The following is a 69184-nucleotide window of genomic DNA, read 5'->3' as shown; positions in this document are numbered from 1 at the left end:
TCCTCATTGGAGACTCCAATTACACATGTATTTGTTCACTTGAAGTTGTCCCACATCTCACCGATACTCTTTTTTTGTTTTTAACAAAATATCTTTTTTTCACTGTCTTTCATTTTGGATAGTTTTTATTGCATGTCTTCAAATTCTAACATCTGTGTCAGTTGCAGGTATGTTCTTATTACTTGATTTTTCTCCTCATTATAGGTCATAATCCCTGCTTCTTTGCATGCCTGGTAATTTTTTATTAGCTGCCAGACATTGTGTGTTTTACCTTGTTAGGTGCTTTTGCAGTCCTATAATATTCTTGAGCTTTGCTCTGGGTGCAGTAGAGTTACTTAGAAATGGTTTGACTGTTGGAATCCTGTTAAGCTCTGCTGGGCGGGCCCAGAGCAGTATGCATCCTGGGCTAGTTACTCCTGCCCCTGAGGCGGGGCGCTGCTGGGTGTTCCAGGCTGGGGTGGGAGCAGGTGTTTTCCCAGCCCTCTGTGAGCCCCAGGCCCTGCGCCCTGCGCTGCTTTCCGGCTGAGCGCTGCAGGGCCCCCTTGCAGGTCAGGATTCTATCGGGCAGCTCTCTCCTCGCAGGGCCCTGCCCTGTCCACTCCAGCGCGAGGTCTCCCTGGATGCACAGATGTCTCCTCCAGCAGGGCGTCCACCGGGGACCTCCTGGCTTCCCTGCTCCTGCACCGTGGAGCAGGGCCCTGTCCTCAGGGCCGTGGCTTCACATGTTTTGTCTGTTTTAGAAGTGGTTTCGGGTGGGAGAGTAAACCTGGTCCCTGTGACCCCATCTCAGCCAGAAGCAGAAGTCTAATTTGGTTTTTATTTTGATCAAGGTGATGCACTGATAAAAGTTTATAAAGTGAAATCAGGATGAAACGCAGCAGGTTCCCACCTCACCTTTCCAAACTCCCAGTTCCAGCTCTTCAGGGGGAAAGAAAACAACAAAATCTTTGAATGTGAGTGCTGCCCACCTTCATTTCCTAAAATAACAGGACCTGAATGGATTAGGGGGAAAAAAACAAACCTCCTGTGTTAGCTGTTAGGGTTAGTTTCTGCTCTGTAAATACGTGTTCGATTCTCTTGCCCCAAGCCCCTTTCTATCTTCTCAGTATACCTCAATTCTGGTAAAATAAAAATTCGGTGTTTACATTATTATGAAAATGGTGCTCATGGCAGAGCAGGTTGTGAGGTGTGATTCTGACAATTCTTTCATGCTTGGATTCCCTGGATTAATATCCTTTGTGTTCTGTTTCTGAGGCATTGATCATCCCTAATTCCCTAAGGGAAGGACAAACCTCTCCCAGGCTGCTGGGGCATCAGATTGCAGTTTTCCCAGCAGCTGGCTCTGGCGGTTCTCTCCACTTCTCCAACCTGGGCTCCTGCTTCCACAGCGGCTCTGACACAGGAGCTGTTTTTGACGGTCACCCCAGAGCACCCCTGGGCTCTCCCGCATCCTGGACCCATGTCTTTCTACTTTGCTCCGTTGTTTCGACAGAACGAGTCCCCCTGCCTGGGGCCTGAGGAAGGCGCCGGAATGAAAACGGCTTTATTTTCCTCCCACACAATGGCTGGTTGGCTGGTTGTAGAAGTCTAGGCTGGAAGTCATCCTTGGAAGGATGTTAAGGCATTTCTAGATTTTGGTGTTGTTGTTGGCATCCCAGACTTTCGTGTATGACTTTTGTCTCTCTTCAAGAATTTATCATCTTTTCATTATTCCTTTGATCTGAAATTTAACAGTGACATTGTTCCTTGCTATGGGCCCTTTCCCGCTTACTGCAGGGACTCGAAGGGCCTTTCATTCTGGAAAGGCCTGTCTGTCCGACCTGGGACGTTTTCTGAAGTCCCAGGAAAGCCCCCGTTGTGCAGTTCAGATGCCAGGCCCCTTGCAGTGACAGAGTACCTGTCCTGTAGTTTACTTCCTGTTTTCCTCCTTCCAATTCTTCCATTTCGTGATTCTAAGTATTCATTTTGTTCTCTGCATGGATGTTCACTGTATGCCAGCTTTCCCACCAAATGCTTTCCATGTGGTTTCCCAAGAATCCTCAAAGAGAGCACGGCGGGTAAGGAGACGACGGCCCGGCAGGCTCTGTGAGTTGCAGTGTCCTGAGTCCAAACACACTTATGGCCCACCTTTTTTTTTTAGCGTTAATTTTGCCTTCCCGTACTTTGTGTATTTTGTAAGTCACTGTCCTTTCTGGAACAAAGCAGGGCATTAAAAACATAGAAGAAGTTCAAATACCTCTATTGGACTTTTGAATTGTGTTGGATTGCTTCTGTTTTGTGCCAAGCACAGAAGCTGCTTCCTCCTTTTGACTCGTTCACCAGGGGTCCTTGCTAGACGAGGGGGGCTGCCCCCAGAGCCGGTGGGGCCTGGACACTCCCTTTCCCAGGGCGCTCGGCTTTCACTGCCGTTTAAACGCTCTGATCCAGCAGTGCTGTCCAGCTGTGGAAAAGACAACTTATGATTTCTCTGTGCTGCTGTTCAGAGGGGAGAACCAGAAAAGCTTTCAGGGCAGTGCGTTGAGGTTGCTGCAGTTCAAAACTTAGATCTGCACACGCCTGACTGGCCCTTGGGCGGCCTTCCTGGACGGACTTTGCAGCTGGACAGTGTTGATCTCGGTTACTTTCCTGACCTTCTCAGAAGTTAAAATGGTAACATTTGGGGACCTGAGTTTGCGCTTTCGTTGGACCTGATGACAGGGCGGAGATTCTCCACAGCTGGATAAAAGTGTCAGAAAGCTACTTACTATACATTGGGCAGTATCAGGTTTCAGATCCTAGTATTTCAGCTGTGCTTTTAATACTCAAAATACTAGGGCTGGGGTGTTGAAGCTTTTCCCTTTTTTGTTCTCACGATTTATAGAATTTAACAAATGCACTGCCTTTCATGTGGCCTCACATTAAAAGTTATGAGAACACACACATGGTTTATGACTTCTACTATACACCCTTCCTCGGCCACCAGGTATTTTATAAGTGTGCCACCTCTTAACCTTTACTTTTTTTAAAGTTGAAGGTGATACTTTTTCTATATTTGATGATACTTCTGTCAACTGAAGTGAGTGTAATCTCAGATATCAACATTATTATATTCTAAAATCACTCTATGGAAATAGCACCTGCGTTCTCTCATTTGTCAGGTTTAAAGTACCTTTTTTTCTTTAATTTTTAGCATTAAATAAAAATAAAATTGAGAGCACTTTTATTGTCCATTGTTTTAACCTGACTGAATACAAGATCAACAAGAGCACTATACTCCTGGCAATTATTACATATGTTAGAACATGGATTTTGCACTTTAGACAACATTTAACACCAGTCTATGGGGTACTGCATTGCTTTTTATAAAGTTCAAAATAAAGATTTATTTTCAAACAAGTGACTTTGGTTTATTTCATACATTACACTTTTTCTTGCAGAAAAACATAAAATTGTACAACTGCATAAATATAAAATTCTTCCACCGTGAAAATGGTTAAAACATTCATAAAGACACAGCACCAGCATGTGATGCCTCTAGAGAAAGGAAACGAGATAAAAGAAAATGTACAAAGCAAATTAATTTGTCCCTATCACTAGCCAAAGTGACAGTCTGATCCAGATCTCATACACAGCTTCAGAACATACTGGAGGACAAGGGAGGAGATGGCAAGACAGCATTCAATACAAAGCACAACACAACCCATCACCTTCTTGTGTTTTTCTGTAGTGTCACTTAAAATTTAAAGGGCAGTTCCCCCTTTGACAGCCCACCCCCCAGTCCCAGGAAAGAAAATAAAGACCTAACACCACAGGAAAAGACTATGGAGTGTGTTAAAAAAAATGCTCATTGATGGGCCATTATCTTTGAAAGAGCCAAACCAAAAAAAAAAAAAAAAAAAAGTACCCATGCCAGTTTTATTCCCATTGAGTATTTACACCTTGGACAGCAATCCTCGCTCACATAAAGTAGAAAACATATACGTTAAAACACGGCTTGAAAAGTGACCAGAGTATGCACCTATAGCACTGTATACTAAATAAAATACACAAGGCAGCAATACTCAGAGGCCAGAAACGCTGCTTACTACAAGTCAGTTATGGAATCATAATTTACAGTAAAAATGGGCACATCCCAAGGCTCAATTTTCATTTTTCTTTTGCCCAGTTCTGCAGCCTTCTGCTGGTTGGGGGGCAGCGCCCCCTGGGGGCCGCGCACTGGTTGTGTGGGGAGGGGTCTCCGGACCCAGATCTCCTGCCCCGCCGGGATTCTCCAGCTTTGCCACATGCCCAGGGTGGAAGCCCTGAGGGGCCCGTGGGCGGGCTGGACCCCAGCTTCCCTGGGCGCGCCCGGGGCCTTGGACGCTGGCCGGGGCAGGGGGCAGCGCCTCGGGGTGCCAGGACGGCGGGCCCGGGCCACCCCCAGCCTGCTGCCCGCCCAGGGTCCCCCGGCCAGCCCCCCGGGCCCTCGGCCCCCTTCTGCTGGGCCCTGACCGCCTTCCTCCTCCAAGCCCAGAGCCTGGGCCACCGGCCTCAGGTGTCTCCCCAGTACGTGGCCCCGCGATTGGCACTGAGAACGCCTCCTGGTCCGGGTGGGAGGGGAGGGGCCCAAGGGGGTACTGGCGGGTGCCGGGAGCGCAGACAGGGCAGCAGGCAGCGCCTGCCTGGGGGGCCAGGGCGCTTGAGAGGGGCCTCTCCCTGGGGTCCGCCCTCCAGGCTGGGTCTGTCCCCAGCAGCAGAGGCCGCACCGGCATGACCCACTGACCCTCCTCTGTGAGGTGGGACCGGACCTGGTGCCCCGGGCGCAGGTCCCACCCCCGGGCGCACACGTCTGTGTCGGGTTACGTGCGCCCCTGGACCCGGCCATCAAGGCCTCATTCTTAGCAACTGTGAGCGCCCCATGGGCCCCGAGCGCAAAGCCGGAGGGGTTGGCTGGAGAGCAGCCCGTCAAGCTAAAATCCTCTAGCTTGACCCCGAAAATATACGTTCTACCCTAAGGCCACAGGAACGCACAATCCTGCAGATACGTGTGCGGCGGACGTCCAGTCAGCACCCTACGGAGAGGGGGTGGGCAGCCCCCCGGCTGCTGGGGCTGTTGGTAGGGCCCCGGGGGCACCTCTGCACCCCAAGTAGACTGTGAACTCAGTATGGGTAAATGATGGGTTTTAGAGTAAGCACTGATATTTCGTGTTAAAATGGAGTTGGTACATATTTGTTTCACAAAAAGAGACTTGAAAGTCAATAGTGGGGGGAAGTGGATGTGGCTCAACTGACAGAGCTTCCTCCGACCACATGGGAGGACCTGGGCTCGCTCCCTGGGGCCTCCTGGTGAGAAAGAAGAAGAGAAAGCGTGCCCGCATGGTGAGCCAGTGCCCGCGTGAGGGCCCACGTGAGCGCCCACGTCGGGAGCCGGTGCCCGCCCTAGTGAGTCACGCAGCAGGATGATGATGCATCAAGAGGCAAGGGCAGAGTCAAGGTGAAGCGCAGCAGAAACCAGGAACTGAGGTGGCGCAAGTGACAGGGAACCTCTCTCCCCATCAGAGGTCTCCAGGATTGAATCCTGGTGAATCCTAGAGGAGAGAAAATGAGAAGAAGACAATAGACAGCAAAAAACAGCAGGGCAGGAGGAGGGGGAGGAGGGAAATAAATAAATCTTTTTTTTAAAAAAAGTCAACAGCAGGGAGCAGATGTATCTCAAACAGTTGAGCGCCAACTTCCCACTGGGAGGGTCCTGGGTTCAGTTTCTGGTGCCTCCTGAAAAAACAAAAAAGCAGGACAAACGAAAAAAACAACTCAGGGAAGGCAATGTGGATGAGTGCCGGCTTCCCACGTGCAAGGTCCTGGGTTCAATCCTGGCCCCTAGTACCTCAAAAAAAAAAGTCAATAGCAACATTCGTTTGTCAGAGTATTCCCAATCGTCATAAATAAAGTGACGTTTCACCTAAATGAGTTAAAAACTAGAACAAAAAATGAGATAATATCTCTCTTTGGGGATGAAGATGAACATACCTACAAAGGAATTTGTCATTTAGTATCTTGTAAACTAATAAAAGCTAAACGTCTTTAAAATAAGAACGAAAAGCAAGCAAAGAAGCCCGAGTCAGTCCTGGAGTGCGGGAGCTCGCGTCCAGCGCCGCCGGGGGTGGCCGGGCCGTCGAGGTTGCCCCGCGGCACCTCTGTGGGGCCTGGAGCCTGGAGACAGCCTCCCCTTCCGCGGTTTCCTGTGAAGTGGCCGTTTGGACACAAGGTTGACCACCCCTGGGAAACGTGCCGCTTCGGGAGCGTGGAAGCCCTGGCAGAGCCACCGGGGGTCCACAGAGGCCTGAGCGGCCCAAGAGCCCATCCCGCGCCCCCGAGCCCTGGAGCTGTGCCTGCCTCCCGGGCCTGCGGACCTCCAGGGGCGTTTTCCAGGTGCTTCAGGAGACCCTGCTCTTCCCACCGAGCTGGGGCTCTCCACGTTCTTGGCAGCTGGGGTGTCCGCGCCGGCAGTGGAGCAGGCCCCTGGAAGCCGGGCCCCCAGCCTCCCGCACCCCTGTGGCAGCTGCACAGCAGAGGCGGACCCGAGGAGACCCCATCCCGCGCGAGGAGCAGGTGACTTCCCCAGCAGCCCCTCTGGGGAGCGCAATTATCAGGATGCCTAATTGCCCGTAATTAGAAAGCAGCCTTGATTGCAGTGTTTACCCCCTCAGCGCCTCAGTGGGCGGCCTCCTGCACCTGTGCCGGGGACATGGGGCGCCCGTGGCCTGGGCCCCAGTGGGGAGGCAGAGGGCTGTCTGAGGGATAGTGACACAGGCCTCAGAGGGGCAGGGTGGAGCAGACCGAGACCACCCCTGTGCCCTGCCTTCCGGGAGCCTGGGGGTCCTCGCGTGGGGGCACGTCCTCACCCCTGGAGGCCCACACGGGGCTGCAGGATGCAGTGAAGACGGTGGCCTTGTGTGCGGTTGAGGGAGTAGAGGCCGTGGGGGGCGGGCAAGCTGGCCGCAGAGCTGGGGGGGACAGGGGCCTCAGGCCACTCTGGGCAGGCGGGGGCGTGGCGGGCTCCTGGGCCCCGAGGGGCTTCTGGGACCAGCGGCAGGAAGGCGGGTCCCCCTTTGGGCGGGTCCTCTCCGTGGCAAACACCGGAAGGCGCCGGCTGCACCGGTGTGGTGGTGGGCGGGGACCAGGGTCACGCAGCCCCCGGGGCCTGGACCCCGCTGGACGCTGGCCCAGCTGCCCGCGTGTGGACGAGCAGGGGGGACGGGGCTCGGGCACTGAGCGGAAGGAGGCCTGCCCTTCCGGGGCGCTGGGCCCAGCCCCCTCGGCTCCGCGCTCGAGCCGCCTGCAGGGGTCGCCCCTCCCCGACGCGTCCTGGCTGGAGCGTGGCCCCGGGCGTCCCTCGGGAGGCGCTGGCAGGGGGTCTCGGGCTGCACTGAAGAAAGCGGGGCCCTGGCACGGGCGCGAGGAGGATCCCGGGCTGGGGGCTGAGGGGAAGGGGCTGCGCCTCCCACCTCTGACCCCCCAAGTCCTGGCCAACACCGCCAGGGAGACGCGCAAACTCCCGCCCTGCCTCACCGCCCAGCGACACGGAAGCAGGTCGCTCTAAGAGACTCGGAAGGACGCCCCAAATCCTGGTGCTCTCCGCCCGCCCCGTCAAAGCCCGGCTGCTCCTTTGGAAACACGCGGGTTTCTGGCTGGCTTTTCCGGGCCCTTCCCTGAGGCCAGCGGCCGCAGCCCCCGCAGTCCCCCGCCGCGTGCACTGGGACCCCACCCCCCCACCACCCTACCCTCCCGCTGACCGGAACCGAGTCATCCATTCACTCAAAAAAGCGCGCGTGGCCAGCCCTGGGCTGCCGTGGGGCCAGGGGTGCCCGCCAGCCCCCGGGTCCCCGGCCCCTCATGGTGGAGCTGCGACTCCATCAAACACGACACAGCCTGGGGGAGGGTGGGCCGAAGGCTCTGGGGACTCAGTAATGACATCACGCGCCGTGGAATGAAGCGATGAAGCGAGCAGCGGGTGGAATAGGGGGGGGTGGGGGGTGGGGGGTTGCGGCCGGTGCCTCCGGAAGGGGCCCCGCGGGTGCTGGCCGGTGCTGTGTGTGGGCGCTGCTGCACAGAGACGCTTTCCCCCTTGAACTCCCATTAACCCACAAATCCCCAGGCTCTGGGCAGAAAGCCCATAAATGAGGTGAATCACTTCCAGGGAAAAGCCAGACCAAACCAAACCGCGGGGGGCGGGTGCTTCTGGCCAGTGGCCATTCTAAACCCAGAGGATTCACACCCAAGGTCAGACATCGGTCGGTTCTTCTCTTCCAGATGACCAGACCTGGCCATTCTTGGGGTGGACAGCCCCTGTGATAGCCCCCAGGGGCCCCACCTCCTGATGCTTGCCCCAGGCCAGCCCACTGACTCACTTCTACATGTGGTACCACCAGCCGATGAGGGAGCGTGCTCAGGACTGGTCTGCAGCTCTCTCTCACCCTCTCAAGGGCTGCACGCTGTGGTCCTGCCCAGCACCCTGAAGGCAGCCTTGTGACAGAAGAGAAGGCGCTCTGAATCCCTGACCCAGAGAAGGAGAGGTGAGAAATGTGTCCTTGTCAGCCATTCACTTGGAGTCACTTGTCACACAGCAGGAGCTGACTGATGCAGGCTTCCCCGTGCATCCAGGGTGTGGACGCTCCTCGTGGCTGACGTGGCTGCTGGTACAGGAAGCCCCTTCTCCCGTGCCGTGTCCATCATGTCTCAGGACCCTGCTGCCCGGGCCCGGAGGTGACTTCTGGGATGGCCAGGGGCTGTGCTGCCTCCAGGGATCGCCTGCCCCCCTCCTTCTAGGCTGGAGACGCGGTTGTTCATGCTGACCCCTGCCTCGTGCCGTTTTGGCTGCAGTGGCAGTTCTTCAGCCTTGGGGGCACCAGCTCAGGTCGGGAGGAGGCGGTGCGGGGCAGGGCCTCTGGAGGGCTGCTGCGGGGTCCCACCTTAGGCCCATTCAGCACTTGACCCCGGGCACCGGGCCCCACCCTGGGCAAATATTTACTTGGTACATAAGGGCCCCCAGGGCGAGGCACAGCAGGTTTCTACATCTGCAGGGCACTTGGCGGCATGGCACGCAGCGAATCCTGGCGGCCGGCTGCTTGCCAAGGGCAGTGGTGCCTGGAGACGACCCTGAGCTGTGCAGGGGAGCTGGGACATGCCGCGCAGACTTTGTGGGACGCCATAGGGAGGTGCCCTGCCCGGAAGGGGCCATGCAGTGGGGGTGGGCTTGGATGAGGGGGCCGCAGGGTGGCCATGGGTGCTGGACGTGGGCTGGCAGCCTGCTCCGGGCACAGGATGTCTCCGTCCCTGGCACCCCTGCCCAATCTCTGTGTGCTGATGGAGCGATAAGGAGGCACTGACCATTCCAGGGCCCCGGCCGGCAGAGCCTTTGTCTTATGTCGGTCTTGAGAGGCATCCAAGGGCTGACCTCCCGGCCCACCCGCTGGGCTTGCCCAGCCTGGGGGCTCCACGGCCACGAGCCCCAGAGCTCGAGGGGGCGGGGGGCAGGCGTGTCCGCGGGGAGTGTGGGTGGGCAGCCTGGGCCCGGCGGGGCAGGCCCCACCGTCCAGCCTCTGACCTCTTGCTGAGCCTCCGGGCTTCCTCCCAGGCCAGTCTCAGGGCTTGGGGCAGCGGCCTGAGTCGTCCGGGTGCTCGCAGGGACCCTGGGCCCCAGCTCGGCACACGCTCTTGCCAAGAACCAAACGGTCCAGGGAGCGGAGAGCTCCCAGGTGAGGGCCAAGCACCTGCCAGAAGGAAATCCAGAAAGTTCCCTTGTCCAAACATGAAGCCTGCAGCTGCCTTCAAACAAGCAAAAAAAAAAAAAACCATGGCGCCTGGAACGACTCCTTAGAAATAGAAAGCACACAGACGCGCTGTTGTCGGTTTGGGGTCTGACGTGAAGGGGGGTGGGGGCAAGAGGAGGGGGGACGGAGGGGGAAGGGGTGGCCGGGGGAGTGGAGTCCCGTCGCCACCGCAGGATTAGCTCGCCGGTCAGTCCCAGCCTTCCAACGCATGGTGTCCAGAGGGAGCAGCGCCGAGGGGACCACGGCACCCGGCCCTCCTGCGTTGAGAGCGGTTGAGACCCCAGGACCCCATGCAAAGCCTCCTTGGAGCTGCCTCTGACCCCGTGGCACCTGCGGCTCGTCTGCGAAGGTGGTGCCGGCGGCTCAGCAGCTCCTGGCGTGTGGGGCGTGTGTGCCTGGCGTGTGGGGCGTGTGTGCACCTGCGCTGCCGTGAGGCTCCCCCAGGGCCCTTCCTGGGCAGGTGGGCAGGAGTGACCATCTCAAGCCTTGGTAAGCGTGGGAGTCCCCGGCCATTTCACCAGGTGCTGTGCCCGCCCCACAGTGCGCACCAAGTGCCCCCGGGGGCTGGGAAGATGACCAGCAGGTAAGGGTGAGAGGCCACCACAGGCCTGCCGGGCGGCTGAGGGGCTGAAGAGCAGCCTGTTCCCTCCCGGCCCCTGCAGGCCCCACTGCTGGCCCGCGAGCCCTGGGCCTCTTTTCACCTTGGCGTCCTGGCCAGCGCACAGGCGTGTGTGCCTACAAATGGAAACAGAGCCGGGACTGTGAGAACGCAGAGCGAACGGGGCTCCTGTGGCCCACATTTCATGATTGAAATGTGCTGTGGTCAGTCCCACTGCCAGCCCACGCCCCGTGCTGGGTGGGGCAGGGGTGGCCGCTGAGGCTGCAGGAGCTGGGGAAGCCCCCGGGGACCTCGTGGGGAGGGTCTTTCAGTCCGGGGGTTGGTGCTGTCTGCTCCTGGCCCCTGCCCTGCCCGGCTCCTGGGCCATCTGCCCGCGGAGGGGACACGCTGCCCATTGGATTTGGGCCAGTGGCCACTCCAAGCCTTTGAAGCTGACGACCCTGAGCCTATGGCCCACCCGGCGAGGGCCTGGGCGGCCTTCCCAGACACCCTTTCCCTGCCGAGGGACAGGCTGCCTCCTCTGTGGCCCAAGAACAGTCCTGGAGGAGATGGTGGCAGAGTAGCTCGGCAGGCGCCGCTCTCTTACGAAATAGGGGGGCGGCGGCAGCGGCGTCCGGGGGCTGCAGAGCAGGACAGTGCCACGGGCATCATCCAGGAGGGACGGGCGGACACGGAGGGGCCGAGGGGAAGACTGAGCAGCCTGGGAATGGCCAGGTAAAGCCTGCACTGCGCGGCCAGTGGAGGGGGCGGCAGAGGGCAGAGCGTGGCCCCTCTCCGGGAGCCGAGAGGGAAGGGTTCTTCTCAGAGAAAAGGTCTGCCAAGGGCGCCATCTGCGCCAGCCAAGGGCGCCATCTGCGCCGGCCAGGGGCGTGCGGGGGTCATCCGGGCCAATCCCGTTTCCCTCCCCGGCACCTTGAACTGGTCTGTGCCCCACTGAGGCTCCTGCCCCCGTTTTGATAACTTAAACAGGGAGCGCTTAGAATTTTAGAAAAAAATTGAATGAAAAATCAAAGAAGAGTTGTGAAATAAAACCACTAGGCAAGAGAGAATTGATCAGCTGAGAAAATTAACCTACACAGATGCCTAGAAATCAACAAAACATTACAAGGCATACTAAGAAACAGGAAGATATGGCCCAGCCAAAGGAACAAACAAGAATCCAGATGAGACACAGGAGTAAGGACAACTGACTGATTTTCATGCATCTCCTCAGGGATTCAAGGAGCTGAAGGAAAATATGGCTGAAGAGACAATGATGTTAGGATGACACTGTGTGAGCATAAAGAACAATTTGAAAGCCTTCAAAGGAAAGTAACAGAGCTTATGGGAATGAAAGACACAAATGGATGACATTAAAAATACATTAGAAGGGGAGGCAGCTGTGGCTCAAGCAATTGGGCTCCCGTCTACCATATGGGAAACGTTATCCAGGTTTGACACCCAGGGCCTCCTGGTGCAGGCAAGCTGGCCTGTGTGGTGAAACTGAAACAGTCACAAAAACCTTCCCAAAATGAAAAGTCCAGGACCAGATGGCTTCAAAGGTGAATACTACGAATCATTTAAAGAAGATTTAATACCAATCTTGCTCAAATTCTTCCAAAATATTGAACAGAAAGGAATGCTACCAAACGCATTCTATGAAGCCAACATCACCATAATATCAAAGCCAAATAAAGATATTATGAAAAAGGAAAATTATAGACCAATTTCTCTAATGAATACAGAAGCAAAAATCTTCAACAAAATACTAGCTAACAGGGAAACGGACTTTGGCCCAGTGGTTAGGGCGTCCATCTACCACATGGGAGGCCCGCGGTTCAAGCCCCGGGCCTCCTTGACCCGTGTGCAGCTGGCCCATGCGCAGTGCTGATGTGCGCAAGGAGTGCCGTGCTACACAGGGGTGTCCCCTGCGTAGGGGAGCCCAACGCGCAAGGAGTGCACCCATAAGGAGAGCCGCCCAGCGCGAAGGAGGGAGCAGCCTGCCGAGGAATGGCGCCGCCCACACTTTCCATGCCGCTGACGACAACAGAAGCGGACAAAGAAACAAGACGCAGCAAAAAGACACAGAAAACAGACAACCGGGGTAGGGGAGGGGAATTAAATAAATAAAAATAAATCTTAAAAAAAAAAAAAAAATACTAGCTAACTGTGATGGTTAGGCTAATGCGTCTACTTGGCCAGGTATTGGTGCCCAGTCCATGCTTATAAGAGGCAAGACTCTGGGCGAGAATGTTTTTGACACCTTAACAGAGTTCTGTGGAGTTAAAAGGTACAGTGATGTTGGCCGACTGTTCCTAAATATGCTGGATACAGTTACAAAAGAAAGGGATGAACTGAAGGCTTCAAATTTGCAACTTTGGAAGTGGATGTGGCTCAAGTGATTGGGCTTCCACCTACCACCAGGTGCAGTTCCTGGTGCCTCCTGGGGAAGGTGAGCTGGTGCAGCAGGCAGGTGCAGTGAGCTGATGCAACAAGATGACACAACAAAAGAGACACAAAGAGGAAAGACAATGAGAGACACAACAAACCAGGAAGCTGAGATGGCTTGGGTGATTGAACACCTCTCTTCTACATAGGAGCTCCGAGGTTTGGTTCCCAGTGCCTCCTAGAAAGAAGATGAGCACATTGCAAATAGATACTGAGAGCAGACAGTGACCACAATCAATGGCGGGGGGGGGGGGGGGAGATAAATAAATAAAATAAATCTTTTTTAAAAATTTGCAACTTACATGCCACATGAATCAGTGAAAGTTTCTATGTTTGCTCTGAAAGAAAATCTTGTTTCCTGCAGCCCCAGACTTGAGATCTCTGAAAATCAGACTCAGAGTCTCATTGTATGAGGAGCAGCATTACAACAGAAATTAAAATCTCAACCTTGCAGGGTGTCTGCTGTTAAAGTGGGGGTGTTGATTGGAAAGGAGTGGAATCCTGAAGAGTGGGATGGAGACATGTGTGTTGATGATGATGGCAGTGGGGACACTGAAGCCCTAAATTCTGCTGAGACTTCACCAGATAAAACTGTAATGGTCTGCCCCAAGGAGAAGGCCACCCAGCTTCCAACCTGCCCCAGGTAATCAGTCACCTGACTTCCAGTCTGCTCCAGAGTCTGCCACCCAACCCCCACCTGAAGAGACTAAGCCTGTCTCACCAGAGGAACAGCAACAGAATGCCCCGAGGCAATTAGCTCGCAAGGCACTTTCAATGCTTCCCCTTACTCACCCCATCACCCCTTTTTATTCCAGACCTGTAACTAGAAAAAAGTCACAATAAGCCCCCAAAGGTGAAGTACAAAGTGTGACCCATGAGGAAGTATGCTATACTCCAAAAGACCTGCATGAGTTTTCCAGCTTATATAGACAGAAATCAGGGGGCTATGTGTGGGAATGGATGCTAAGGGTGTGGGTAATGGTGGAAGGAATATAAAGTTGGATCAGTCTGTAATTATTGGTAGGGGCTGTGATGGCTTGGCTAATGTGTCAACTTAGCCAGGTAACTACGCCCTGTTGTTTGGTCAAGCAAGCACTGGGCTAACTGTAATTCAAGGGCATTTATGGACTTTAGTCACCATTGACTTTACTGCAGTGGTAAATCACAGACAGCTGATTACAGTTACATCAATCAGGGAGATTGCCATCAGGAATGAGTGACACTTTACCCAATCAGTTAAATGCCTTAAAAGGGGAAGTGATTCCAAAATTGAGTGAGAATTTCCCAGTTTTTCTTTGGACAACCAACGTCTCCCAGAACTCCAGAACCTTCATTAAGCTTTCACTGGAGCCCCTGGGTGCACCTGCCTGCGGAGCCTGGACTTGTGCATCCCACGGTCATGTGAGAGACTCTGATAAAATCTCTTACTATTGATGGATATCTCTTGTTGATTCTGTTTCCCGAGAGAACACTGACTAATACAGGGGTCCACTAAGCAGAGATTCTAGAGTCAGTGTTGTAGCTCAGGGGGTTAGAAAGGGTTCTAACAGTTTGTTCAGGTGACTGGCTAAATCATGGACCAAAAGATGACCACCATTGCCTGAATTTGAAATGCCAGAACTGCCTTGGTATACTGTAGAAGAGGGGATCCAAAGGCTGAGAGAGATTGGAAGGTTAGAATGGATTTACCATCTAAGATCTGCTCACCCACTCCAGGGATGTCCAAAGGACACACCTTTCACCAGGACTGTGAGAAATAAATTCATGAGAATAACTCCATCTTCCCTGAAGAGCTCTGTGGTTGTTCTCTCTAGGTCAGCTCTTACTGTGGGAACTGCTGACATGGAAACAGACTCCTCAAACACTATGAGGATAGGATCCCAGGCTGGCAGAAGCCAAGTGACAGCACTTAATTGCCAAAGGCAAGGTGGGTGCAGCTACCACAAAGAAAAGTGGTTATTCCCTAGTTCCAGAACGCATAATTGGAATAGCCATACTCAGCAACTGGCAGAATCCCCACACTGGATCCCTGACTTGTGGAGTGAGGGCAATTATGGTTGGAAAGGCCCAGTGGGAGCCACTAGAACTGCCCCTACCTAGTAAATCAAAAGCAATACCGGATTCCTGGAGGGATTGCAGAGATCAGTGCTACCATCAAGGATTTGAAGGATGCAGGGGTGGTGATTCCCACCACATCCCCATTCAACTCTCCTGTTTGGCCTGTACAGAAAACAGATGGATCTTGGAGGATGACAGTAGATTATCGTAAACTTCACCTGGTGGTAACTCCAATTGCAGCTGCTGTCCCAGATGTGGTATCATTGCTTGAGTAAATCAACATCCCCTGGTACCTGGTATGCAGCTATTGATCTGGCAAATGCTTTCTTCTCAATTGCCATTAATAAGGACCACCAGAATAGTTTGCTTTCAGCTGGTAAGTCCAGCAGCGTTCCTTCACAGTCCTGCCTAAAGGGTACATCAACTCTCCAGCCCTACGTCATGATATGGTCTGCAGGGGCCTTGATCATCTCTCCCTTCCACAAGACCTCACACTGGTCCATTATACTGATGATGTCATGTTGATAGACCTATTGAGCAAGAAGTAACAAAGTCTCTAGACTTATTGGTAAATCATGTATGAGAGAGAGGATGGGAGAAAACCCAACAAAAATACAGGGGCCTTCCACCTTGGTGAAATTTCTAGGTGTCCAGTGGCATGGAGCATGTCAAGATATCCCTTCTAAAATGAAGGATAAGCTCTTGCATCTGTCCCCTCCTATGACCAAAAAAGAGGCACAATGATTTGTTGGTTTCTTTGGATTTTGGAGACAACACATTCCTCACTTGGGTGTGCTACTTTGACCCATTTATGGAGTGACCAGAAAAGCTGCTAGTTTTGATTAGGGACCAGAACAAGAGCAGGCTGTGCAACAGGTCCAGGCTGCTGTGCAAGATGCATTGTCACTTGGGCCTTATGATGCAGCAGATCCAATGGTGCTGGAAGTTTCAGTGGCAAATAGAGATGCTGTCTGGAACCTTTGGCAGGGCCCTATAGAAGAATCACAATGCAGACCCTTAGGATTTTGGAGCAAAACCTTGTCATCCTCTGTAGATAACTACTCTCCTTTTGAGAAATAGCTTTTGGCTTGCTGCTGGACCTTGGTAGAGACTGAACGCTTAACCATGGGCCACCAAGTTACCATGAAGCCAGAGTTGCCTGTCATGAGCTGGGTATTGTCTGACCCACCGAACCATAAAATTGGGTGTGCACAGCAGCACTCCATCATAAAGTGGAAGTGGTGTATATGAGACAGGGCTCGAGCGGGTCCTGAAGGCACGCGTAGGTGACATGAGGACGTGGCCCAAATGCCTGTGGTCACCACCCCTGCCATGTTATCTTCTTTTTTACAGCTACTGCTTCTTGGGGGGTTCCTTACAATCAGTTGACTGAGGGAGAGAAAACTCAGGACTGGTTTATGGAAAATTCTAAATGATATGCAGGTACCACCAAAAGTGGACAGCTGCAGCCCTGGGGCGTCTCTGCAGGAGAGTGGTGAGGGCAAAATCTCCCAGTGGGCAGAACCTCGGGCAGTGCACCTGGTTGTTCATTTTTCTTGGTGGCCGGAGGTGCATTTGGGCACTTGCCATCTGGATGATCATGGACTTGGAAGGAACATGATTAGAAAATTGGTGACCAAAATGTCTGGGGAAGAGGCATGTAGATAGAACTTTCTACATGGGCAAAAAGAACGATAATATTTGTGACCCATGTGAATGCTCACCAGAGGGTGACTTTGGCAGAGGAAGATTTTAATAATCAAGTGGATAAGATGACCTGCTCTGTGACTAATGCTCAGCCTCTTTCCCCAGCCCCTCCTGTCATTGCTCAATTGACTCATGAACAAAGTGCCCATGGAGGGAAGTGGACTTGGCCCAGTGGTTAGGGCGTCCGCCTACCACATGGGAGGTCCGCGGTTCAAACCCTGGGCCTCCTTGACCTGTGTGGAGCTGGCCCACGCGCAGTGCTGATGCACACAAGGAGTGCTGTGCCACGCAGGGGTGTCCCCCACATAGGGGAGCCCCACGTGCAAGGAGTGCACCCCGTAAGGAGAGCTGCCCAGTGCAAAAGCAAGTGCAGGCTGCCCAGGAATGGAGCAGCACTCACGGAGAGCTGACACAACAAGATGATGCAACAGAAAGAAACACAGATTCCTGGTGCCGCTGATAAGGATAGAAGCAGTCACAGAAGAACACACAGCGAATGGACACAGAGAGCCGGCAACTGGGGGAGGGGGGTGGGGAAGGGGAGAGAAATAAAAATAAATCATTGAAAAAAAAAAAAGCCAAAGTGTCCATGGAGGTAGGGATGGAGGTCATGCCTGAGCTCAGCAACCTGGACGTCCCCTCACCAAGGCTGACTTGGCTACAGCCTCTGCTGAGTGCCCAATCTGCCAGCCGCAGAGACCCACACTCAGCCCCCGATATGGCACCACTCCCCGAGGTGACCAGCCCGCTACCTGGTGGCAGGTTGACTACACTGGACCATGGCCACCATGGAAGGGGCAGCAATTTGTTTTAACTGGAGTAGACACATACTCCAGATACGGGTTTGCCTTCCCTGCACACAAGGCTTCTTCCAAGACTACCATCCCTGGACTTCCTGAATGTCTTATCCACCGCCATGGCGCTCCACATAGCATTGCCTCCCATCGAGGAACCCACCTCATAGCAATGATGTGCAGAAGTGGGCGCATGCCCACGGAATTCACTGTTCTTACCATGGTCCCCATCACTCTGAAGCAGCTGGATTGATTGACTGATAGTGGAATGGCCTTTTGAAGACTCAATTACAGCCCCAACTAGATGGCAATACCTTGCAGGGCTGGGGCAGTGTTCTCCAGGAGGCTGTGTATGCACTAAAGCAGTGTCCACTCTATGGTGCTGTGTTTCCCAAGTCAGGATTCACGGGCCCAGGAATCAAGGAGTGGAAATGGAAGTGGCACCATTCACTATTACCTCTAGTGACCCACTAGGAAAATTTTTGCTTCCTGTCCCTGTAGTCCTAAGCTCTGCTGGTCTATAGGTCTTAGTTCCAAAGGGAGGAGGCTGCCACCAGGCCACAGAACAAGGATTCCACTGACCTGGAAGCTAAGGCTCCCACCTGGCCACATCAGGCTCCTCGTGCCTCTAAATCAAAAGACCAAGAAGGGAACTACGGTGCTGGCCGGCGCGTTTGATCCTATCAAGTGGAAATAGGACTGCACCGACACAAAGGAGGTAAAGAAGAGTTTGCCTGGAATACAGGAGATCCCCTAGGGCATCTCCTACTACTGCCATGTCCTAAGATTAAAGTCAATGGAAAATTGCAACAACCCAATCCAAGCAGGACCATCAGTGGCCCAGAATCTTCAGAAATGAAGGCTTGGGTCACCCCGCCGGGCAAAGAACCACAGCCAGCTGAGGTGCTTGCTGAAGGTAAAAGGGACACGGAGTGGGCAGTGGAAGAAGACGGTGAGAAACATGAACTTTGACCGTGTGACCAGTTACAGAAACGAGGCCTGTAATGATCATGAATCTTTCTTCCTTCCTTTGTTATGAGTATGTCTGAATATGTACATAAAACAAATATCTTTGTTTTCTTCCCTATCTTTTCTCCTTATCATATGGCATAAGTTGTATTAGTTTCACGTCATAATATCTAAGGATGTAAAGTTCAAGAGTGAATGTTACCCAAGGACTTGTACTATTCTGGAGGGATTTAGTCTGTTTCTGATTGTGTGCAGGATGGTTGAATATTGGTATATATAATATAATTTGTTTTCTTTTCTTTTTGGGGGAGGTATAGGGAATTGAAACCAGGGCCTTGTACATGTGAAGCAGGTGCTCAACCATGGAGCTGCACCCATTCACTGTTGCTGTTTTTACTTAGAAACTTAGTTTAAGGTGATGTGTGTGGCTGCCAAGTTGACAAGGGGTGGCCTGTGATGATGAGAGTAATCTGTCAACTTGGCCAGGTACCAGTGCCCAGCTGTCTGGTCAAGCAAACACGGGGCTAACTGTAACACAAGGGCATTTCATGGACTCTAATTATCAGTGAGTTGATTGCATAGATGGCTGATTACATCTACAGTCAGCTGAAGAGATGCCTTCAGCAGCGAGTTACATCTCATCTAATCAGGGGAAGGGAAGAAGTGACTTCATCGCAGAGAGAGAATCCCCGTCTGTACTTCAGATGGGCAGAGTCTCCTGGGGAATTCAACCAGGACCCTCACCGGAGCCCCTGCAGCCTGCCCCACAGAACTTGGACTTCTGCATCCCCACGCAGTGTGAGAAAATTTTATAAAATTTCCTATTATTTACAGAGATCTCCTGTCAGTTCTGCTTCCTTAGAGAACCCTAATACACTAGGAATCCAAAAGCACATTAAAAGCCAGACCCCACGTGGGCAAACGTTGGGAGGTCTGGGAAGGCCGTCCCCTGGTGCCCCGATGCCCGCGAACCTGAAGTGCCTCGAAGCGGGGGTGCGAGCGGCGGGAGTGACCAGCAGGGCAGGGCCCGCCTCAGCCACACCCCTGCGCTGCAAGGCCCAGACGACACCCAAACCCACACTGCGGGACAGCCCGCGGCTGGTGGGGGCTGTGGCCGTGGTTCCAGCACTTTGGCCTCTTCAACGGCCCCTATGGACACTGCTGACCCCTGACCTCCCCGGCCTGAGCCTGTGGCCGCACGTGCGGTGCTCCCGGGGGTGGGCTCCCGTCCCCTGCTGGCTCCTGTGGCTGCCTGGCCGCCTGGCTCTGAGCCCCTGCCCGGCGGAGCCCACGGCTCAGCCCTGCCCCCACCTGCCCCTGCTGTCCATATTCGCCCCGTCCTCTCTGCCCACCCCCTGCCAGGCTTGCCCTGCTGTGTCCTTGCTGGGGACACCTTTCCCCGAGACCCTCACCCCCGCCTCGTCTTTCCTCCAGTCGCTCCCTGCCGCTGGCTGATGCACGGCCCCAGCGCCCGAGATCTGCCCTGCCTCCTTCACTGCTGCACCCGCAGCTCCCGTCCCAGCACCAATCAGAAAAAAAAAGCTAAAACAGAATCCACAACAGCAAGGAAAACTATGACGTATCTAGGAACTAATTTAAGCAAGACTAGACACAAGCTGTGTGGGGAGAGCCTTCAACTCCAAAGGCCGCAGGTGACGGCCCGTCCACATCACAGGAGCACCGAGCGCCAGAACGAGGTCGGTTCTCCCCATCAGTCCAGGGGTACCAAGCCGGAAACTCCATGAGACGCGTTCCCACGGGTGGAGGGGTCCGGGGCCGCGGGGCCGCGCCGGCTGCTCCCTTGCGCTTCCTTCTCTTTCCGAGGCAGGCCTCCCTCAGCAAAGAGCTGTTTGCTTTTGAGGGAAAGCACCTCCGCATTCCTTGTGGACTGCACCGTCCACAGCCGGGCTTTCTGCTCAGGGCAGAAGTTAAAGATTATTCAACACAAATTCCTGGCCGTGAAAGTGGCCGGGACTGTACCAGGCAAAGCTTTCCACCAGCGCTCCGCCCGGCTGGTCGTGCCGAGACGGGCGCCAGGCCCAGCGCGGCCCCCACCCACCGCCGCCTGCTCCCGGGACCAGGTAGTGTCAGAGACCCCCATAGGGGTCCCTCCTCCCCGGGACGTGCTTGGGGACGCACCGGGCCGTCTGTCTGGGGCTTGTGGCCGTGGCATCGCCCCTGGACAGCTCGGGCTCTTGGCCAGACGCGCCGCTGGCCCCCGCCGTGGGGGTTTTCTTTCTGCGCTGAAGCCCCTCGCACAGCGGGGCTTTGTGATGCCCGGGGCTGCGTGTCGCCTCGGGCTCCGGGGGCGTGGGGGGCGTGGGGGGCGTGCGGGGGCTGCGTCCCAGGCGGGCGGGAGGGGCAGGCTGAGGAGGAAGCGGCGCTGCAGGGGGGGTGCGGGTTTACCGCCGCACATTTGGGGCGTCTGAAGAGAGCAGGACCCTCGCCTGATGAGTGACCCTGCGCCCCCGACCTGGGGGCGTCTTCCTTTGTGGCATGTGTGGTTCTGAGCTTCCTGGGGGGAAGGCGATAGGCGGGGGCTGCCGGGCGCCGGGGCCCCCCACCCACTGCTGAACCCCCGCCCCGCGTGGAGGCTGAGACGCCTGCGTTTACACTTCCCGCCGGGAAATGGCCTGGAGACATCTCGAAGGAAAACCTGTTATTCCCCTCAAAAGACACACGCGTGTCCACTCTGTCAGCTGAGGGGCTGCAATTGGCCGGGGGCCTGACCACGCAGCCTCTGCTGTCGAAGCTGGGACACGGTCCTGCTGAGAGTCGGGGCCTCGTGGCGGCCTGGGTGCAGGAAAGAAAGAAGACGCGGGCCTGCGGCGCGGAAGGGCTCCTGGGGCGCTGGGCCGTGTGCGGTCACGTGGGAGGGAGCCACGGCGCTGGAGAGGACAGGGTACGGGTGCGGGGGATGGAGAACGCACCAACCTAGTTTTTAATCCGTACTAGCCTTTATGTAGTTAGAATTGAAAATGTCTACGAGAATTGGGGAACCGGCAGCCTCCCCGCCCGTCCACCCCACGCCACGTTCATTTCTCTGGGTTACTCTTTGGTATTCACTCCATCTCTCCAGGAGGCTCCCACGCTGCATCTGAGGCACAGCTGGCTTCTAGAGATATCCCTTGGTCTCCATCTGAAGATTCCCTTCACTTCTCCCCTGGGTTAGAATTTCAGTTTCCTGGATCCCATGTCTTCTTTCTTGGTTGGCTCTTTGTTTTCTTGGAGTATGTCCTTCAGCAGTTTCCTGAGAAAGGGCATGTGGAAAACAAATTACGTTAACATGTCTTTATTCCACTCTGTTACTTAATTGACTATTTGGTTGGGTATAGAATTCTAACATAATCGCTTCCCTCCAAATCTTGAAAGCATTGTTCCAGTGTCGTCCAGCTTCCCAAACCACTGTGGATAAGAGCAATGTGACGCCGTTCTAATTCTTATCTGTAGTATGACACCTGCTTGTTTTCTCTTGCTAGATATTTTTAGGCCTTCTTCTTGTCCAGGTGTTCTGACTCATCATGAATATCTTTGTGTGGCTTTAGATTCATTCCTTGTACTAGGTGCTCACACTTTCAATCTGTAAATTCATACCCTTTGCTTCCAGGAAATTTTCTTGAATTATTATTTTTTTATTATTTCCTTTAATCTATTTTCTCTGTTCTCTCTGTAGTAAATACCATTTGGGTGTTGGACCCTTGAGTTGGTCTTCCGTCTTTTCTGTTTCGTTCTCCTTATTCTTTTGCTTTACATCAAGAGGATTTCCTTACCTCTCTTCTTCCGACTCTTTGAGCATTTCATTTCTGCTGTCATATTAATTTCCAAGAGTTCATTTTTGTTCTCTGAATAATTCTTTTTATAGCATTTTTTAAAAAGATTTACTTATTTCTATCCCCTTCCCCCGACTTGTCTGTTCTCTGTGTCTATTTGCTGAGTCTTCTCTGTCTGATTTTGTTGTTGTTAGCGGCACTGGAATCTGTGTTTCTTTTTGTTGTGTCATCTTGTTGTGTCAGCTCTCCGTGTGTGCAGCGCCATTCCTGGGCAGGCTGCACTTGCTTTCGCTCTGGGCGGCTCTCCTTATGGGGCGCACTCCTTGCGCATGGGGTTCCCCTAGGCGGGGGACACCCCTGCGTGGCACGGCACTCCTTGCACGCATCAGCACTGTGCGTGGGCCAGCTCCACACGGGTCAGGAGGCCCAGGGTTTGAACTGCGGACCTCCCATGTGGTAGACGGATGCCCTAACCACTGGCCCAAGTCCACTGCCTTTATAGCTTTCTGATCTTTTTCCATTATCACAATATTTATCTCCTTCAGAACATTCAAAGTTTGGGTTTTTTTTTTTTCAGTTTTTCTTTTTCTTGCACAGACTCTCTGGAGACATACAGTAGTCTATTTTTTTTCTATTTCCAAATTTCCTTACAGTCATATTTACTATCTCAAAATTTAAAACTTTATGGTATAGCAAAATATTCTACAACAGAATCAACAGACAAACCACAGATTTGAGAAAACATTTTAATGCAGATTACAAATGCCTGGAATCAATATTGTACTAAGCTCGATAAACTGTCAAGAAAAAGACAAACAGCTCTATGGAGAGAAGGCCGCAGGTGGGCAAGGCGATCCAGAGACGACCCCGGAGAGCCAGCTTCACCCTCAGGAAGGGAGAGCCGATGCCACAGCGCGGGCTCCGGGGAGTGGGGGTCGCTGTGCAGGCGTGAGGAGGGGGCTCTCAGGAGCGAGGGGCGCAGGACAGGGCAGGGCAAGGGGCTGGGAAGGAGCTGGTGGCCTCGGCTGAACAGGGGTGGGTGGTGGCGTTTTATACCAGCATCAGCCAAAAGAGGGGTGGCCCTGAGCCCCGGGCAGTGGAAACAGTGCGGCTGCCCGGAGGGGGCCCACGGGGGAATCACAGCCCACCCAAGGTGAGGAACTGCTCGAGGTAAGCAAAAACAGAAACGAGCAAGAGAGCCTGTTACCAGAGGGGCTGAGCGGGGCGAGTGCCCTCGTGCAGGAGGGAAGGTGCAGCGTGCTAGCCTTTTAGACCACGGGTTAAAATTAAAAGCACTCGTAAGCAGGGAGTGAACGTGACTTGAGCCATTGGGTGCCTGCCTCCCACATGGGAGGTTCTGGATTCAGTTCCGGGTGCCTCCTAAAGAAGACGAGCTGTAGCAATGTGCTGATGCAATGAGCTGATGAACAAGCAGACACAAAGCAGGGAGTGGATGTGGCTCCGGCGGTTGAGCACCTGCCTCCCCCGGGGAGGTCCCAGGGTCCGTTTCAGACGCCTCCGAAAGACAACGAGCAGACACAGAGAGCAGACGGATGAGGAAGCCGTCAGGGGAGCTTTTTAAAAACCACTCGCAAGCCTCGACTCTCCTGGGTGTTTGGAAGGACTTCTGGGCAAGGACGTTTGGAAGCAAAGTGGGTGCCCTTGGGGCTGGCTCTCATGCAGCGCCTGCGGGGGTGAGATGGAGAACGTCTGTGTGACAGTTTGCTCTTGTAAAACCCCCAGAAACACATCCTTCCCTAAGTATATGCTACAAATGATGCGCGTTCGTATTTTACATGTAAGTGGAGCGTTCTAGGACCCAGGAGAAACGTGGAGAAGGTGGCCTGGGCTGTTAGCGGGAGTCTCGGCTCTCAGGACGCTGACCGCTGACCGGGTGGGGCCTGCCTGAAGGACGTGAAGGACGACCGGCCTCGCCTCCGACGGACGGCCAGTGTCTGCTGTGAAGATACCGGAAAATACCGTCTAAAGAAAAAGCCAAGGGAAAATGCACGTGGCTGCAGGGACGAAGGCAGCCTTCCCAGGGGGCCGCTCGGCCCCGGCGTGTTCGTGCCTGGCCAGGCCACCCACTGTGGACAAGCCACCTGCTCCCTGCGCGGAGGCAGGGAAACCCGACTCAGGCGCAGGGCTGCGTTGCACCTGCGCTCTGGCCTGCTCCGGAGGGGGGCGGCACGGCTCCAGGGCAGGGACGAAGGGGGGGGGGGGTCCACTGCAGGAATAAGCCCCTTACGTTGGAACAGCTCGCTCCCCCCGTGAGATAAATGCGGGGAGGGGGCCTCCAGCCCTCTCTGGAAGTTCACCCTGGGGACTGGCCTGGGTCCTGCAGGCCCCTTCCCCTCGTACTGCGGCAGGAACCTTGGGCGTCCTCCCTCCGCAAAATGGGCCCCAAGTCCTGGGGCGGGCTGGACAGGACGGGGTTTTCTGGAGTTTGACCCAGTGGGTTCGTGGGGGGTGGGTCCCAGAACGGAGACCCTGTGTTTCGTTTTCCTGAAAACAGACGACTCTGTTGATCCTGCGCTTCTCCTCCAGGTGCGTGAGCCGCGCAGCCAGGGAGACTTTCGGCTTTCTCCCTCCCTCCCAGGAAGCCAGTCTTCCGGCCACGGCCTCACTGCCTCCCCGTGGTCTCTGTTCTCTGCCTGCAGCCCCCACAGGCATGCCCGGGTCCTCCAGCTGGCCCCGCGGCTTTGATGGAGGAGGCCTGTGGTTAGGGCCCTCCCTGTGTTGGCCCCGCACCTGCGAGGCGGACCCTCGGACCCTGGCTCGGCCGCAGGGCAGTCCCCCCCCCCCCCTCCCCGGGGTGTTTCCACCAGGGCCTCCGGGGGAAGCAGGCGGAGACCAACCATTCCTGGGCCACTGCCCGCGCCTCTGCCCCTGTGCTAGACCCTGTCCACCAGCTGGGGCCTGGCCGATGGGCCCCTCCGGCCTGACGAGACCACCGCCCTAACCAAAGCCCCACTTCCTGGGCGGGGCGGGCGAGTGGAGCCTCTCCCTGGGGAGGGTTTGGGACAGAAGGCCCAAGAGCCTCGGGGTGCCGCCGGGCCCCTGCCCCGCCCACTCCCACGGCAAGATACCCCCAGCCCGAGTTTCTGGAAAAGGTGCCACAGGCGCCCTGGGCCCGGCCTTCCGCAGCTTTCCACCTGCTCCCGCGCGGCGGGTGGGCAGCCTGGCCAGGGCGGCACGCGGGGGTCTGCGGCAGGTCCCCCCCGGCGAGGGGCCCCTTGTTCTAACGGAGGTGCGAGCCCGGCTCAGAACGCCGAGCCCCCGCCGCGGGTCTGGAAAGGCGAGCAGGCCCCGGAGCCCACGCGGGAGGTGGCGCGGGGCGGGGCGCTGTCTCCCCCTTCCCCGCGGAGGTTCCGGGGGCTGAGGCGCAAGGTCTCCCCCGCCCTCGCGTGTGGGGCGCTGTGGTCTCCCCGCCCGGGCGCCCCCCGCGTGGTGGGGAGCCCGCGTGGGCCGCCCTCGCCCGCCCGGCGGAGGCGCAGGTGTGGAAGGTGCCGCGGGGTCTCCCCCGGGCCCGCGCAGAGGGCGACGCCCCTCCCCGCGTGGCCCGTCAGGCCTGGAGCCCCGAGCCTTCGGCTAATGACGGGCGGGGGGCTGCCGGGTGACGGGCGCAGCCCCCCTTTCCGCGCTTTCGGGATTGAGGAGGGAAGAACCCGCGCGCCCGGCTCGGTCTCGGGAGGGGGGTGCTTGGGGCGGGGCGGGGGTGGTGGGCGAGGGGGGGCGGGCGAGGCGGGGGGTGGGCGAGGGGAAGGGTAAGCGAGAGGGGGTGGTGGGCGGGGGGGGGCGGGCGAGGCGGGGGCGAGCGGGGGGGGCGGGGCCAGCTTGCGGGGGAAACCCGAGCCCCGCCAGGTGCGCGCAGACAAAGGCGGCGCCGCCCCCAGCCCCGCCCCGTTCGCCGGGCTGGACTTTGGCACGACCCCCGCCCCCACCCCGCTCCCACGGTCCGGGCTGAGTGGGCGGGGTGGGGGTGGGGGGCGGCACAGTCCTGGCCCGGCTGCGGGTTGCGGGGGGGGCTCAGCCCCGGCCCCCGCGGTCCCGCGCGCCTGTCTGGACTGAAAGGCAGAGAAAGAAAATCCTTCTCCCCCGGGGCCAGATTGTCGCCGTCGCCAGGTCCCCCTTCGGGCTTCCGGGACAGAGGCCGAAGCTGAAGGGGAGCTTCGCGGCCGCGGCGCGACTTCCTCCTCCTGCTGTGCTCCCCCCCCCCACCCCGTGTCCCTTTGATCCTCTCCCCCCCCTCCCCGCCGCCCCCCCCCCCCCCCGCCACCCCTCCCCTCCCCTCACCCCTCCTCACCCCCTGCTCACCGCTTGGGGCCCGCAGCCCTCAGCTGTCCAGGCGGGCCGGGGTCAGGGGCGCCCTGAGGGTCCCTCGGGGTTCTGGGCCCCTGCTGTGGTGGGCACCAGGACCCTGCCGCCAGGACCGCCCTCCCCTGCGGTCTGGGTTGGTGAGGGGCTTCTTGGAGGCCCACCCACCCGCTCTGTCCCAGGGAGGACATGCCCGCATCGGGGCCAGTCCCGGGCCTGCCCTTGGTCTCCTGGGCCTCTCGTCCCTCCTGCCTCCGGGACAGCGTCCACTCCCCAAGGCCAGGAGCCTGGGCGCGTGTCTCCAGCCCCACTCTCTGTGGGTCCTGGACGCAGGTGGGTCCTGGGGACAGGTCCTCCCGGCGGGCCGGAGGGTGACCAGAGGACGCGGCCCCTCACCATCTTTGTCCTCCGAGCGCCGTCCCTCGTGGCTCAGTACCCTCCCCTGGGCTCCCCACACGTGTGCACACACACACCCTCGTGTGCCCGCCTGTGCACGCTCCCCACACATGTGCCCGGCTATGCACGCTCCCCACACGTGTGCACGCACACACCCTCGTGTGCCCGGCTATGCACGCTCCCCACACGTGTGCACACTCACACACTCTCGTGTGCCCGGCTATGCACGCTCTGGCTCTCACACACACAGGCACCGCAGCGACGCCCATCCTGGCCGCCCCATTGTTGCTTTGTCCCCCTTTATCATCAGCAGCAGTCCCAGGTGGGAGCCCGACAGCCTCCTGCCTCCTGTTTGGGGCAAAGTCCGTGGGGCCCTGGGCTGTGGGTGGGCCTGGGCCAGGTAGCAGGAATGGTCAGTGAGTGCCCTCGCGTGCAGGGCCAGGGCATGGGTGCGTGGCCTGGGCCCCAGAGTTCATGCCACCCACCCCGCAGGAAGCTGCCAGCTCCTCCCCACCAGCATCACGTGGGACCAGAGCCCCTGGCCCTTCCTGCCATCCTTCCCCCACCTCAACTCCTCCAGGAAGCCTTCCCTGACTGCTTCCTCTGAGCCTCCAGCCCATAACACTGAGAAGTGCTGGAGTCAAGGAATTGGGTCCAGGAGAGTGGGAGGAGCCGGGAGGAGAGGGCCCTGGCGGCCCCCGGGTTCCGGGACCCGGAAGCTGCGCAAGGCACTGGCTCAGAATGGGGCGTGGAGCACAGGCAGGTGTGCCCACCACCTGCCCACAGGTGTGCACCCAGGGAGGCTCCGCCCCCGCCCCACCCTCTGCTCTGGGTGAGGCCAGCTTTCAAGGTCTGTGACCAGGGAACGTTCCAGAAAGAAGTTTAACTTAATCAAAGGCGCAGCCGTTGCCTGAGGTTGTTTTCACCGGCTCATTGGTGCCAAAGCTGTTTTGCTTTGTAAAATGATGTTTTAGAAATGCCCTTCTTTGGCAAAATAAACCCTTACTGGTCCCCAAATTCTGTGCCTCTGGGGAGGAGCTGAGCAGCACTGAGGCTGTGCTGGTCGTGTGCAGCCGGGTGGGCCCTGGGGGGCCCTGGGGGGCCGCTCGGCCCAGCGCGGCCTGGCCCCCCCCAGTCTCGCTGCTGAGGAGTAACTTCATTCTCTCTTCCTCCTCGGGCGGGCGGGGCTTCCACGGCCCCCAGGTGTGGCCCACCTGCCTGGGGGGTGGAGAGGCGGCCGCTGCTGCCCCGTGGCCCGGCCTGCGAGTTCGGGGCGTCTCCTAGGAAGACGGGGTGCAGGAGGGCGAGGGGCCTGCAGCACCGGTGGCATCCACGTCAAGGTCTGAGCTTTCGGAGCGGAACCCCTAGCAGCTCACCTGTGGCAGGTGTCGGACGTTTCGGTTTCTCTGCTCCAACTCTAAGGGACAAAATGTTCTTTGGAACCTTGGCGCAGAGGGGCTCCCAGGAGCCCACCAGACCCCTGCTAGGGGTCCCTTCCATGGGCCAAGACCCCAGACACGTCCTCCCTGCTGTGCCTCCTGCCCAGGCGGCAAGGACCTGAGAGGACAGGGGTACAGGCCCGAGACCCCGGACCCCTTGTTCCCTGCCCTGCGGCCGAGCCCTGGCGCGCAGCCCCCCAGGGCCTCCCTCAAAAGGGGGTGCAGGGGAGATGACAGCGGGGACCTCCCAGCCGGCCATGTGGGAGGGGTAGGGGCGCTGTCCTCCCACCACGGCGTTCTGGCCGGAGACCCCCACAACAGACCCTGCAGCCGCCGTCCCGGCTGCCACTGCGAGCAGCTCCTTTACAGTTTTCACGTAATTAGACGTCTGGTCTCAAGGTGGGTGGACAAGCGGAACCCCATGCTGCTGTGGGACCTGCTGGAGCGCCAGGTACAGGTGGGCCCAGGTGGGGCCCTCAGCCCTTGGGGCGGCTGTGGGGAGTGCGCCGGAGCCGCCGCCTCCTTCCCTGGGAGCTCAACAGAGAGACCGCGTTCTCTGTGCAGAGATGCCGTGAGGCAGGGCGACCTGGGCAGGCAGGAGCCCTGAGGGGGGAGTTCTGCCTCAAGTCAGCCATAGCCCCCCACAGGCCCCTGCCCCCCCCAGCCCCCGCCCGCCCCCCACATGCCCCCCAGCCCCTGCTGCCCCCACATCCCCCACAGCCCCCCACATCCCCCCAGCCCCCCAGCCCCCGCTGCCCCCCACATCCCCCCAGCCCCTGCTGCCCCCACATCCCCCCCAGCCCCCACAGCCCCCCACATCCTCCCCAGCCCCCGCTGCCCCCATATCCCCCGGCCTCTGCCGCCCCCACATCCTCCCCCAGCCTCCCAGTCCCCCACATCCCCCCAGCCCCTGCCGCCCCCACATCCCCCCAGCCCCCACAGCCCCTGCCACCCCCACATCCTCCCAGTCCCCCACATCCCCCCAGCCCCTGCTGCCCCCACATTCTCCCCCAGCCCCCACAGCCCCTGCTGCCCCTACATCCCCCCCAGCCCCCTGCCGCCCCCACATCCTCCCCCAGCCCCCACAGCCCCTGCTGCCCCCACATCCTCCCCCAGCCCCCACAGCCCCCCAGCCCCCTGCCGCTCTGGGCCACAGGGTATCCTTCCAGGATGGCGTGGCTGCTGCACGTGGCTGTCCCGTGAACAGCTTCTGCAGGGAGCAGGGACCCCAGAACAGGCACGGGGGGGTCCCTTTTGGAGCCCGGGGTGGCGGCACAGCACTGTCCTGGGTGGGGGCCGTTGCCGCAGGGGTCCTTGGGCCGTGGATGCGGCGGCTGCTGGCGTGGGATCAGGCAGGCGCGAGAGGGACGCGTGGGGTCTGCGGAGCCAGAGCCCAGTGGGCGGGGCCTCGCTGCTGAAGGCTCTGGCCTGAGTCGCGCAGACAAAGGCTGGGTTTGTTGACACTGCGGTCCTAAGCTCCCGGAGAGGAGACGTTTGAACTCCTTTGTCACCTGCTGTTGCCAGTAGCTCCGGCCTCTTCTGCTTCCTGCTTCGTGGCCTTACCTGGGGTTTGTTTTAGGAACAACAAAAGGTGGAGGGAGGGGGGGGGAGGGGTGCTCACTTAGCCCCACGGGGAGCCAGGGTCACGACGCCTTGGTGAAGGAGGGAAGCTGAGGCTGGTGAGCAGGCCACGTGGGGTGGGGCGGGCTGCCCTAGTGGGACGTGGGCCCTGCTGGCAAACCACGCACGCCCGACACCGTGTGACTCACAGTAGCGTCTTCCAAGGCCCTGTAAATAGTTAACGTGTGGACTCACTTGTGAACAGGATCTATGAAGATCCCACTTAGATGAGGCCAAACAGAATCAGAGTGGACCTTCATCCACGGCTGGAGGCCTTAAAGGCCGAGGCAGTTTGGACCCAGTGGTCAGTGGCAGCCAAAAGGCAGAAGAAGCCAGAAGCCAGTGGACACGAGAGGAGCAGGTGCGAGAGAGAGCACTGCGTGGCGGAGGATTGCCCCGACATCTCCGGGAGGACGCCCTGGGCACTGGCTGCAGGCTGGGCCTCGGGCCCCAGAGCCGTGACGCCAGCCCCGTCCTTGGCGCCCCCCGTTGTGGCGTTTGTCACAGCAGACTGGCACGCCACACCTTGATACACGGCCTGATCCAGGCTCGCAAGGAGTCCGTTTCCCTGCCGTCCGTGTTCCTTGGCTCACGGCCCCTTCCTCCGTCGCCTGCTGTCCTCTGACCCTGGCCCCCTTGCAATGACATCTGCCCCCGGATAATCCAGGATGACGACCTCCCATCTGGGAGCCTCGAGTTAGTCGCATCTGCAAAGCCCCTTTCCCACATGGGGTGGCGTTTCCCGGGTCCTGGGGATGGGGGCGGGGAGTCTTTGGGGCTCTTGGAATCGGGCCCGCGGGCTCCATTTTGGTTTATCAGTTTTTTCGTGTTTCCAGCAGGGCATGTGCCCCGATGACGCAGAGCGGAACGCCGGGCGAGGGCTCGTCCCTGGAGGGGGTGGCCATCCTCGCACCTGCTGCTGGGGACTCACTGCTTGCGGGCAGTCTGCTGCGCTCCCCCGCCCCCCACTTCTTATGCATTGTTTGCACCGGCAATTTACACGTTCTGGAGGCTAATTCTGGGTCTTAATAAGTGTCAAAACCTTGTCCGTCAGGGAAGCGGACTTGGCCCAATGGATAGGGCGTCCGCCTACCACATGGGAGGTCTGCGGTTCAAACCTCGGGCCTCCTTGACCCATGTGGAGCTGGCCCATGTGCAGTGCTGATGCTCGCAAGGAGTGCCCTGCCACGCAGGGGTGTCCCTCGCGTAGGAGAGCCCCACGCGCAAGGAGTGTGCCCCGTAAGGAGAGCCGCCCAGCGCAAAAGAAAGCGCAGCCTGCCCAAGAATGGCGCCGCCCACACGGAGAGCTGACACAACAAGATGGCGCAACAAAAAGAAACACAGATTCCCAGTGCCTCTGATAAGGATAGAAGCAGTCACAGAAGAAGACGATGCAGCGAATGGACACAGAGAGCAGACAACTGTGGGGTGGGGGGCAGGGGGTGGGGGGAGGAAGGGGAGAGAAATAAATAAATAATAAATCTTTAAAGAAAGAATGTATGAAGAAAAAAAAAAACCTTGTCCATGAGTCTCTTGCTTGAATTTTGATTTTGCATGTGGCAGCTTTCATTGTACAGAACTTCTTCAGATGTGTCAGATTTCATTTTTCTTGGTGAAGCCCGTGTCGAGCCGCGGGTCTTTCCTGCAGCTCTCGCGTGGCCACTCCTCCTTGCAGCACTGAGGCCTCCTCTCGGGGTTGTATTTTGAGAATGGTGTGAAGTGTGGGTGGATTCCATGTTCTTCTATTTTTCTCTGGATGACTGGATGGCCCGTTGTCCCTGCGGTACTGACCAGCCACGTCGCAGAGCAGGCAGTGGCTACTCCCCAGCCCTGGGTCCTGCGGGCGTGGCTGCAAGTGCACCTGGAGCCCGCGAGGCCCGGCAGGGGTGCCCCAGCACAGGGGTGTCTGCACCACAACCGTCGCCCCTGCAGAGGCCCTGGCTGGGTCTGGGGTCTCCTTTGCAGCCCCTGAGAGAAAGAACAGACAGTGGCCTTCAGGTGCAGGGCTGGAGCTCGGTCTCCAAGGCTCGGGCCGCTCCTGCCCGCCCCCTGGGCGGCCGTGGTCGCCGGGAGCCCAGGGCCCGGCACGTGCAGCCCCGTCTCTGTTCAAACAGCCCCGGAGGAGCAGCGGAGCCTCAGGACCTGCAGCCGGAGGCCGGGCCAGGCTGGAAAGCAGCTCAGAGGTGCCTCGGAGTCTCCGGGGAGTGTTTCGTCAGGCCACAGCTTCCCTGATGAAATCCTGGGAGCAGACCCCTCGGCGGCCACACCAGCCCCTGCGGCTGAGGGGCCTGCTGAGCCCCTTCCTCTCTGCTCCTCTCCACTCGCTGCCCACATCCTCCCACCCGAGGGGTGGAAATTCCCCACATAGAGGCTCCTGGAAACACCTGCAGTCCAGGCGGATCAACAGTGAAAAATCAAAGTCATGAACGGTCATCGTGTTTCGCCTGCTCAGTCCAGCAAACAGTTGAAATGTCCTATCTATTGTCCTGCCTTGTATTTATTAGTAAACTTTTAGAGACAGTTATTACCGTGGAAAGGAGAGAGTGGTCTTCAAAGCGTTGGCATTCGTCCCCCAGAATTCATATCACTGACAACCTCTTCCCTGTTGTCTTTTTTTAGTGACGTTATTAAGGTCTCCTTGTTAATAAAAGGAAGAAGAAAATGCTTAATCATATTCATAAACAACATATTCTTTTTTATCTTTAGCATTGATATAGTACCTTCTTTGCTTTTGCTACAAAAAAATTACAGTATTATTGTTAACTATAGTCTATGTTACATTAGATGTATTTTTCCCATGTATCACCATATTCTTAACAACCTGCAATAGAAGAACATCCCTGCATTGTTATTACCCACGATCCTCGTCCACTGCCCAAATCACTGTAAAACCTTCCCCAGATTCTCCTCCATCTTGTCCTTCAATTAACATTAACCTCCCTAGCCTACCCCTTTCAGCTACAATCACTTTTATTAATCAACAGTTTTATTCACTATAATGTTACCACAACTCCATTCATTACTGCATATTTACAATTTACCTTATTAAACACTTCACAAACGTTCAGCATCAGGTCCCCCTACTCGACTCACACTGTCTCCCGCCGACTGTACTTCATAGTCTGTCTCTGTAAGTCCACTCATCGTATTTAGTTCACATCAGTGAGGCCAAACAATATTTGCCCTTTCGTGTCTGGCTCATTTCACACAACATGATGTCCTCAAGGTTCATCCGTGTTGTCAAGTGTTTCCCCAACTGATTTCTTCTCAGAGCTGAATAGTATTCCAACATATGTATATACCACATTTTGTTTATCGATTCATCATTTGACAGGCATTTAGGTTGTTTCCATCTTTTAGCAACTGTGAATAATGCCATGTGAACATGGGTGTAGAAATACCTGTTCACATCCTCGCTTTCGGTTCTTCTGGATCTATTCCTGGTAGAGGGATTGCCGGGCCGTACGGCAGTTCTACATGCAGCTTCCACAGAAACCACCAAGCCCTCTTCCACAGAGGCTGCCCCTTTCGACACTCCCAGCAACAGTGAAGGAGCGCTCCTGTGTCTCCACATCCTCTTCAGCACTTGCAGTTCTCTGGTTTTTAAATAATGGCCGTTCTATAAGGTGTGAAATGGTATCTTACTATAGTTCTGATTTGCATTTCCCTGATAGCGATTGATGTTGAGTGTCTTTTCATTTGCCTTTTGGCCATTTGTATTTCCTCTTTGGAAAAATGTCCATCAAGTCTTTTGCCTGTTTTTTAATTGGGTTACTTGTCTTTTTGTCATTGAGTTGTGTTATCTCTTTATACAATGCTTGTCAGATATGCGGTTTCCAAATATTTTTTCCCATTGAGTTGGCTGCCTTTTCACCTTGTTAACAAAATCATTAGAAACACAAAAGTGTTTAATTTTGTTTTTTTTTAAACCTGGTTGCACTGTCTTTTTGGTGCATCGCTTTGCCGTGGGGCCTGAGCGTCACTGCTCAGGTCTGGGACATTTTTCTTTTTCTTTTTTTTACTAGGAGGTCCCGGGGATAGAAACCGAGTAAACAGAAGCTCAATTGCTTGAGCCACAGCTGCTCCCCAAAAGTGTTTAATTTTGAACAAGTCCCATTTATTTATTTTATTTTGTTGCTCATGCTTGGGTATAAGGTTTAACAAACTACCACCTACCACAAGATCTTGAAGAGATTTCCCTACATTTTCTTCTAGTAGTTTTATGGTTCTGGTTTTTCATATTTAGGTCCTTGATCCATTTTGAGTTAATGCTTGTCTGACTGTGAGAAAAGGGTCCTCTTTCTTCCCTTCAGTTATGGCTATCCAGTTCTCCCAGCACCATTTGTTGAACAGGCTGTTCTGACCCAGCTAGGTGGGTTTGACGGGCTTGTCAAAAGTCACTGGACTTAGATGTGAAAGTCTATTCCCAAACTAACTCAATTCAGTTTCACTGGTCAATCTGTCTTTATGCCAATACCATGTTGTTTTTACCACTGTAGCTAAATAATATGGTTTAAAATCGGGAAGTGAGAGCCCTCCAACTTTGTTCTTTTTTCAGATACTTTTGACTATTCAGGGACCCTTGCCCTTCCAGATAAATTTGATAATTGGCTTTTCCAATTCTACAAAGAAGGCTTTTGAAATTTTTACCGGATTGTATTAAATCTGTAGATCAGCTTGGGTAGAATTAACATTTTCTTTTTTTTTTTTTTATTTCTTTCCCCTTCCCCCCCCGTCCCACCAGTTGTCTGCTCTCTGTGTCCATTCGCTGTGGGTTCTTCTGTGTCCACTTGTATTCTTGTCAGCAGCACCTGGAATCTGTGTCTCATTTTGTTGCATCATCTTGCTGTGTCAGCTCTCCATGTGTGCGGTGCCATTTCTGGGCAGGCTGCACTTTTTTTCGCGCTGGGCGGCTCTCCCTATGGGGTACACTACTTGCATGTGGGGCTCCCCTACGTAGGGGACACCCCTGCGTGGCAGGGCACTCCTTGCGCACATCAGCACTGTCTGTGGGCCAGCTCACCACACGGGTCAGGAGGCCCTGGGTTTGAAACTTGGACCTCCCATGTGGTAGGCAGATGCCCTATCCGTTGGGCCATATCTGCTTCCCAGAATTGACATCTTAATGATACTTAGTCTTTCAATCCATGAACTCAGAATATCTTTCCATTTTTTAAGATCATCTATGGTTTCTTTCAGCAATGTTTTATAGTTTTCTGATTACAGGTCCTTTATGTCCATTTGTTTAGTCACTATTGTAAATAGAATTTTTTTCCTGACTTCCTCCTCAGATTGCTCATTAGTAGTGTATAGAAATGCTATTGATTTTTGTGTATTAATCTTGTAGTCCACCACTTTACTGAAATAGTCTATTAATTCTAGTAGTTTTGTTGTGAGTTTTTCAGGATTTTCTAAGTGTAAGATCATATCATCAGTGAATAGCAAAAGTTTTACCTCTTTCCTATTTGGGTATGTTTTATTTCTTTTTCTTGTCTAATTTCTCTTGCTAGAACTTCTGTCAATATTGAATAACAGTGGAGACAGTGGACATTCTTGTATTTTCCTGATCTCAGTGGGAAAGGTTTCGATCTTTCATCGAGTACAATGCTAGCTGTGGGTTTTTCATATATGCCCTTTACCACATTGAGAAAGTTTCCTTCTATTCCTTTCTTTTGGAATGTTTTTTATCAAGAAAGGATATTGTATTTTGTCAAATGCCTTTTCTGCATCTATTGAGATGATCATTTAGTTCTTCTTCACTTTATTAATGTGATGTATTACAGAGATTGATTTTCTTACATTGAACCCCCTTTGCATACCTAGTACAAAGCCCATTTGATCATGATGTATGATTTTTTAATGTGTTTCTGGATTTGGTTTGCAAGTATTTTGTTGGGGATTTTTGTATCTATGTTCATTAGAGAAATTGGTCTGTAATTTTTTTGTCCATAATATCTTTATTTGGCTTTGTATTATGGTGAGGTTGACTTCATAGAATGATTTTTGTAGTATTTCTTCCTGTTCAATTTTTTGGGAAGAATTTGAGCAATATTGGTATTAGAGCCTCTTTAAATGATTGGTAGAATTCACCTGGGAAGCCACCTGGTCCTGGACTTTTCATTTTGGGTAAGTTTTTGATGATTGTTTCAACGTCTTTACTTGTGATCGGTTTGCTGGGGTCTTCTCTTTCTTCTAGGGTCAGTTGCTCATGTCTTTCTAGGAATTTGTCCCTTTCGTCAGTGTTGTAGCAGCACCGTCGCCCTGGCAACAGAGGATTGGCTTAGTGTCCCCTCCTGCCTGGGATGGGTCTGTCTTGTGACCACAGAGCCCTCGGGCAGAGGATGCCCCACCTGAGGGACTGTCTCGGAGACTCCCGGTGTCCTGGGGGCCTGGCCTAACCCCCCTCAATTCAAGGGGGACCAGGGCACTGGCAGAAATTGGGCGGGGCCACGGAGACATAAAGGCAACGTCCCCAAGGCTCGTCCCAGGGTCACAGCTGGTGTGTCAGATCACAGGCTCCTGCCACCCTCCTGAGTCCCCTCCCCACTGAATGCCCCACCCCAAGGTCCGGGGACCCTCGTCTGCCCCCGCCAGCCTGCATGTGCGACTGGTGGGCAGTGTCTGCTTCAAGCGAAGCCCTGGGGCACCGGGCAAGAAGGGGTGGGCGCCTATCCCTGGTGGGCCAGCCCAGTCCACCTCCATGGGTCAGTGCCATGGGTCAGCCCTCCATGGATCGCTATCCGTGGGTCAGCCTCTGTGGGTCAACTCCGTGGGTCAGCTCAGTGGGCTAGTTCTGTGGGTCAGTTCCATAGGTCAGCCTCTGTGTGTCAGCTCCGTGGGCCAGCTCCATGGATCAGCTCTGTGGGTCAGCCTCTGTGGGTCAGCTCCGTGCATCAGTTCCATGGGTCAACCCCTGTGGATCAGCTCCATGGGCCAGCCTCTGTGGATCATCTCCATGGGTCAGTTCCGTGGGCCAGCTCCGTGGGTCATTCTCCACTGGTCAGCTCTTCCTGGCTTGTCGGCCTCACCGCAGCAGCCAAGGCTTCCTGTCTGATCCCCTCCATGGCCCTCCCAGAGCGCGCCAGCCGTGCCTGACTGCAGGTCCCCCATCCTTGCGTGGCCCCTGTACCCAGGCCCCTCCCAGGAATCCCCCTCCCAGGGAGGCCCCTCCACCTGCTCCCTAAACAGCTCTCGCCTCCTCTGCCTCCCTCTGTGCCCAGCTCCCTGGGCCAAGGACCCATCTCTCTGTCCTCCTCATGGCCCTGCCCACATCCCCCTGTGCACGCCCCTTTGCTCCCCACTTTTAGGGGCTGCTCCCCAGTGCTCCTCTGTCCCCGTGGTTCACGTCTGACCCCACAGTACTTCTCTGACCTCACAGTCTCAACTAAAACACCCCTGGTTGGACTCTGGGGAGCAGGTAGCTGGCCCCGCCCACCTGCCTGGCCCCACCCACCCGTCTGGCCCCGCCCGCCTGCCTGGCCCTACCCACCTGCCTGGCCCCGCCCACCTGCCTGGCCCCGCCCACCTGCCTGGCCCCACCCACCTGTCTGGCCCTGCCCACCGGCTCGCCCACTTCCTCTCCCCAGGTCCTCAGGGGGAGTCCATCTGCATGCTGTCCCATCTCATGCGCAGAGGGCAGCTTTGTATTGGAGCCCCTCTCCCCACCCCACAGCCCCAGGGCTTAGCCCGTGGCTGCCCATAGCCACCGAATCCCTCCGTGGCTGGTTTCACTCCTCCCGCTCCCAAGCCCTCCTCCGGGGACAGCCGCATTCCTGGACAAGGCGGCCCCCCGGACCTGGGTCCCCAGGCCTGGTCAGAGGCACGTCCCAGAGGGGCTCCCCTCTCCCCTGCTGGACCACCGCCTCAGTACCCAACACCTGCCTCGCCTGTCTACACAAGCTCTGCCGCGACCCCAGAGCCCACACGCCACTGCCCTGCCTCGTGTCTCAAAACCGTCAGAAAAGCCGCTCACGTGCACCAGCCGCTCCAGCGCCCGCTGCCGCCTGGCTTCCCCGCGGCTCCCCCAAACACAGAGTCACCACGACCCCCCTGCAGGCACAGCCGTCGGCCCCCTTCCCCTCTCCTCGCCTTCCCACTCTGGTGCCATGGTTGGGGGAGATGGCCCGGCCACGCCGTGGCCGAGGGACGAGAACGTGCAGCCACGCCATGGTTGGGGGATGTGGGATTGCTTGTCACAAATGAGTTCTGATTCCTGTCAATTTCAGGGTTCACTGGGGACCCCCTTGGAGTTTCTGGGGCTGGGGCATCTCAGGTGGGGTGGCAGGAGGCCTTCAGATGCCAGGCTCACGGATCCACCCTCGGACTCTGAGTGGAAACGCCCGGCTGTGTTGTCACGTGGGCGTCCCCGCTCCCCGCTGTCCGCACCTCAATAGCTGCCCCTCCTCACCGCCCTGCACACCCAGGTCCCATCAGCTTCATCCTAAAGGCATTTCCAGACTCTGGCCGTTGCCGGCCGTCTTTACCCACCAGCCTGGCACAAGCTGCCCCTCCTCACACTAGCCCCCCAGTCCACGCCACGGGGAGACAGTGCCAAGTGCTGGGCCACCGCCCTCCTGCTCACTGACTCCTTCCTCCCTCGGGCTCTGTCCTCTTGTCTCCTTGTCTGCAAGGACCCGAGGCCCCTCTTCAGGGCATCTGCACCCACCCCTTGGCCCGCCCTCCCCGTGTGTGCTAGCAGGGTCCCCAGCACCCAGACATGAGCCGACACGCCGCATACGTGGCATGGATGGACGCAATGGTGGGGTTGGGGTGGGGACCAGAGGGCGGGGGGCTGCTTGGGGAAGGGAGGCCAAGGGCGCAGTGGGGCGGGGGGAGGCCGAGGGTGTAGCGGGGCAGGGGCAGGCCGAGGGCGTGGGGGGGGAGTGGGGGTCAGGCTGAGGGCGCAGGGGGCGGGGGGAGGCTGAGGGCACAGGGGGGTGGGCAGGCTGAGGGTGATTGGGGTTGGGGTCCCCAGGAGCCGTCTCGAGCTCACTGGTGTGGCCTGGGTACACACACTGTGTGATCCCATTGATGAGAAATGTCCAGAATGAGTGAAGCCCTGGCGACGAGTAGCAGGTGGCGGCCGAGGCTGGGCGCTAAGAGGAGGTGCGACAATTTGGAGCTGGATAGGGGTGTTGGTTGCACAACGTTGTGAATCTGCTCGATGCCACTGAATTGTTTGCTTTAATGTGGTTAATTTTGAGGGGACAGTGATGGAGTAGGACGCTCCCCAAAACAACTGTGGAACTGGCAGGACTGTCTGAGCCGGCGGTTTCAAACTCTGGAGTCGAGGGAGCACCCAGGGAAGCGCCGGGGCAGAGGCTGGGACGCTGCAGTGAACACCAGTGATTCCCCTGCAGGGCGCCCACCCCGCCCCCAGGGCGCGGGCAGCAGGGGACGGCAGTGGGCTGCAGGTCCAGCCTGACAGTGGCTGGGCTGCAGGGCTTCAGCTCTGAACCCGGGATGCGTGTTCTGACCTCTGTGCCTGGTCGGGGACTTGGGAGCGCTGGGCCTGCTCTGAGGACAGCCCTGTTTCAACCCCGCTCTGGAAAAGGCAGCAGAGGCGTTTTAAGAGGCGGTGCCTTTTTTTCTCTCTCTCTTTTCTTTTTCCAGTCTCCATTTGGGAACAAAAATAGTTTGGAAAAATCATGAATTGATGGCTCAGCCCTCAACAAAAACCAACAATAAAAAGCTAGCAATCCCAGAGATTTCCCAGAGAACTAGATTTCCAAGATTATAACAACATAATACTCAGAATGCCCAATTCTCAACAACAAAAAAATTTTAATTAAAAAAATGTGGTCCACTCACAGAAAAAAATTTCCAGAAACCGTCCCTGAGGAAGTGCATACATCGGAATTATTAATGAAAGACTTTAGATCAACCATCTTAAATGTATCCAATGAGATAAAGGAAACTGGGGAAATGTCTGAATAAAATTTAGAGATGAAAATTATGAAAAGGAACCGAATAAATATTGGAACTGCAAGTACAGTAATTGAAATGAAAATTCTATTGGATGGATTCAATAGCAGATTTGAACAGGCAAAAGAAAGGATCAGCAAAGTTGGAGATAAGACAATAGCAATTATCCAGTATGAGGAGAAGAAAGAAAAAAAAGATGAAGAAAAACAAACAGAACCTGAAGGGCCAGTGGGACACCATCAAGTGTAGCAATATACACATCATAGAAGTCCCAGGAGGACAAGAGAGAGAGAAAGCCGCAGAAAAAGTATTTGGAGAAATAATGGCCGAAAACTTCCCAAGTCTGATGAAAGATGTAAACAAACACATCCAGGAGGCGCAGCAACACGCAGGACGGATGGACTTTAGGAGACCCACACCAAGACACATCACAGCAAAACTGTCACAACCCACGGTTAAAAAGGGGATTTAGCAGCAAGGGAGACAGACCAGCGGAAGGAACCCCCAGGAGAACGAGCGGCTTTCTCTTCAGAAACCAAGGAGGCCAAAAGACAGTGGATGATGTATTTAAAGTCCTTAAAGAAAAATATTCTCAATCAAGAATGCTTTACCTGACAAAATTATCCTTCAAAAATGAAGGCAAAATTAGGACATTTGCAGATAAACCAAAGCTGAGAGTTTATTGTCACAAGACTTGCCCTGTAAGAAATGCTTCAGGCTGAAATAAAAGGACCCTAGACAGTACAGTAACCTGAATCCAAAGAAAAAAGAAAAGAACTGATAAAAGTAACTACAGAGGTAAATATAAAATCCTGTCTTTTTGTCCTTTTAATTTGTAACTGCTTCCCCCCCCTTATGACTTACGAGTCATGTGTGTAAAATAACATTTCAAATCCATATTAATGGGCAGACAATGTAAAAGATGCAATCATAGATAAAAAATATAAATGGGGAGGGAGAGAGATATAGGAGTAGGGTTTGTACACTACTGAAATTAGGTTGGTACTGATTGAACTAGGTTGATATTAGTTTAAGATGTTTAATGTAATTACAAAGGTAACAACTAAGGAAATAAAAGTATGCAATAAAAGAAAGAAAACAATTTTTTTTAAAAACCCACACAACCAAATACAAAATAAAATGCAGTAATAGTAATTGCAATGGATTTTTAGATTTTACATCAAAAAACGAGCAAAAAAGAAAAAAGAAAATGGACTTTATCAAAATGTAAAACTTTTTAGCATGAAAAGACATTATAAAAAAGATGAACCATATATCCAATAAGGGTTTAATATCCAGAATATATAAAGAGCTCCTACAGCTCAACAACAAAAAGACAACCCAGTTACAAGCTGGGCCCAGGATTTGAATAAACCTTTCTCCAAAGAAGATATTCAAAGGGCCAATAAATTTATGAAAAGACGCTCAACACCATTAGCCATTAAAGAAAAGCTATTTGGAACTGCAATGAGATACCCCTCCATGCCCACTAAGATGGCTATTATTTTTAGAAAACTGAAAATTACAAGTGTTGAGGATGTGGTGAAATAAGAACCGTTATCCATTGTTGTTGGGAACGTAAAATAGTGCAGCCGCTGAGGTTCCCCAGAAAATTAAACACACAATTACCATAAGGCCGTGCCACTCCACGCAGGTATGTACCCAAAAGAACTGAGAGCAGGCGCTCGGACCAATGTCTGAATTACAGTCGCCAGAAGGCGGAAGCCATCGGTGGAATGAACGGGCAAGCAAATGTGGTCGACAGTCCAGCGAAAGAAGCATCAGCCTTGAAGAGGTCAAGAGCGGGGCCGTGCTGCAGCGTGGACGGACAAACCTTGGAGAGTCCTGTGGAGGGAAATAAGCCAGACCCCAGGCCCTGCGGTACGCTGCCTCTGATATGAAGTACTTAGAGTGAGCACATTCATAGAAACCGGAAGAGCTGTGGTTCAGGGGGCGTGCCGGGGGAGCTGCTGCCGAGTGGGTCTGCCTTTCAGGTTGGGGTGGCCAGGGGTGAAATAGGAAGTGGTGAACGTGCACAGTCCTGGCAACGTCCTCACTTCCAAGAATTGTCCACTTAAAATGATGTTTGTGTTGTGTGTATTTCACCACAATTTAAGAAAATAAACTACTTTTTAAATGGCTAATTGTATGTTATGTGAATTTCACCTCCATTCAGGACAGGACGCCCTTGCAAACTCGGCCCACCCCCGCAGCCCACCCCCCGGGCCCACCCCGGCGGCCCACCCCGCGGCCCCTCCCTGTCCCCACCCGAGCTGTTTCCACCGAGGCCTCCCAGGTGTGCGCTGGAAAAACAAAACCCGCCCGGGGAGGGGCCTGCGCAGAGCTGCAATTAGCCTGGGGGTGGCGGGAGGGGGCGCAGGCCCCGGTGCCTCTCAGCGACAGACCCCTGCCCTGGAGACCAATTACCGCCGGCCTCGTTAAGGCACGTCCCTGCGGCGTCCCGGTGTGCCCCCCCTCCCCCGCCGGCCCGGGCCCAGGAGCCGCCCGGCGGTGGCAACAGGCGTGCGGGCTGCGGTTGCGTCAGGCGGGCGCCCCGCAGGGCAGCAGCTCCAGGCTGGGCCGTGGGCAGAAAGCGGGCCGGCCGCTCACGTGCGCCCCGAGTGGAGCAGGAACGGGGGCTGCGGCCGTGGCGGCGCCTAAGCCCGCACTCACGGGGCTCTCCAGGCTCCCTCTGCCCGCTCCGTGGCCTGTGTGGACCCAGAGTCGAGGCCACGCTAGGCGGCTGGTTCTAGAAGTTTCCCTCCAGGCCTCTGAGGTCCCGTGGAAGGAGCAGGCACCCCCGGCCCACCCTCCCAGAGGGCCCCACTGCCCCGCCCCCAGCCTCGCTGTCGCCCCCTCCCCACTCAGCCGCGGCCTCCCCCTTGTGCTTCCCCTGCCAGGGCCCAGAGCCCCTCAGCCCACCACAAGGCCGTCCCCACAGCCGCGGAGGGTGCTGGAAAGTGGGGAGGGGCCCGGCACCCCGGTGCCATCTCACCTTAAGCTAAGCTGGGCAGCCTCCCTGCTGGAGACCCCTCAGGACACGCGCCCTTGCAGGGAGCAGGGGGAGGAGGGGGCACCTGACGACAGCCGGGGGGACCACCGCGTGCAGACTGACCACGGTGCAGACCCCAGCAGGGCCCCTCCTTTGGCGCACGCTTCTTGAGCGCTTCCTACCGCCAGTACCAGGCGAGCGGGGACAGCACGGAGCAGGGCACCTGGGCCTATGGGGGACACTCACGGGGGTGGGGGGGTGGGGACAGGTGGAAGCCCTGCTTCCTACCTGTGGGAAGCGCTCCCCCCATCATCGCTCCAGCTCTGGAGACCCCACCTCCTCCTCTGAAACTGAGAATTTTCACCCAAATTAGATGCTAATGGCTAGGGCTGCAGCTGCTGATTTGGAACGCAAATCTTGGTGGCTACGCAAATGCGCAGGTGGCGAAAGCCAGCTGTGGTTCTGGCTAAACCCTGCCCGGTCGCCTGCTCCTGGGGGCAGAGCGGCGTCCGGGAGGTGGGCCCAGGGGCTGCGTGTCCGGTGGGGGCCACTCCATGCCCGGCTCCCCCGCAGGCCTCGTGCCCTCGGCGAGTGGGTCAGGGCTGGAGGGCGCAGCGCGTCCTGGGCTGCCGGCGCGGGCCGGGTCCCCCCCCCCCACCCGCAGGCCCTGGGCTGGGCCACGGGGCAGGCAGTTCCCCAAGGCGAGGGGCCTCGGTCTGCTGCTCTAGAGAAGGGAAGCCCCCAGGAGAGAGGCTGGAGCAGAGCCTCTTCTGAATTACACCTGAGCGTGTTGAAACCTGACCTTGAACTTGTTGTGCTGTCTGTTACCCAGCTCGAGGGGAAAACGCTGAGCTGGAGGGAATCCGCCAGGATCAGTGGGGGTCTGGGGGGGGGTTCTGGAAGGGGCCCAGGGGAAGGGGCTAGGGGAGGGGTCTGGAGGACCCCGCGAGGGGGGGTTCCAGAGGGGCCTGGGGAGAGGGGTCTGGAAGGGGTGGGGCGAGGGGCTGGGGGAGGGGTCTGGAGGGCGGAGGGGGGGTTTTCCTGGAGGGTTCCACGGAAGGGCGGTGGAAGTGACACAGCTGGATCCCAAACCCGCTGAACCCTCTTTGTCCTCTGGCCATGGAGGGGCCAGCCACAAGGGGCTGCTGCAGAGTTATTGCCCTTCCCCCCAAAATAGCTCCCTGTAGGAAGAGACATGGGGACGCGAGGACACAAGGACGTGAGGACGTGGGGACGTGAGCACGCGGGGACTGGGGGACGGGGGGACGTGAGGCCTCGTGGACATGGGGCGTCAGGGATTCGGGGACACGGGGGCCGAGCAGCCATTTGCACTTTGCTCTCACCCTGCGGTGGACCCTGCATGCTCGCGGCGCCCCCAGACCCCCTGGTCCCTTGGCCACGCCTGGCCCAGGCGGCACTCAGAGGGAGCGCTGGTCCGGTTGGCTGAAGCACAGCTGGCCTGCTTCCGGGGTGGGGGGTGTGGCAGGCAGAGCAGGGGCTGAGGGCCGGGGGCAGGCAGCTCCGGAGGTCAGGAGGCCGGGCGGTCAGGGTCGTTCCCTGCACGTCCTAACAGCCCCCACGCATGTACCTGAGGAGTCGGTGGAGAGGGACGGGCAGGCGCAGACATGGCGAGCGGGCGGGTGCGGGCTGTGCGTAGATCCCGCGTTCTTTCTGAGGCAGGGACCCCAGGGCCAGGCGATGAGGCCGGGAGCGCGGACGTGCCTGGGGCGAGGGGCACGTGTGAAAGGGCAGGGCCAGTGCCGGCGCCCGTAGCCACGGGGCAGTGCGGGGCGTGCGGGGTCACCTGAGCGGAGAGCAAGCGGGGGGCGTTCGCTGCAGCTGGACTGCTGCGTGGTGGGCTCATCTGTGAGCAGGGACCCCGTCGCCACAAGGGAATGCTGACGGGGGCCTCACGGTGACAGCCTCGGTGCCGGGCCAGGACAGGCGGGAAGCGTGTAAGAGGGACGAAAGAGGCCGGGGACAGCGGCGCGGCCGTGGGGACCTGCCCCGCAGAGCTGGGCTGGGCTCTCGGGCCCCAGGTCGGCAACTCGCTCCCAGGAGGTTCTAGAAAAAAGAAGTTCCGTACTGTACTTGCAACTTTTCTGTAAGCTTAAAATTAATTCAAAATCAAAACAATAAAAAGCCACAGAAGGAAGATAAACACACCCGAAAGCATGGACAGTGCCAGGCCTCCAGGGTCTGCAGAGCCCGGTGGGCGGTGGTCTGAGGAGGGGAGAGGGTTGTGGGGTGCAGAAGGGTGGCAGGAGTTGACACGACTGGAAAGATGCCGCAGTGCAGTTGAAGCCCAGGCGGCCGAGGGGTGGGCAGGACCCCAGGCTGCAGAGACAAGGAGCTGAGGGCCGCCCAGCAGCCAGCGTCTCCCAGCGCACAGGGCGGCCCCAGTTGGACCAGACGCCCCTGCAGGGCGGGGGTGGGCGGGGCCGGCGTTGGGGCGAGGAGGGGGCTGTGCGGGCTCAGCCTGGGGGGCAAGGCCTGACAGGCATCCTGGGCCAGGACAGAGGGCCCCGGGCTTCCGAGACCCCTGGGGCTGAGTGCGCCCGGGAGGTGGCAGTGGAGCCCCCAACACCAGGGGGCCCCGACACCAGCAGGACCCCGACACCAGCAGGGCCCCCCGACACCAGGGGCCCCAACACCAGCAGGACCCCGACACCAGCGGGCCCCGACACCAGCAGGGCCTCCAAGCACCAGCTCCAGCACAGCTGGAGGAGCGTGGGGCCTCGGGGCGTGCCATGGGGGGCTGCAGGTCCCTTTCTGGAGAGCTCCGCAGGCCTAGGTCGGGCCGGGTCCTCAGCCACGTGCTCGGCTGCACCTGCCCCAGGAAGGGGCCTCGCGGGGACGTTTCAAACCTCAGGCTCTCGGGCTGCCAGGCCTGGCCCAGCCTCCCGTGGCTTCGACCGCCCGCCGCCGCCCGTCCCCTGGGCGGGTGCGTGGCTGCAGCTGGGCGCACCCCTCGGCGCAGGCTTTGTTCCCGTCACCTGCCGCCCGCCCGCGCAGCCCTGACCTCTTTGTCTTCTTCCTGCAGGGCTCCCCCAGATCCCCTCCGGCTGCCCCGGAAGGGCCGACCCCGAGGCCTGGCAGCAGGTCCAGGCCCTGGGGGCCCCCCAGGGGGCGGGTGGGGCTCGTGGCAGCTGCCCCGGGGGCAGAAAGGGCTTGGCTGCGCCCACAGGCAGAGTCCAGAGTGGACACACACCAAGGTCTCTGCGGCCCACCAGGCCTGGGGCTCAGGAACGGACCCCGCCACCACACCCAGCACACCCCACTCGCACCCACACCCCTGCCCCTGCCCACAGGACCCTCTGATGGGGCAGAAGAGCCAGGAGGAGCGATGGGGATCAACACCAGAGCACCCCCAGGGGCCTCTCCGCTCACCACTCGGGGCACAAACACACAGCTGTGGGACCCCCAGAGCCGGCAGCTCCACGGGGCTGCTGGGGGGCCAGGTGAAGGGCGAGCAGCTGACCTGTCCCCTTTGTGGACTTGGGGTCCCCACATCCCCCAGGAGAGGGTGGGCCTGGACAGCAGTGCACGGAGCAGCAGCTCTCTCAGCCTGACTCAGGTGGCCCTTGGGTTCTGATCAGACATGTGACACCAGGAGACAAAACCAACCCAAACCCCCCAAGCTCCCTAGTCCCCCCAAGCCCCCTCTGAGCCTCCCTGAGCCCCTAGCCCCCCCAAGCTCTCCTGAGTGCCCTTGAGCCCCCCTGAGTCCCCAGAGCCCCCCTTGAGTCCCCCTGAGAACCCCAAGCCCCCCTAAGTCCCCCCAATCCCCCCAAGCTCCCCAAGCCCCCCGAGTCCCCCTAAGTCCCCCCAATCCCCCCAAGCTCCCCAAGCCCGAGTCCCCCGAGTCCCCCCAATCCCCTGAGCCCCCCTTGAGTCCCCCCAAGTCCCCCCGAGCCCCCCTGAGTCCCCCTGAGTCGCCCCAAGCTCCCCCGAGTCCCCCCAGTCCCCCCCAAGCTCCCCTAAGCCCCCCAAAGCCCCCGAGTCCCCCCAATCCCCTGAGCCCCCCTTGAGTCCCCCGAGTCTCCCTGAGCCCCCCCGAGGCCCCCTGAGTCCCCCCAGCACCCCCGAGCCCCCTGAGCCCCCAAGTTGCCCCAGCACCCCCTGCACCTCCTAGGCCGCCTTCAGGGCTCTCTGGCCTCCACCCCACCAAGGGAGGGTGGCAGGAGGCCTGCAGGGGAGAGCCAGGGCTGAGGGTGGGGGGGGGGACGCCGGCTGGTTTGGGTCTCCCAGGCGCCGTGGGGGGCCGGCCGTTTTCCTGACACTTCCACGGCGGCTTTGGCTTAAGCCTGAGATCCCGGTACCCGCCCTGGCCAGCAGCTGCTGCCCTGCTCTTTCCCACACCTGAGAGCCCGCCCGGCCAGGAACGCCGTGCGCCCCCCGAGCGCGTTTATCAGGCACCCGTGGTCCCCGGGCCCAGAGCACCCGGCACGGGCCCTGGCTGGCGCTCGCTGCATTTGAGACCGTGGCTGCTGGACGGGGAGGGCCATGCCCGCTGCTCCGTGCGTCCTGTGGGGCCGGGGCTCCGCGAGCGCGGGTGGCTTGGGCGCCTCCCTCGGCCCAGTGTCGCGTGACCTCCTCCATCTGTCCGCACGGGCCTCAGGCCTTCCCGTCCAGGGGTCCAGAGGCATGGCCCTCCCCTCCACGCAGCCGGCTGTGGCTTCCAGGCGGGGTCCGTCTTCCAGGCCCCCTCCCCGTCCAGAACCCAGTGGCCCTGGGCCATCTCCAGGCATCTGCCACTGGGACCCCCACGTTCCCAAAGTCCCCAGCACAGCTCAGCAGACGACACGCGGGGAGACCGTGCTGCGTGACCGCTTGGCTTCCCACGGGCACCGTCAGGAGCCCACGGGCACGAAGCGTGAGCCACGGGCACGAAGGGCAAGCCACGGACACAAAGAGTGAGCCACGGGCACGAAGGGCGAGCCACGGGCACGAAGGCCGAGCCACGGGCATGAAGGCCGAGCCACGGGCACGAAGGGCGAGCCATGGGCAGCTGGGAGAGTGGGAGGCCCCGAGCCCACCCTGAGCAGGGCTCTCTCCCCACCTCCTCCCCACAAAAGTCCACTCCGACTCCTGGCCTCGGTGGAACGCTTGCGAAGGTCACCAGTGGGACTTGCAAAATCACGTGTCAGAAAACCTTTTCTTCCTAATAGTTTTACTGACAGAAGAGTTGCAAACGGTAGCACAAGGGATGCGCCACCCAGTTCCTTGGGTGTTTTATAGAAAGTCACTCTACTTGGGTTTGTTTCCTCCAGCTAGACTGGAGTTACCGTTTTGGAGAAGAAAGTCACGGGGTGCCCTTCTCGAACGCCCCATCCAGGGTCCATGCTTTCAGCACAGCTTGTGTCAATCCTGATCACCTGGCCAAGGAGGCCTGCCAGGCCTCTCCACCGCTGGGACTTTGTGTGGTCTGTATTTCAATTCCAAAGACTTTTTATCTCCACAGCTTGTTATTATTGTTGTTATATAAAGTAAACTTTAATCTAGATTTACCCACCTTTTGCACCTCAAACCCCCTGGGATCATTTTCCTTCTGCAGATGTATGTGCGTTAGAATTTCCTTTATCGAAATTGCTGATGGCAAACTGTCCCAATTTTTCTTTTAGTTTTTTTTTTTCTTGTTTTTCTTTTGTTTTTGAAGGTGAAGTGCCTTTATCTCACCTTTGTTCTGAGGAAAGACATTCTGAGTTGGTGCATATTTTGAAGGCAGTGCTCCATTCTCTTTTGTTTCCATCGTTGCTGTTGGTATGTCAGCAGTCGGCCTTGCTGTGGGCCTTGGAAGGTCATCTGTCATGTTTTTCTCTGGCTGCTTTTAAATTTTCGTCCAGGGTTTTCTGGGGGGTTCACCATGACACGACAGATGTGAATTTCTGTTTAGTGATACTGCTTGGACTACCCTGGACTACTTGAATCTGTTTGGATGTCTTTCAACAGATCTGGAAAATTCTCAGACACTATCTCTTCAAATATTGCTTTTTTCCCCATCCTCTCCTCTTCCAATTCTCTATGTTTCATCTATGCATTTTACTCTGAGACTTCTATATTTTCAACATTGTCTGGGAAAAAAACTGCCTCCGTTCTGAATCATTTCTCACCTATACTCCAGTCCCCCATTTTCTCTTCGGCTCTTTTAAATCTGCCATTAAACCTATCCATTGAGTTTTAAATTTTGCTTCTTGGACGTTTTTATTTTTCTGAAGTTCATTTGGTTATTTTTCAAATCTACTATATCATTTCACAAGCTCCTGTTCCCTGCAGATATTTTTTTTAAAAGAACCTCAACCTCTTTTATTTTATTTATTTATTTATTTACTTACTTACTTATTTCTCTCCTCCACCCACCCCGCTCCACCCCACCCCACTGTCTGCTCTCTGTGTCCGTTTGCTGTGTGTTCTTCTGTGTCTCCTTGTCTTCTCATCAGGCGGCTCCAGGGACCCATCCTGGGACCTTCTGGAGCGGGAGAGAGGCAAACTTTCTCTTGAGCCACCTCAGCTCCCTGTTCTGCTACATCTTCTCGTTGTCTCTCCTGTGTCTCTTGTTACATCATCTTGCTGCACCAGCTCTCCTCGTCGACTGGCACTTTGCGCGGGCGGCATTCCCCCGTGGGGTGCGGCCCTCCCACATGGGCCAGCATTCTGCGTGGGCCAGCTCGCCGCGCAGGCCAGCGTGCCTTTTAGCAGGAGGCCCTGGGCATCGAACCCTGGACCCTCCATATGGTAGACAGGAGCCCAGCTGCTTGAGCCACATCTGTTTCCCATCCTCGCAGATATTTTTAAATTGTCTTCTTCAGCGTAGTTAAGTCTATTTGCTTTTGGTCTGTGTCTGATAATTCCATTCTTCAAAGTTCTTCCAAGTCTTTCCCATATTCATTGTTTCTGCTGGTTCTTTTTTTTTTAAGATACATAAATCACACAAAATCTGCTGATTCTTGCTCATGGTCTTTTGTACTTGCCTGACTGGTTAACTTTGAAAACTTATTGTTCTTGAAGACTTATTTTGGAATAATTTCATACCTAGAATAAAGGTACCTTCCCAATTTGTTTTATTTCTGCCAGGAGCGTTGGGCACTACCCAGTCTGGGACTAACTTAAACCAAGTTCAAGGCTTGGGGGTCTTGGAAGAGCCGAGGTGACTGGAGGCCTCACGAGGACAGGCCATGCTCGGGTCCTCCTCTCGGGGCTGGTGGTCTCCGGGGATCCTGCGTTTCTGTGGCGAGCGTCCTAGTGGAGGGCCTGAGCTTTGACTTGTGTCTCTCAGCTCATCCAGTCCCCTGGAACTAAGGCTCAAATCTCCGTCCCCTCGCCTGGGAGGTGGCCTGAGTGCTCACTTGCCTCCCGAGGCCCAGGCTTTCCTTTTTGTTTTGGGCATGACTCGCCCTTTTTGGCTGTTTAGGTCCCTCAGTGCTTTAATTCAAATGTTTTAAGGTTTAGTGTTTTCAGGGAGAGGGCTGGTCTGAGCACCTCAACCCACCGTCACCAGAAACCCAACTCCACCCCTAACCCTAACGCACCGTCACCGGAAACAGGCCGTCCCGCCATCCTCGTGGAACATGCGTCCCCTTTGGCTTTAGGGCCCCATGGGCTCCTGGCTGCGCCTGCGGCCCCGCTGTGACCTACCCCAGCCTTCCAGGCCAGGAATCCTGGGTTCCTCAGGGCACAGCAGGCCCTGACTGGCTCCCTCCACCTGCTGGAGACGCCAACGGCGCTTCAGCCCAGCTCCCTGCCGAGCTGCAGCAGCCCTGGGGATCCCCCGGGATGTGCCGACACCCAGCCCCACCTGCCCGGAAGACGACCTGGATCCTGGGGAGGGCATTTCGGGGCCTCACCTCCCTCTCCTCTAGATGTTGGGGCACCCACCCCCTCTGCTTCCAGGGCACCCACACCCCAACCCAAAGAGGGCCAGACGCGCTGCACGGTGGCTGCGTGAGGGTGGTGCCTCCGGCGGACGCAGCTGTGAGCCACGTCGGATGCAGCCTGCAGGGAGGGCGCAGGAGCAGCAGTTGGACTTGGCTCCTTGGGGGCCACTGGTCGTGACCACGGGAATTGGAAAAATGACCAGTCTGGGGATCAGGAAAGAGGCCTTCCAGCAGAAAACTGTGTCCAAGAGTGGTGGCCCTGGGACCCCAATCCAGGCTTGGTACCTCCTGCTTACACCGCCTCGAGAATTCAGAAGATGCCGTGACCAGGCGCGTGGCCCCCGGGACAGTGGGCAGCGGGGGACACGTGGGCGCCTGTCAAGGCTGGGTCAGGCCACGGAAATCAGGACGCTGTCGCCAGAAACCAGCGCCTGTGCTGCTGGGCTGCCGGCTGGACTCCGGAGCAGGTCTCGGAGCAGGAAGGCGGGGGTAGCAGCTTCAGGAGCACTGCTGGGGGCTCAGCCCACCGTGGCCAGCCCTTTGGGGAGGGGGCCAAGCCCACAGGGAGGCCAGCCCTCCAAGGACAGGCCCAGAATGGACATCAGGCCGAGGACAGGTCCGCCACCCTGGCTCAAGCCCTTCGAGCCCCGACCTCGCGTGGGAGGGAAGCCGCGGCCAGAGGGCCGGGAAGGTAGGGCAAACGACGGCTGCTGTGGGCGCAGGAAGTCCCTGCTCTGTGCAGCTGCTTAGTCATGGGGGGCCCACCCAGCCCTCCGTGACAGGCTGTGCTCACCTGTCAGCACCTGCCTCACCTGTGTCTGAGGATCAAGGACGGAAGTGAGGCGGGCGGAGGGGGTCAGAGCGCACTGGCACCGGCAGCGGCAGCCCCACCCCGCTTGGCCGAGCCTTCCTTCCTGAGGCCAGAGGAGCAGGGGGGTGGGCCGGGAAGGAGTGGGGCTACAGGGCACTGCGGGGCAGAGTGCTGCGGCACAAGGCCGGGGGCACACCCTTGCAGACGCATCGCGACTGTGTTTTGCGTCCGTGTTCTTGAAACACAGCAGGCCTGTGGTGGCAGTCGATCTGGGTAATGATAGACCCTTCCTCCAGTCAGTGAGGGGGTCACGGCCCCTCCCACCCCCAACACCCGTGACTTGCAGACGGCCAGCGGGCGAGTGAGCGCCCGGAGGTCGGGGCCCCAAGTGGGAAAGCCCACGCAGGCCTGACCGGAGCTCGTCAGGCCAGAGCCCCGGCTGCGTGTAGGAGAGGCCCCGCCCCGCGCACGGCGGCCGCCTTGCCCACCGCCCCAGGCGCAGCCCGGCGGAGGCCGCGGCCCTGGGGAGGGCCCCTCCCAGAGACCGCTGACCCAGCCTCCAGCCAAGGCCGGCAGCGGGTGCCGGACCCTGCAGCCCAGCGGCCTCACAGGAAGGAGCAAGGACAGCATGTCTTCTGTCTCACCGCAGCCCTGCAGCCCACGTGCTGCCCAGCGCCAGGGTGTGTGTGTCTGTCTGTCTGTCTGTCGCTCCATGTGTGTGTCACCCCAGCAGAGTGTGAGTGTGTCTGTCGCTCCCAGCAGGGTGTGTGTGTGTGTCTGTCTGTCACTCCGTGTGTGTGTGTCTGTCGCTCCGTGTGTGTGTCTGTCGTTCCCAGCAGGGTGTGTGTGTCTGTCTGTCTGTCTGTCGCTCCATGTGTGTGTCACCCCAGCAGAGTGTGAGTGTGTCTGTCGCTCCCAGCAGGGTGTGTGTGTGTGTCTGTCTGTCACTCCGTGTGTGTGTGTCTGTCGCTCCGTGTGTGTGTCTGTCGTTCCCAGCAGGGTGTGTGTGTCTGTCTGTCTGTCTGTCGCTCCATGTGTGTGTCACCCCAGCAGAGTGTGAGTGTGTCTGTCGCTCCCAGCAGGGTGTGTGTGTGTGTCTGTCTGTCACTCCGTGTGTGTGTGTCTGTCGCTCCGTGTGTGTGTCTGTCGTTCCCAGCAGGGTGTGTGTGTTTGTATCTGTCACTCCCAGCAGGGTGTGTGTGTCTGTCTGTCTGTCACTCCGTGTGTGTGTGTGTCTGTCGCTCCGTGTGTGTGTGTCTGTCGTTCCCAGCAGGGTGTGTGTGTCTGTCTGTCGCTACGTGTGTGTGTGTCTGTCGCTCCGTGTGTGTGTGTCTGTCACTCCCAGCAGGGTGTGTGTGTCTGTCTGTCACTCCGTATATGTGTGTGTCTGTTGCTCCGTGTGTGTGTGTCTGTCGTTCCCAGCAGGGTGTGTCTGTCTGTCGCTACGTGTGTGTGTGTCTGTCGCTCCGTGTGTGTGTGTCTGTCGTTCCCAGCAGGGTGTGTGTGTCTGTCTGTCGCTACGTGTGTGTGTGTGTCTGTCGCTCGGTGTGTGTGTCTGTCGTTCCCAGCAGGGTGTGTGTGTCTGTCGTTCCCAGCAGGGTGTGTCTGTCTGTCTGTCGCTACGTGTGTGTGTGTCACCCCCAGCAGGGTGTGTGTGTGTGTGTGTGTGCGTGCGCATGCAGCTGTCGCCTTCCCGAGCTGAGGCCGGAGGAGCAGAGCAGAGTGGCCACTGCCGGCGCCTGGCCCTGGGCCCACCCCGCCCCGCCCCTGCAGCTGTGGACCTGCGTCTCGTGGCCAGGGCCTGGGAGCTGTGCACCGTGAGGGTTGGACTCAACTTTGCCAAATTACTGTCCGTGTTGATGCCTTGACCTCCTCCCGCGAATCGCAAGTGCTCTTCGTGCGTTGGACGGTGAATCCTTTCCAGAGGGTTTTCAATTTACACCACCCAGATCCATCAGAGGAATCACTGTGGCGGCTACGGCCTTACGAAACGCAGTTCTTAAATGCGAAGGCCTGGAAGTGGAAATGACTCCTCGATCCACAGGCTTCAGAGTGGCTGCTGGTGGCAGCACGGAAACATCCTCCGTCTCATTGTGTGTCTCCACCGGAGCTCTTGGGTGACCGGGTGCATTGTCAAAGAGCAGGAATATTTTGAAGGAATCTTTTCTGAGCAGTAGGTCTCAACAGTGGGCTTAAAACAGTCCGTCAACTGTGTTGTGAACAGACGTGCTGCCCTCCGTGCTCCGTTGTCCCATGTACAGGGCGCAGGAAGAGGGGATTTGGTGTCGTTCTCCAGGGCCCCAGGATTCTCAGAATGGCAAATGGGCATCAGCTTCCACTTGCAGCCGCCAGCAGCCTCAGCCCCTAGCAGGGCCAGCCTGTCCTTCGAAGCAGTGAAGCCAGGCAGGGACTTCTCTGTAGCTACGGAAGTCCTAGACGGCCGCTTCTTCCAGTCGAAGGCTGTTTCATCCACACTGGAAATCTGTTAAGTGCAGCCCCTTCCTCAGCTAGGTCTTCTGATAACTTGCTGCAGCGTCTCCATCAGCACTCGCTGCTCCACCTGCACTTTGATGCTGTGCAGGCGGCTTCTTCCTTAAGCCTCATGAACCAGCCTCTGCTGACCAGACTTTCCTTCTGCAGCTCCTCACCCTCTCAGCCGTCACAGAGCTGGGGAGAGTCAGGGCCTTGCTCTGGATGAGGGGGGGCTGCGTCTGCCTTGATCTTCTGTCGAGACCACTGACACGTGCTCTCTTCATCATCTGTGTGTTCACTGGAGTTACATTTTTAATTTCCTTCAAGAACTTTTCCTTTGCATCCACAACTTGGCTAATTGCTTTGAGCAAGAGGCCAGGCTTTCGGCCTTTCTCGGCTTTCAACATGCCTTCCTCACTGAGCCAAACCATTTCTAGCTTTTGATTTTAAGTGAGGGACGAGCAGCTCCTCCTTTCACTTGAGCGCTGAGAGGCCTTGGTAGGGTGATTAATTGGCCTGATTTCGATATTGTTGTGTCTCAGGGAACAGGGAGGCCCAGGAGCAGGTACACAACATTGGTTGATTAAGTTCGCCGTCATACATGGGCACAGTGTGAGGCGCCCAAAACAACTACAATAGCCGCATCACAGATATGATAATAACGGAAAAGGTTGAAATAGTGCAAGAATTACCCAAACGTGTCACAGAGACGTGAGTTGAGCACATGCTGCTGGGGAAATGGCGCCAATGCAATTGCTCCAAGCAGGGTCGCCGCAAACCTTCAATTTGTAAAAAAAATGCAACATCTGCAGCGTAGGATAAAATGAGGTGTGCCTGTAGACGCCACCCGGGGGTGGACCACACCCGCGTCCAGCGCAGCGCCTCAACACCCACCTGCGGGCCGGGCCATTTTGTTGATGCCTGCGCAAGGCAAAGCTCAGATGCTTCTTGACTCTTGTCCCTCCTGTCGAGGGGCACGTCCAGGAGCCTCCAGGGGTGCTCTCTGAAGACACCCAAGGCAGAGTTCGCTGAGCCAGCGGCCCGAGGGGCCTACGACCGTGCGCGCCCAGCCCTCCTGCTGGACAGGAACAGGCAGTGACTAGGTGGTCTCCTGACCTTGAGGTCAGAAGGACACAGGTTACGTCCAGATGCTCCTGAGTCCCGAGAAATGATGCAAAATGCGCCGTCTCAGCTCGGCTGACAGCAGGTCTGAGGTTGGAGTCAGGATGGGCCAGGCAACACCAGTAGCAAGACGAAAGGAGGGGAGACCCCGAGCACCCCACTCCCCTGCAGGAGCCCCTGGGCTCTGTGTCCTCCCCGGGAGCCAGGCCCTCTGCCTACGGCCCCTTCACCTCGTGGCACCCTCCCACCTCTGACCCACCCTCTGCCAGACGCCCACTCTGCACCCCCGACAGCTGCTCGGCGCCGGCCCTCTGCACAGAGGCCCAGGTCCCGTCCTCTCGTCCAGCCTCCAGACCTGGAGTAACCCACCGTGCGGGACTCCTCGCACCTCGGCCGGCACCCACGGGGCTCGGTCACTCCTGGGAAGCTAAGGTGGCCATTTCCGGGGTGAGCCCTGGCTCTGAGTGCACAGGCCAAGAGAGCCGCAGTCCCGGTGATACGGAACCCTGCCGGTGGGGGGAGAGGTCAGGGCCAGGCCCCGCCCCTGCCGTCATCCCCACCGCACACGCAGGCCGCACCGTAAGTCCTGGAGAGGCCTGTGCTTCTGAGGAGGGGCTTCAGGTCAGAGGTCAGAGGCTGCCGCTGCCCCGGGCCCCCCTCCGGCCCTTCCTGAACCTCCAGCACGCGGGCGCCTTGGAGCCGTGGTGGGCGGGCCGCAGTCAGCCCGGCTCCCGAGGAGGGCGGCCTTTGGCCTCAAGACCAAGTGCTCGCTCCTGAGGACGAGGGGGGGTGGCCCCCCTCCTGGCCCGGCCCAGGGGACCGGCCCTCCGTGATTAAGCACTGCCAGAGCTCGTTATGGAAGCAAGGCGGGCCTTCGGGAATTACCAGGACCGTCTGTCGTCTCATTATCTGCGCTTCCGCTGGGAGCCGGCGGAACAAACACTTCTGCCCTTGAGCGCGGAGAAGTCCTTGGGAAGGTGTGTCAGAAGTCCCGCTCCCCACCCCGGCCTGGGGACCCTGTCCAGCCCCTGCTGACCCCAGACACCCCCGGCCCCTCCCAGACCTGAGAAACCTTCTGCCCAGGGCCCCACAGCAACACAAGGGCGGGTCCAGGGGCTGCTGCGGCGCCCCCAGCCCGCCCCTTGCAGGGAGGCTGGGGGTTCTTGAGTGTGGGAGCCACAAGGCCCCAGGCCAGGGTCTGCCTGCCTGTCAGGGCGGGGCCCCCGGCCCACCATCACCCGTGGGCGAGCGGGAGCCCCAGCCCCTCTAGGAAAGCCCCCGCCTCGTGTGGGGTGGCAGAGGAGGGGGCCTGGGGCAGGCGGTCAGGTCCAGCCCCTGCCCTCTGCAGTGGGAGGCCACAGCCCCCAGAGCCCACTGGGGGCCGGGCGCCCCTCCCTCCCGGGGGCAGCCAGGGGCGCCTGCAGAAGCCGGTCTGCCCCGGCGCCGCGGCTGGGCGGGAACGCGAGTGGCCGCCTCCGCCCCCGCGCGTTGTCACCGCCGCGGCCTCCCTCCTGGCCTACGGGGTGCAGTGGGACACACCTGTGCGCGGCCACCGCAGACGATTGGCCGGCCAGGAGTGGCACCTGCGTGGGGCGGGGTGAGGCACTCCATGTAAGGCAGCCCCGGCCAGGCCGCCTCCCCCCTCTGCTCGGCGCGGGCCTGCGCGGCTGCTCCCAGGCGCTTCCAAAACGTCTTGCAAGACTGGGCGCGCTGTCTACCTGCCCACGTTTAGAGTAATTCTTTCTTTGTGTCTGAGCCTCACCTGAAGGGGAGGCAGGAAGTTCGTCTTTGCCCAGAGGCCCGCGTTCTCGTTGGTGCCCCTCTCCGGTGCTTCGCCCCGAGGTTGGATCTTGGTTGGGGGACGGCTGGAGCCGAGCCCGCGCCCGGTTCTGCTGGCCGCGGGTGGACAGGTATTTGGAGGGACCGACGCCCAAGCTTCCCTGATGCCCCCAGCTCGGGTCCTGCTCGGGTCCCGCTCGAGGGAGGCTGGACCTCTGGGCTGGAGCGGGAGTGGCCTCCCACCCCTCCCACCCGCCTCCCACCCCCTCCCGCACGGCTGCACAACCTGTTGGGGCAGGTGAGGGCAGCCAGGAGGGAAGCGAGGTGCTCGGGAGGCCTCTGCACAGGGGCCGGGACCCCAGCCAGCCCGGGGCCGGCGCCGCCTCAAGGGGAACAACGAGCCCGTGGCGCAGCGGACTTGGGACACACGCACGGGCACAGAAGGTGGGCCCTGTGGAGGGGGCATCGGCGGGCGTCCAGGTGGGGGGCAGCCTTGGGTGGGTGTGGCCTGCCTGGTGGTGGGGCAGTCTGCCCGCCAGCTCCAGACCGGGGAGGGCGGGGGCTCTCTCAGGGTCACGGCCGGCGAGGGGAGACGCGGAGAGGTTCCCTGCCCGCCTGCCCTGGGCAGCAGGACTTCCGGAACGTTCTCTCCCCAAGCCGCCGCTGTCGTGACAGTAGCCGGGATGCTTTTAGCTCCACAGTGGGAAGGCGGCCTCGGAACCAAGTGGGGGGTGGCGAGGGTTGGCGGGGTCCTCGCCAGCGCCCACGGGTTCCCCGAGTTTGCTCCCAGCGGGGCTTGGTTCTGCGAAGGCGCGACCCTCTCGGCGGCCCGCGGCGCGGGCGCGCAGAGCGGCCTGGCGCCCGCTCTGCCCCTCCTGAGGCCTACAAGGTGGAACCTGGGAAGGCTGGGCGGTTCTCCCAGGCCTAGCGCAGCTCGGGGAGAGGTCCAAAGTCTGCCGCAAGGAGTTTTTACTTAGACGCCGACTAGCACCTTGGCAACAACCGGGCGGCTAAATCCTCGTTTCATTAACGCTTGCCCACCTCCCGCGGCGCACTCTCGGCCTCCAACTGCCGTATGGGTGCCGAGGGCTCTCTTTACACCCAAACTCGGCTCTTAGACCTTTGAAAGTTTAGATCACAGTGTTGACGGGACTGAGGGGTCAGTTTCGTTGGGGCGTTACATAGAGCTAATTAATCTTGATGGCCAAGACTTTTTAGAGCATAAATTTATGGCGTTTTAACCCATCGTGTGGTTTTAGGTCTTTTTAAGGCAGAGCATCTGCAAAACACAGGGGTTTTTTTTCCATTCTTGTACGCAGATGAAATTTTATTTTTAATTGAGTAATTTTTAAAAGTGAGAGCAATTGGCAGCACGTTGAATGAGGCAAAACAATCTTTGCACCTATGAAAATGCAGATCACCCGGGAAATACAGATGGCCTCAGTTGTTAATTTTTCAGACATTTTGACAGCTTGCAAATACCTTATTTGCAAAATCAGTTTGTAAGAAGGTCCTTTGTGTATTTAGCAGAGGGTGACAGAGCTGAAGGAAAGCTCCGGGCCCACCCGTCCTCTGCAGGGCAGGTAGCGCGGCTGCAGAGGTAAAAAAATGGTCGGACGCCGCGGCGAAGGCGAAATGGCGGCCGGCCTCTCGCAGGCGGCGGCTCCAGCAGATGCTCCGCGAGGACCCGCCAGGAGCAGGCCAGGTTCCGCCGCCCCCGCCGCCAGCCCCGCCCCCGCCCGGCGGCCAGGCTTGGCTTATCAGAGCAGGGGAGACTTGGGGTCCAGTTTCACCGGCTTTGTTCTCCGCACGGCCTTCACCATTGATTAAGGCCCCGTCAGGCAGGTTACCCAAGGAGTGCGCTTTTCACACTGGGATCGCGTTCCTTCCCCGCCGGGAGCCCCCAGCCCACCCACCCCCCACGCAGGGGGTCCTGCAGTGCGGCGGGCAGGGGAGGGGCAGCCAGGTGGGCGCCCCTGGTGGGCGCTTGGTGGCGCGGAGTCCCGCGGGACAGCCTGCCCCTTGAGTCCCCCGGCGCGCGCCCAGCCGAGCCGCCCGTGATGGTGATAATTAACCCAGTCGGCCCTCGGCGAGACCGTGGTGCAGGGACTACTGCCCGGGCACGGTCGCCAAGCAAGCACCGCGCGGGGCGCTGAGGCAACGGGGCGTGGGTTTAGCGTTGCCCTCCCGACTCGCCGCCTCGGTAAGGCTCGCCGCGCTTGCAGCTGCGCAGGCCCGCGTCCCCCCATGCTCGGAGCTGGGCCCGGGCTCCTCGCGGGGTTTGGGTCCATTAATTCATAGGTTCTGATTCGGCAATGGCGGGGATTCTAGCCTGGAATCCGGGGGGGTGGCTTCTCAGGGCCCCCCTGCCATGGCCGCCCGTGTCTGGGGCTGTGCGCGTCTCCCGGGCGAGAACGTGAACGCTGGCAAGCCAGGTGGGCAGCGGGCGGGGGTCCCTGGCCCCCAGCTCCTGAGAAGGGCCGGCAGTGGGAGCGGCCAAGGGCACGGAGGCCCGGGGGAGTTGGCACGCCCTGCCCGCCCCTGGGGGGCCGCAGCCACGAGGGCAGACGGCCCCTGCCTGTACTCCCTCGCCCGCCCCCCCCAGGCCTGGCAGCTGGGCGTCGCGCTGAAATTGGACTCCGCTTTGAAGGCGAGCCTGGCGCTAGATGGCTTCCCTTGAGAAATCACGTTCTTGACACAGTGGCTTGTGGCTGTGCAGAACAAGCCCGCGGGGCCAGCCCGAGCCCGTGCAGCCCACCACCCGGGCCTCAGCGTCCGGCAGGCCTGCGCGGGCCCCTCCACTCGGCTCTGAGCTGGCATTTCCCAGAACAAGGCTGGGGAGCCGGGGCCACCGGTGGGGCCGGGGCGGGGCGGGCGCCGGCTTTGTTGTGGCCGGGCAGGTGGCCAGGGGCCTCGGCCCAGCGCGTCCGTGCCCCCGCCCGCACCCCCTCCTGGCCGGGAGCCCTCCGTGGGTGGAAGGGGCAGGAAGCCGCGAGCCTGCTCCCCCAGCGGGGGGCCTGCGGGCTGGTGGGGGAGGGGCCTCCCAGGGCCTCTGGGGAAAACACCCGCCCCCGCGCCTCCCACGGCCGGCAGGACCCCAGGCGTGGGTCCTGGGCAGAGAGAGGGGCTGCACGGCCGCCCCTTCCACCCGGGGCACCCCCATCCGGAGGCTAGGGTGGAGCGGGCGAGGGGCTTCGGCAGTGCCGGGGTGCGATCGGGTGCCTCCCCATCGTGGGGTCTCAGCTCGACTGCGTGGACAGGGCAGCCCCCGTTGCTCCGTCCCCTGGGCCCAGCACCGTTTCCACCCGGGCCTGGAGGTGGGCAGTGGGCACGACCCCGGGGCCCCGAGCAGTGGGTGAGCAGAGGCGCCATCTGCCATGGGGGGCTGGGGCCAAGGGTGTGGGCGGGCAGAAGTGGGGTTCCCAGGACAGGCACTGGTTGGGACGCTGGAAACCGTGGGGGGCCGTCCACCCTCTGGCGGCCCTGTCCCCTCCGAGGGGCAGCTAAGGTGGGAGGGGTGGGCAGACCCTGCCAGGTCCCTCACACGGCCCAGCTGGATGCCAGCGGGTGGGTCAGGGGCCTCGGGCTCCAGGAAGGCCCCCTGCCCTTGGGGGGTGAGGCTGGACAGACCGTCTGGCCCTCTCACTGGGGGGGTCCTGCCTGGGGGCCCACGGCTGCCTGGCCCCATTTGCCCTTCCCGTGCCCTTGGGAAGAGCAGGAGGGGGCTGGGCACGGCGCACAGCGCAGCCGGGCTCGGGGAGGCGGCCCAGGGACCAGGTCCCGGCAGACAGAGGCCCATTGTCCAGCCCTCTGGGCTCACCAACACCCGGACCGGCTCGCTGCGCACACAGAGGCGCGTGCAGGCCCTGCCTCCTGGGTCAGCCTGGCCGCAGACACCCCCACTTGTCGGGAAGGGGGCTCCCCTGCGGTCGGCGTCGTACCTGCCACCCGGCCTGGGGGGCTTCCAGGTGACGCCAGCTTGGTCTGGGTGAACATGGGCAGCGGGGACACCGGGGACCCTGGGGACGGCGCGGTCCAGCACCCCAACACTGCCCTCCCACGGAGGCCCCGCTCACCCCCAGCTGGGCGGCCCCCAGACCCAACTTGGGGCGGCCATCGCCATCTTACTGGGCAGCATTGGATGGTGTCTGGTCTCTAATACTGCCTGGTAACGATGACGGCGGCACTCTGTGCGCAGCGGGGGGCCGCCCTGCCCCCACCTGCCCCTTCCTCGCACCGAGACCCCGCGGCCCGGCCCCGCAGGCCACCCCGAGCCTGCCCGTGCACCCCCGCGTTGACTTCCGGCCTGCAGGGCAGCCCCTCCCGGCCCCCAGCTCGAGGCCACCTGCAGCCGCTCTGGCCTGCACTCCCAGACTTGGGTCAGGAAGCTCGGGTGGCCCGGCCCCGCCCACGGCGCCCGGGCAGGTGTGGCAGCCCACCTGCCAGGTGCTGGGCCAAGCGGGACAAAGGCCCAGGGTGGAGCCCGCCAAGGCCGGGGCAGCCACGTGGCCGGCATCCCACCTTGCCTGCACTCCTTCCTCCTGCAGGGTCGAGGCACGGGCCTGCGGGGTGGGCGGGTCCCTCCCAAGGTGCGGTGGTCCCACAGGAGCCCCCAGCCTCAGGGCCCCCAGGTCCCACCCTCCTCAGCTCTGGTCCAGCCAGGTGTGGCCCCTCCCTGCCCTCCTCAGGCCGCAGCACCTGGGCCCCTGTGGGCATCTTACTGGACAGTGCTGGACTTCTCAGCTCAGCTCTAACACTGTCTGGTAACGATGTTCAAAGGGACCCCCACTCGCCAGGAGGAGCCCCGGGGTGGACGACCTGCTCAGACCAAGGGAAACTGAGGCAGGTGGGGAGAGCCTGCCTCTGCCTGTGGGCAGGCCACACCCCTACTGCCCCACTTCACCCCCCACACTCTGCCCCCCTCTCCCCCTACAGCCCTCGAGACCCCCACTCCAGCTCCCTGCGGTCTGGGTTTCGGGGTGCCCTGGCCTCCAGGAGAGACCATCAGGGCCCAAAACTGTCCAGGGCTGGCCCTGGGGAAGGGGCCTTGCCCCTGTCCTGGAAGCCAGGCTCCTGGGGGGCCTGGCCTGACCCTGCTTTGTTCCCAGGGGTGCATTTGCCACTCTGACCCTCGGCGAGCTGCTGAGCGGGGGGAGCTGTGGGCACGGCCTCCAGGGGCCCTTTCCCCCCTGGCCCCTTCCGAGGCCCCCAGGCACGGTCAGCAGTCCCCCAAGGCCGCGCGAGGCCCGGGAGACCCAGCCCCGAGCGGGCGCCTGCAGTTTTCTAACTGCTGGTGGGCTTGGTCTCTGCCCGCAGAGGGCAGCCAGCGCCACACCGGTAACCCCAGCCTGCGAGGACCGGCGGCCATGGTCCCCCAGCCGGAGCGGCACTTTCCGTGAAGAAAAGGCCCTGGGGTCGCCCCAGCAGGAAGCACAGGAAGGAGAGGGCGCGGCGCCCGGGTCCTGCGCAAACGCAGCCGAGCAGCAGGGGGAGGCTTCGCCTTCGTCCCTGGCCCAACCGCAGAGCACGCTGGGCCCCTCCGCGCGCTCCGCGCCCACGGGCGAGCCGGGCGGGCCTCGTCCCACCTCTCTGATCTGAAGCCAGAATGCGGCCCCCAGACCCGCCCTCAGCCGAGCCGCCAGGCCGTGCCGCCCGGGGAAGGGTCTGCCCACGGCTGCTGTTACTCATTAACCGGCCCGAGTGATTCAGGAACCGGCGAGGGGCCAGTGGCCTCCGACAAAACGAAATCGAGAGCAAATAACCGCTGTTCCCGCCACACCCCTCCGAGGCACGCCCGCCCCGCTGCCCACCCATGCCCCCGGCCTCGCAGGGCTCACTGTGGACCCCCGGTGCAGGTGGGCCTGAGGTGGGCGGCAGAGTGGGACAGGGACAGGCCCTCACCGCCCCAGCCCGGGCAGGCCGCCGGCACCACCAGGACGAGGCGGCGCGGCATGAGGTGCCTGCTGATGGGCGTCTTACCAGGCAAAGTTAGATTGCGATCACTCTGTCTAATACTGTCTGGTAATGCCGTCCATCGCACTGGCCAGATCGCCGTGCCCCACCCTGCACCCCACCCGCCCGCGCAACCCGAGGCACACTCCCGGCGCGGCCCCGAGCCTGCCAGGCCCCCCTGCTCCCCCGGACCGCCGACGTGATGGATTGGTGGTGTAATAAAGTGTGTGCCCCGGACTGACCGTGTCTGTTCACTGCCATGCAACAAGCAAAGCTGACACTCCATCCAGCCTGCCACACGGAGGGGCCTGTCCCCAGGGTCCCACCTCCTGCCACTGCACCCAGGGTAGGCAGAGCAGGTGGTGGGCAGTGGGAGCAGCATGGAGCACCCCTCCTGCCCACCCCAGGCAGCCCCCACCCCTGGCCCCTGGCCCCTCCCAAGGGAGCATGGCCTTGGAGGCTGGTCCCTCTTCCAGCTGGGGGTCCAGAATGATGGAGGTCAGGCTGTCCTGAGAAGGGGCGTTGGCTCAGCAGGACCTGAGCTCAGGCGTAGGCTGCAGCCAGACGTGGAAGAGGGAAAGTTCCAGAACAGCCTGAGTCCACAGACACTGCTGTGCCCCCAGGGACACTGTGACTTGTGCTGCATAAGGGGCCCCAGGAAGATGCCAGAGGCAGGTCCTGTGGGCCAAGCCGGGGGCTGGGGGACCTCCCATGAGGCCTCGACTCGGGGACAGCCACTGGATCTCCACGGGCTTGGGGGCTCGGGGTCTGGAGGTGCTGTCCAGGTGCGCTGGCAGGTGACTGTCACCCATTCCCAGGAAAGACAAGAGGGCCAGAAATGCCAGCAGCTCTGTGCAGGTGTCTACCCCAAGCCCCGCCCACAGACCCAGGCCCCACCTACAGACCCAGCTCCACCCACCAACCTACCCCAGACTCCACCCACAGACCCAGGCTCCACCCACCACCTGCCCCAGGCCCCACCCACATACCCGGGCTCCACCTACCACCTACCTCAGACTCCACCCATAGGCCTGGGCTCCACCTACCACTGGCCCCAGGCTCCACCCACAGATCCAGGCCCCACCCACCATTGGCCCCCCCCAGGCCCCACCCACACACCCAGGCTCCACCCACCACCTGCCCCAGGCTCCATCTACAGACCTGGGCCCTTTCTGGGGTCCCACCCTCCCGCCCTGAGGGTCATGGTGTTGTCCTCAGTAGCTGTGCCCTGGGCCGTGATCCTAGCCCCCTCCCAGCCTCAGTTGCCCCAAGCCCCTCCCCTCCCCAGAGATTCAAAGCTTTGACTCTCTTTGTAAAAGACCCACTGAGGCCCGAGACCCTACACTCCAGCCCCCACAATACCTCTTCGCGGGAGTCCAGCTCAGAGGGCAGCCCCCCAAGGTCAGAGGAGGCCTCCCCAAGCAGGGACCAGCAGACCTGCAGGAGCTGGGGGTGGGAGCATGGGCAGGTGGACTGGGGGCTGCACAACCTTGCTGTTGTCCCCGGCAGCCCCAGCCAGCCCCAATGACAGGGCAGCGGGGAGCAGGGACAGCGCCTGGGGACCCTCATCCGCTGCCTTCCCCTCCAGGCCACCCTGCCCGGTCAAGGCTGCAGAGGCGGCGCCCACCGCGGGCGCCCTGGCACTGCCCCACTTTACTGGTTAGGAGGAGCATCTGCAAGGCTGAGCTCTCGGTGCCACGGCTGCGGGGGGAGCCCACGTTCCCTGAGCCCCCAGAGTCGGCCGGGCCTGTGGGGAGCAGGGGCCCAGGGGCTCCTGGTGGGTCAGCTGAGGTGAGCCTCACGCTGCTGTGCCCGGTCTCCTGGAGGTCTGTGCCCAGGCGAAGGGGACACACTCGGGGGGGGGGGGCAGGTGTGCTGCCCAGAGACCAGGGAGGGAGGGGCCACTGCCCCCAGGCTGGCACAGAAGCGTGGGCGTGGGGCCTGGAAGATGGGCGGCCCCCAGCCACAGGGGGTCTCAGGAGCCCCCTGGACCCCACACCCAGCAAGGGCTGCTGGGGGGGAAGCCCTGCCTCCTCTCTGCTCTGGGAAGGGGCTGAGCAGGTTGGCCCCCCAGGACGAGAGGGCCCCCAGCACATCCACCCTGGCCTCGCCTGTGGCCCGGAGAGGGACAGGACACGCAGCCCACCTGGCAGAGGCCACAGCCCAGACCGGAGCCTCCTGCCCGCCCCCAGGTGGCCTCTGCCCGGCAGCCCCGGGCTGGGAAGGGGGACCAGCAGCTCCAAAGTTCAGGCTGCCCAGACCACTCGCAGGCCTGCCCGCCACCCAAACCCCGCCAGGCTGACCCCACCCACCGTGGGCTGGGGGCTCCCACCGAGCTGCAGTCCCCCAGGCCGGCTCCAAACGCCCTCGCGCCCCGAGCCCTGGCCGGCCCGACGTCCCAGCCTAGGAGGCGCGGGCCCCATGGCATGGAGCCAGGGGGCCTCACCTCTGGGTGGGCTCGGGGCCTCCCCAGAGTAGGGGGCAATGCACAGGACCCTTGGAGGTGAGAAGGGGCTTAAGGGGCCAACAGAGAGACCCCTGTGACCCACACAAAGGCTCAAGGGCGATGGGCTGTGCGGCTGGAGGCCCATGAAAGCCAGCAGCCAGGCGCGGCCCAAACGCTGTGGGCAGCAGGGGCTCTCAGGCCTGGGTCCACTTACTGCTCCACCCCTTGTGGGGGGGCTTTCTAACCTGAGCTTGTAAACAGGGTGGCAGCGATCCCCACGCCCTGGGCTGTTGGGGGGCAGGAGGAAATGGAGCCGGGAAAGCACAGCGACCACTCAAAAGCGTTCCCTGTTTGTTCTGCAGACAGTAGCCCAGGACCTGCTCTGAGCCAGGCCGGGCCTGAGTCCTGGGGTGCTGGGCATGGGTGGGGGACGGTGAGAAGACTGGGTGATCCCGGGAGGGGCTGGCGGGGAAGGGGCAGGGGGCCGTCGGGACCCCTCAGCTCAGGCCGCGGATGCTTGGCCTCTCCCGCTGACCTAAAACCCACGTCCACCCCTGGCGCTCCGGCTTGATTGCTTGGTTACCATTGCCTGGAGACGCGGTTGCCGGGTCGCCACTGTTGTTCCCGGGGTAGAGGGTTTGCACCTCCTTGTCGGCAGGTAAGAGGGTGGGGGGTAAGGGCCCACCCCTGCCCTCCGGCCCCCTTCCCGGCTTCCAGGGCCCTCTTGGGAGGCAGCCCAGGAGCAGAAGGGAGTCAGGGGCTGCAGTGGGGGCAGAGGCCAGCGGAGGGCACGGCCGGGCGAGCATCTCTGCAGAGGGTGGGAGGCCGCTGACCCCACTGGGCGGTGGGCTGGTCCTGAGTGGGGCTGCCACCCGGACACTTGACCGAGAGGACAGGGCCTCTGCGGGGCCAGGCTGCCTGCCCAGGAGACCCCCTCGGAGAGCTCGCCCTGGCCAGGGGACCCAGTACCTTCCCAGAGCCCCCTGCCCACCCCACGCCCCATGCTGCGAGACACGCGGCAGGCCCTGGGAGCGCCTGGCGGGAACGGGCGTCTCCTCATCTTCCAGGGCCTCTCCTCGGGTTCACAGATGCCCTTGGCTCACCCGACCGGGATGCTGTTTCCTGCCCGTCTTATTACCTGACCAGGTAAACGTGTGACTTAAAACAGCTTATAGCCCTGGGAGCGTGTGCCCAGAAGCCTGCGTCCTGACTTCCACTCCGCGCTCTGGAGCACGTTCACCCGCCCCGCCCCCCCCGGGCCCGGCACCCACCCAGCACCCGTGGCAGAGCGTGGAGCTTGGTTTCTGCGCTGAGAACGCCGCCGCAGAGGAACCCCTGGCAGGGCAGGGCGGCGCGCGCACCGGTGCACGCGGGCACGCCGTCCCCCTGCCCTCCCTGGGGGGGGGCTCTGAAACAATTCCTCATTGCTTTTCATCTTGTTTTAGTACTTTTTAAGTTTTTGGACAGTGGTAGGGTGGCAGAAAGGGCAGAGTCCTGAACCTGGAGTTCACTGTGCGCAAGCACGGTCCTGCTCCAGTGGGCGCACCAACTCCGTTATATGAGCAACCGAGGTCCGCGGTTTGTTGGCATGAGGGTTTGCTCCTGGTGTCTTACCTTCTACCAGGGTTGTTTTTTAATTGTGGTAACTGAGAAGCAGCTGAGCGTTTCCTCTCGGCCTCACCCAGCATGCGGCGCAGTGGCGCCCATCCCATTCAGCCTCACCCAGCATGCGGCGCAGTGGCGCCCATCCCATTCGTGTCAAGCCGTCACCACCGTCCATCATCAAAACTTTCCGTCCCCCCAAACAGAAGCCCTGCACCACAGAGCACCGCTTCTCGCTGTGTTTTTTTGTGAAAGTAACAAATCTGCAGTCAAAACCGCCGCGAGAGCCGCAGCCTTGTCACGAAAGCGCATCCCCACATCTCTGGCACCCCGTCCTGCAGCTGAGGGCTGAGGGGTGAGCGCCGCCCCACCCATGCTGCGCTGGGGCCGGCTCCCCGTGCCCGCTGCCATCAGCTTGTTCGCACGTGCCGCTGCCTGTCCCCCGCTCCCAGCCGCCGCGTCCCTCGTGTGCTCCACCGTCAGGAGCACGAGACATGTGCAAACGCGTTTCGTCTTCATGACCGCCCCTTCAGGCATGGCGGGGAGAGGGCACACGCCCTCCCAGAATTCCCACCTGCCACCTGGGCTGCTGTCCCCCAGGAGGCCCCTCCCCCATCCCCGGGCAGATGCCCCCGGCGTCTGCCGGCCTGTCAGGACACGCCCCCTCGGCTGGGCCTCTCCGCCGCTCTGCCATTTGGCCCCCCTCCAGGCCACTTCCTCGATGTCCCCTCTGTGGGGTTAACTTCCACGCGCTCGTTCTCGTAACAGCACCCTGTTCCCTTTTAGGGGTGCATTGTCTCCGCCCATGTCCCAAGGACATTGCAGGGGTGCCTGGGTTTCCCTCGGCTCCTGGGTCTTTGAGCATGTCCAGGTGTGTCCAGGTGTGTCCAGGCCCTCCCGCAGGGACCTGTTGCCTGGGTGGCCTCTCCCCGGGAGCTCCGGAGAGCGAGGCTGGGTCCCACTCAGTGGGTCCCGACCTTCCGCTCTGTACGGGACGGGAGGGCTGGGGTCTCGCGTGTGATGTGCCGTTACCTGCCCACCCCGTTCTCAGCAGAGCTGCCCCCCAGCCCGCGGCCAGGTCCAGCTCCCCGCGACATCTTCCTGTTGTGGCGGGCGGGGCCCCGGGTTCTGCCTCCTCGCTCGCTCAGCCCCTCTGGTCAGGTCAAGGCCCTCCTCCCCTGGGACCCCCGCCCGCCCCTCTCAGGAGGGCCGCTCCCCCCTCCCCAGCCTCCCCGCCCCTCCCGCCCCCTCTCCCATCGTGGTCACTCTTCGCTCCCTGCTGCCAGTCCAGAGGGCCCGGGGTGGGGGGAGCGGGGCCGGACCGGCGCCACAGCCACTTAATGGCATTTCTCGGCTGCCAGGCCAACGTCCCCGAGGCCTGCCCGCCACCAGGCTGAACCCTTGGAGAGGGGCCTGCTCCCCCCGGAGCCCGGCTTAGGGCAGGACCCTCCCCATCCTCCCGGCGCCCCTGTGTCTTTGCCCTTCTTGGTGGTGGTTTTCTAAACCGTCGGTTCTCAGTGTCGCCCAACCTCGCCGTCGCGCGCCCGTCCTCGGGCGAGCCCTGCAGTCTCCATCTGCAGCTCCCTCCTTCCGTCCCTGGCCTTCGGCTTCCTTCTATTTTGTGGGTCTGCCTTGTCCCCTCTGACTGCTCAGCCCCCCAAGCCCCTCCTAAGCCAGACCTCCCGACTCTGTCCTCCGCCCAGGGGACGCAGTGGCCTGCGCGAGTCGGGGTTCCTCCGGGTGGCCTCTCCTCACACACAGCCGCAAAATGGGCTTGTTCACTGGACGTCAAGGCACAAGGACCCATAGGGAAATCAGCTAAGATTTCCCAGAAATGTCCCAAAGTTGGCTCCTCAGGAAAAGGTGCTTAGGAAGAAGCAGTGTCCTTGGAGGGCAGGCAGTGCCCCGAGACGGCTGCTCTGCCCTCAGATGGGCTCCCAGGGGGCTCGTGGCCAGGCCAGCGCGGACCTTTGTGTGGCCCGAGGCACCTCCCTGGGCCCCAGACCCCAGCAGGCCTGACGCGCACCCACTTCCAGCCAGCACCGAGGCCACGCGGGTGACGGCCGACGGACGGCCAGGCCAGAGGATGCAGGGATGGGTCTGTCCCCACGGGGCACCAAGCCTCACGGCCACCGCGCCCACAGGAGCCCACCGCCAGCAGAGGACCGCATCCCAGAGCTGGAGAGACGCTGCCCCCGGGGCAGGGTGGGCTGGGCCATAGGCCAGACCCCAGGGCCAGGACCTCAGGCTGCCCAGAGGGCCCGCCAGGCGGCAGGGGCCGCGTCTTCCCAGAGGAGCCCCTTTCG

At 59.3% G+C, this 69184-nt stretch overlaps 1 protein-coding gene and 1 long non-coding RNA gene across 3 annotated transcripts; both read right to left on the bottom strand.

The window, feature by feature from the left end:
• Window positions 1–22864: 22864 nt before the first annotated feature.
• On the bottom strand, window positions 22865–24993 carry LOC131279888 (uncharacterized). The gene is made up of 2 exons (XM_058304745.1): window positions 23929–24993; window positions 22865–23818 (listed from the first exon to the last, which is right to left on the bottom strand). Exon 1 carries the CDS (start codon window positions 24991–24993, stop codon window positions 24004–24006), a length of 990 nt encoding a protein of 329 aa, XP_058160728.1. The 3' UTR covers window positions 22865–23818; window positions 23929–24003.
• A 4434-nt stretch (window positions 24994–29427) lies between these two features.
• LOC111761886 (uncharacterized) lies at window positions 29428–57090 on the bottom strand. 2 transcript variants are annotated; one of them, XR_011649793.1, is made up of 3 exons: window positions 56862–57090; window positions 32433–32541; window positions 29428–31872 (listed from the first exon to the last, which is right to left on the bottom strand). It is a non-coding gene; the product is annotated as an uncharacterized lncRNA (long non-coding RNA). The 2 variants fall into 2 exon arrangements; XR_002795125.3 differs by lacking the exons at window positions 29428–31872; window positions 32433–32541 and adding exons at window positions 39668–41673; window positions 44409–44884.
• Between the last annotated feature and the right edge of the window lie 12094 nt (window positions 57091–69184).

This window comes from Dasypus novemcinctus, chromosome 9, assembly GCF_030445035.2.
Source record: "Dasypus novemcinctus isolate mDasNov1 chromosome 9, mDasNov1.1.hap2, whole genome shotgun sequence".
Lineage (NCBI taxonomy): Eukaryota > Metazoa > Chordata > Mammalia > Cingulata > Dasypodidae > Dasypus > Dasypus novemcinctus.
Note: the sequence above shows the minus strand (reverse complement) of the source record. Positions and strands in the feature narration are given on the sequence as shown.

What these genes read in the sequence shown, in the direction of transcription:
- LOC131279888 (XM_058304745.1), bottom strand. Translation starts at nt 24,993, where the DNA reads ATGGTTGGTCTCCGCCTGCTTCCCCCGGAGGCCCTGGTGGAAACACCC.